The sequence below is a fragment of the Bos javanicus genome, chromosome 19, assembly GCF_032452875.1.
Source record: "Bos javanicus breed banteng chromosome 19, ARS-OSU_banteng_1.0, whole genome shotgun sequence".
In the NCBI taxonomy this organism is placed as follows: Eukaryota; Metazoa; Chordata; class Mammalia; order Artiodactyla; family Bovidae; genus Bos; species Bos javanicus.
Window position 1 is genome coordinate 39,002,115 of NC_083886.1, and position 71,460 is coordinate 39,073,574.

The window sequence follows — 71,460 nt, forward strand, 5'->3', positions numbered from 1 at the left end:
TAGGTGCCCTAACCTTTCAGGTGAGGAATCTTAATTGACAGGGGCCACCTACCACCTTAAGCAGAGCTCAAGTTAGAGCCTAGGCCAACTAACCCCAGAGCCCACACTTGCCTTTATCTAGCTTTGCATGGCACAGGTTAATAGATTTTATATTTAATTTCTTCCTATACAGATGGTCAATCCAGAGAAGCCTCTGTACCAGAAAGCAAGAGCCTTCCATAGCGAATAGAGAAGGTGATGAGCTGGGTGGCCAAAGTTAAGCTCTGTCTTCATGGTCTTTAATTCTAAATTCCCCAGGGTTGGTTTGCTGTCAGAAAACTGAAAACCCAATGGTTTGGGATATCCACATTGACACACCTTTCCCTTACCAAGGGGATATATAGTCTGAGCCTGTCTCTAGCTCTGCCTGTCCTTTAGGACATGTTCACTTCCAGAATAGGTATTTCTTTGGAAGCAACTGAGACCAAGGTGGCATTCCTCTCCTTGCCTGCCAAAGTTACAGCCTCAAAAAAAGGACTGTATTTCTGATGGATGGAAACTTCTTGTCATTAGCAGTCCTGCTTCCACACCATATCACGTAACCCAAGTTTCTGGCTTCCGATGAGCACTATCTTTATCCGACAGTTTCAGGCCTAGGTGAAAAGTTTGTCAAAATGATCACATTCTTCCTTTTACACAAACCCTCCCACACCCACAGGCGCTTCCTCCTTCTGCCAAAACAAACTTTATTGCACCAAAAAGGAAAAAAAAAAATTCATTTATGTACAGTCAGATATAAAGACATCTCTTTGACTCCTGTGCATATATATTCCTCAACTCAAGATTTAGGGCGTAAAAGTCAGGCTGGTATGCCAGACATGCTCTGCTCATGGCAGGGCCAAGGAGGATTGTCACTTGAAAGTGGGAACACTTAAATGGATGACAGATGACACTGGACCAACAGACCAAGGGCATTCTTCCAAGCCCTGTACTAGCGCTGGGAATGGAAGAGGGAAAATTGGAAGCAGGGTCCCTTTTTGAGTCTCCTTGTGAAAAGACCCAGCCTTTAGGTACTAAGCTAAACCTCCATCCCCCAAGCCCACTTACTGTCCAGTTTTTCTTCCTGCCCTCCCAAGTAGGACATTCTCCATTGTGCCCACCCTCCCACCCCCCACCCCTGGGAGGTCCCATGATCCACAAGGCAGAGGCCTCCCTAGCAGCGGGCAGAGCAGGTACGAATTACCAGTATCCTCCCCTTTACATGTGGCTGGATACTGACTGAGGCCCTGTGTCATGCGGCTCACTGTTAGCCCACTGGGAGCCCTAACAGTAAGAATCTGGAAAGTACAGGAGAATACATCAAAACCAGGAAGGATGGGTTCCCTTGATGCCCAGTATCACAGGGCACCTAAAGCACATTTTTCTGAGCCAACCAGCTAAAGGATCACTGCAGCTAAATACAGATAAGAGAAGCAACACAGCCAGGGAAACACCCATCAGTCAGTGACAGAGCAGCTGGAGGTGAGGGGGGTGGAGAAGGGGAGGAGTCTTCAGAGTCCCAGCCCCCATCCCCTCTGCCATTGGCTACCCTCGTTCCCCACAACTCCCTGGGCTTTGAAGTGAGGAGGTGAGACTACAGGCTGAAGTGAGAATACACAAGGACAGCCAAACAAAATACAACAGGACTAGCATCAGCCTCCTCTCTGTATCCCACCCCCTGGAGAAATACCCTCATTGTGACTAGTATTTATGAAAAATCTGTTAAAGAGACTATTTTACGTAGTGGCTCTAATCCCATACACACAGCAGCTGCTTGTGTTGGGGACTTTTCTAATCAGTGATTGTGGGAACAAATGGCATTTTCAGCTTCTTACGGTGCCTGTGCAGGCTTTACCACGACCTTGGTTCAGTCCCAGTCACATTTGCCTTCTGTCTTAAATCTAAAATGGGTGAGGGAATGGGGGACACAGGAGAAAGGTGCTCAGGTGCTAGGTAAAGCTTACTCATCAGCAGCCTAGACTCCACCACTGTTCCTTCTCTTTGGTCTGTCTAGAACAGTGACTATAAATTAGGAAAAACTTTTATGCTGGCCCATGGGAAATAATGGGGGTAGAGGCAGGGAGGAAAAGGGTACTGGGGAGCCCTGCTTCAAGACTGCAGACAGACAGACAGACAACCACCCAGACTGCTGAAGTGTCACAGACAGCCCCCCACCCCAAGCTCCCTTCCAGATATCCCCATAAATCTTTTGGGAACACTCCCTCTAGGAATTGCAATTTCCATCTCCCACCTGTCCCTAAGGAGCTGGCCCTGTGGAGAGGTGTGTTGGTTTTGTTTTTTTTGCCAGAGGCCCTCGCCCTAGGTGCTTCTGCATAGGTACCTTGGCCCCTGATTCGGGATGAACACAGTCCCAGATGCTCGAGAGCCAAGGAGGTCAGATCAGAAACAGCCTCCCCTCTCCCACACCCTGGGATCCGAGCTTGCTTGGTTCTTGCCATCTTGCAGGATGGCGTCACATTTGGAGGGAGATACACAGTGCCTCTCCATCTCTGGGGTGGGGGAAAGGGACTTTGCTGGGACTCTCGAGTTGGGGGAGGGGAGAGGGAAGCAGGGTCTAAACCCTCAGGCTCCCGTGCAGGTCTGTCTCTGTCCCAGATGAGCTGCTATCAGAGTCCATTTCGGTGTTCTCATTATGGAGCCTCTCCAGCACTTTCTGACGAATCAGTCCCAGGCGCATCAAGAGGGACTGGTAGTCAAAGTGGCCCCGTTTCTCTCCAAAAGGGTCCTGTGGGGGGGAAAGGAGACAATCGGGAAGGAAGATTCAAGTCTGGGTGGCTCACCCTAGAGAGACAGCTTTAGGCCCACATGAAGTACACACTCAACTTCTGAGCATGGGGAAAGAGGAAGGAATATTGTGGCATGTTCAACAACCAGACAGGTCTGGCTTGGGCTAACATTAAAACGTGTTTGCATTCCCCAAAAGCAAGCAAACATGCAAAAGGGGGACACACTAACAGGAGGAGAGAAGAGAAATTCAAGACGAGGACTGAATCATTAAGTATGGCGATGTTTTCAATTAACCTCATAAAACTATGAGAGGTTCTCTGTGGCTTAGATGGTAGAGTCCGCCTGTAATGCAGGAGACCTGGGTTCGATCTCTGGGTCAGATGATCCCCTGGAGAAGAAAATCGCAACCCACTCCAGTATTCTTGTTTGGGAAATCCCATGGACAGAAAAGCCTGGTGGGCTACAGTCCATGGGGGTCGCAGAGTTGGACCGAGTGACTAACACTTCACTTTCATACAAACTATACAAGGGAAAAACTGTCCTTCATTCCCTATACTCAAAAGGGAAATTTACTTTTCTAAGATCACAGGCAGGTAGAGAACTCAGGAATTCTGACTTCTGGATAAGAACCTGCCCTCCTCCCCAGGGATTAGTCACCACGTTCCTGTCCAGACTTTTGGGCATCACTCCAGTCCTTGTCCAGGGAATGCAATGGCAACCCACTCCAGTACTCTTGCCTGGAAAATCCCATGGATGGAGGAGCCTGGTAGGCTGCAGTCCATGTGGTCGCTAAGAGTCGGGCACGACTGAGCGACTTCACTTTCACTTTCATGCATTGGAGAAGGAAATGGCAACCCACTTCAGTGTTCTTGCCTGGAGAACCCCAGGGACGGCGGAGCCTGGTAGGCTGCCGTCTATGGGGTCGCAGAGTCGGACATGACTAAAGCAACTTAGCAGCAGCAGCCAGTCCTTGTCATTCAAGATCAAAGATCACCAAACATCATGTGGAAAGGGGATAACTGTCCTTAAAGTCTCAAAAATAACTATGGATGGGGTGGAGAATATAAAAAAGGAATTAAAAATGCCAAATAGGGATTATGGCAGCAATGTAGCTGGGCCAAAGTTTACACAAATGGAGACCTCTTTCCTTGGCAGTTACAAAAAAGTATATGCTCCTTCCTCTCACATAACGCCTGCCTCTCCCACATAAACTCCGGCCACACTTCTGTACACACACTACCCTCACGATTGGGGCCAGTGGATGGAAAGCACAGTCTCGAGACTACAGCTTGCATTTTCCACATGTGAGGGTTATGGTCCCCAGAGGCTGAACTTCACACAATCTGGAGCTGTCAATTTCTCAAATCTTCCTCCTTTCATCACTGGCTCCATTTCCACCCACTCTCCTCTTCCCCAGATGCTGTTTTTCCTGCCCTTCCCTCATCAGAAATTGTTTTTCCTTCACAGACTATTAGAAATACTGCTAGATGCCAGCAAAGAGAATTCTTGATGGGGAACAAGCTACAGCATGCAGTATCCTCAGTGTACTCTTAGAAAAGTTTCAAGAACAAGTCAACCTTGAACTTGCCCTGTCTTCTGAGTTTAAATGGGGCAGGCAGGGAGGAAGTCCTTGAAGGAAATATAGGGAAACTACCATCTCTGAGGAGCACCTGAGGAAACAGGACATTTACTCCCATGGCTGGTGGTGTTGGGTGTGTGGAAACACAGACCAGAAAGAACTGGAAAAAACCTGATGACATCTTAGTCACTTAGCCAAGTCACCACTTTTCTATAGCAAGTAAAGGATCCAAAAAACACAGGACTGGTCCTTCAGGACAGGAGGATTCTCAACCTATTGCTTATATTTGAGTCTATTTACAACTTAGTTTAATAAGAACCTCTTCCTTTAAACAAGCCTGAATTCTACATTCTTACTGGAAGCAGAAGCACATTTCTGGCAGAGAATGAACAACTGGTTACCATCCTTGTAACAGGAATCTTTCAACAATAACAACTGCACACTCCATGTTTCCCTAACCATCCTTTCTCTTGGCACCCCTCTGAACTAGGGATGAAATTCCAATAACTGACTCTATGATCCCTAAATTCAGAGAGGGCTGATATTCTTAGTTTGAAAAGACTGCTCACCAAGATTGGAAGGAGTTCCAGGATAGAAAGTAGAATGATTCAGATTCTACTCAGGAGCACCTACTTTAGGCCAGGAACCTAGAACTAACTCCAGATGGCTTCACTCTCTTTGGGTCTCAGTGACTCAAATGCATCAGGTTCCTTTTGGTTCTGAATGCTATGACGATGTGGACATCACCCTTGTTGGGGGGTTTAAATGGTCTGTTGTAAGGTCTCCGGAGCTAGCAGCAGGGGCTCTGTTGTTACCTGCATAGTCTGGCCTTGAAGGTGCAGGCGATCTTTGCAGGCCACCTCATAGAAGTCATAATACTCCAGGAAGGACTTCTCCATCACCCCTCTGGAAAACAAGCAGAGAAGTTGAAGTCAGGCACAAGAGGGGAAGGCACCACCGCTTCACCATCTAACTTTAATGCCAAATTAAGCAGCTAGAGTTCCCATGACCAGATTTGGTTTCCTACAAAAATCTTTGAATAGAAAATAGAGATTACTTTCTCTATTTTCCACTGACTGCCCATGGTTTATTTCCCTTAGATTTTAAGGATTTTAAGATGGGACTGACTGTTAATACTGATCACCTGAACCCCAACCTCAACTCATGACTTGCCCAATCGTTTTCCAGAGGCCATCCCTAATCCCAAAGCTTATTCAAAATTCTCCTAGATACACCTGAAACACTGTACATGAACCCTGCTGCTGCTGCTGCTAAGTCGCTTGAGTCGTGTCCGACTCTGTGCGACCCCATAGACGGCAGCCCACCAGGCTCCCCTGTCCCTGGGATTCTCCAGGCAGAACACTGGAGTGGGTTGCCATTTCTTTCTCCAACGCATGAAAGTGAAAAGTGAAAGTGAAGTCGCTCTGTCGTGCCCGAGTCTTAGCAACCCCATGGAGTGCAGCCTACCAGGCTCCTCCGTCCATGGGATTTTCCAGGCAAGAGTACTGGAGTGGGTTGCCACATGAACCCTATATCAACCTAAAAAAAATAAAAGTAGCCCCTTCAAATCTTAGAAAAGTTTGTTTCATTAACTCTTTGTTCATCTAGTTTTAACACCTAGAAGTAGACATGAACACTAAGAAATGGGTTTATTATGAAGTCCTCTACATCTCATTTGGCTGTGTAACAGTCACATGTCTTTAATATGTCCAGGTCCTCATCAAACAAGGGTTCCCCGAGGGCATGGACTACATCCTTCCCATCAGGCCTGGCACTCTCTCAAAACTGAGACTCTTTGAACTTCCTTTTAGATAACCCTTTGGTCACTTGCTCTTTAAAGGCATGAACCACATCTTTCCTTTTAATCTCCCACTGGACTTTGCCCCAAAGGTATGAACAAGCTAAATCTCCAAAAGGAATACCAAGTATCAAGTGGGCTCTCTTTACACATACCTTAAGGGTTCAGGGCAGGGACATTTTCCTTCCATCATATCACAGACTGCCACTCTGATGGTCTCATGCCGAATACATTCATTGTAATTTTTGCTGTCTCCTGGATGTCTCTCCTATAATGTGACAGATAGCACAGTATCCAAGTATAAAATTCAGGTAAAAAGAAAACCCAATGGGAAGAGACTTTAGATTAGTATACGGTATATGAACCAAGCAAATTAACTATGAGGATACCTTTCCCACTACATGGCAGACATGAGGAGCAACTAAGTACGTGAGACCACTCACCTCTCCCCATGCATACCCAACACCCATCCTCTGCTATGGATCACCTGATTATAAGTAGCAAACCAGATGCATCGAATTTCCCTAAGCTTGAAATGAACAGCCTTGCAGAAAGGATTAAGTGGGAAATAACCATATGTAAGAATAATGGTGGGACAAAAAGTTATAAATGACGCTAGGAGTCTCAACCTGAAAAACCTATAGATAGCAGGATGCTTCCTGGTTAACTCCTTTACATGCTTGTTGGTGCCACCATCATTGAATCAACTGTTATCTATCAGACGTAGAACTTGAAATTTTCAAAAGAAAAACTCCAAACTTGGTTTAGAGAGCTGACATGAAAATGTGAGAGCATGGTATCCCAACCTTTAACTCTTCCCTTGTTGCTCCCTCCTACCACCATCAATCAATGAGAGCCTTGGCCCTGATCAAAACATAAAATGAACAGGAAAGAGAAACATGCTTTCAGCCTACTATCTCAGTTCCCAATGTGCATCAGAGAAAAATCACAAGGGCAATGTGGGATACTGTAAACTTTTTGAGGAAAACAAGAGTATTCAACACTTGTGCAAACTCCATGCTAACTATTACCCTGAGGTAGCAGTTCAGTTTTAATACTGACCTGTATTACATTCCTGTTGATGACACACTATTTTTGTGAAGCTGGATTTTCAGTCTCTACTTTGATAAATAGCAAGTACCATAAGAAAACAGGAGGGAAGAGAAATGAGGGTGGTGGCTGTGATCTGATTCCATGATTTTAAAAGTTGTGTGGCACTCAACAGGTGTACACATCCTATTATTAAGTCACTGTAGTCATCGGAGAAGGAAGTAAGTGATTTGGACCTAACTATTTAACAAATGGAAGAGTCTGGCATTTCTTTCTGCCTGGGAAACTGAAAAACCATCAAGACAAGAGGGTTCAATGAACCAAGAATGTTTGGTAGACTTAAGAATAAAAGTCACACACACACACAAAAAGAATAAAAGTCACGTCTTGAAAGTGACATGGGCTTCCTAGTGGCGCTAGTGGTAAAGAACCTGCCTGCCAATGCAGGAGAAATAAGAGATGCAGGTTTGATCTCTGGGTTGGGAAGATCCCCTGGAGGAGAGCACAGCAACCCACTCCAGTCTTGCCTGGAGAATCCCATGAACAGAGGAGCCTGGCAGGCTACAGTCCATAGGGTTGCAAAGAGTTGGACACGACTGAAGCGACTTAGCACGCATGTCTTGAATTTCCAAACAATACGTAAAAATAAGCTCCTTGGTTAGCCAATGGGGTCCATTTCCATTTCTACTACTCCTGAAATTGCATTCACTATATGTTTGAAAGGATGGCTTAGGGCATAATTTTTGTTCATTCTTAAAGGGTATTTCCCTTTGTTTAGGTCTCCAAGGAATCACCAATGTTAACATTATCTCAAATAGTTTCAAAATGAATTAAGCTGTTTTAATCACCTAAACTGAATTATTATCCTTTGAGATATCAGTGGAATTCTTTTCCTGTGCTCACGAGTAACCCTGGAAGGGTCTCTGGAATAATGTAAAACTTTGGGCTCCTGGGACTACATCCTGATCTGTGCATCCTTGTGAAAGTTAACTAACTTCTCTGAGTCACAACTACCTCAGCTGAATATGGGGATAACATTTATTTTGCAAAGGTAGTATGAGGATTAAGTGAGAAGTTACATATAAATGTTTGGCAGTGGCTGGCATACGGTACCCCCTTTGGAAAACATGAGTTTCCTCCACCTTTTCTTTGGCAGCACTGACTAAAATATTCTTGCTCTAGCCAACAACTGCTCCTTTGGCTCTGTAGGTAACAGTACTTCAGGATTCCAGAAGAAAGTCTGGCTCAGCAGCAGTCACTTGGGAGCACCTTAAAGGGATACTGGAGAATGGAGGCATACAGAAGAACCCACTGGCTGCAACCTTCCAAGGAAGATGTGGAAATCAATTTCCAAATGACTCCACTAACTTCCACATGGTAGATTAATCCAAGTCAATGGAAATAACTTGATAATGTTATTGTAATTTAGTAAGAAAAAAAATTCATTATTAAGACACACACATGCCAGTTCCAACAGTGACAAGTTTAATACACTGGACTGAGCCAGGTCAAAAATGAAACAAAAACCCTCAAGCAGAGCTTTCAGATCTCTTAAAACCCTATATTCAATATTCTGCACTGCAGAGCTGGGCCCACCTGGCCTTACCTGCTCAAAGCCAGGTTCGTTGTGATAGGGGTTCTCGGTCATCAGGGATTGGATGGAGATGAGCACAGAAGAGATGCTCTGGGCTGGGCTCCAGGCAGGGCCGGTCCACGTACTGCAAAACACAGCAGAGGGGAGGGGAGCACGTGAGGCAGAGAGACGGGAAAGGCCACACAGAAAGACCAGTGTACAAGTGCCCTGGGGCCTGGCAGCACCATCGTGAGTGACTCACTTTCTCCTTCACTATGAATACTCTGGAATTTCCCAGCCTCCATCTCCTCTCATTCACCAGAAATCAGTCAACTGACTAATCCTCTTATCAAGTGGCACAAAAGAGGGTACAGCAAGCATGGTAACTTTGAAGGGATTTTCTCAGGGCTAGGAGAGAAACAGTAGACAGGGGAGGTTCCCTTCATCAAAATGAAAGAAATAAGGTAAGAGAACAACTCCAAAGACAGTCTAAATGTTAACCTCTATGGATCTCAAAGGGCTTGCTTATTTATTTATGGGTGGTGATGGAGTCAGAGGAGAGAGAAGTTGAGCACAGAGGCAGAGAAGGGAGTGAAGCCATCGGTTAGATAGAGGCCATGTGATGGGACTGATGATTGGGGATCCAGTCTCTTTCAAGCCCCCAAAGATCGTCAAATTCTCTGAAGACTACATAACTCTGACAAAGGACGAAAGGAAATAAAGGACACTCCGAGAGCGTGGAGGATTTGAAAGTAATACATGAATAACATCTTCAACAACAGAGAAACACCAAAATTACTGCTCTTTCATAAACCTGATGGAATGGTGGCAGGAGGGAAGCTTGGACATAAAGACATTTATGTTTTAGCTCAATTAATAGAAGAGATGGCACCTGAGCTGGAAGCTGAACATAACCTAAAACAGTACTGGCTTGTTCAAGTTAACTGGCCACTTCCTTCTCCCTGCTGGTCTTGAGAAAAGGCCAGTAAGTGATGAGGAATAGTGCCTCTCAACTTCTCTTCTCAGCTTTGCTCCCCCAGGAACCCTAGACATCACACTCTTTGAAGCTTCTAGTATGTGGGAACTGAAGTCAACAGGGTAAACTTTCAATGTCTTTTGTAAGTCAGCCCAATATTTTTTATAGTTAAGGAGGAAAGGAATGATGGTGATAAAGTGAATGGACAACTAAGTATGCATGGGAATATTCTCCTCTGATTCTTGACGGCAAATTTTCAAATTCAGAGTAGCTGCTTTTCCTTTCCATCCAATACTGTGTCACTTTTACTCCACACCCTCTTACTTCCCCCGTTTCTACTGTGAGCTGATGTTTGCTCAAAATAGTTTTATACTGGCCTAATGAAGGAAAACTTAATACAAACACATGCTCAAGAACAGCTTCTATACAGAAGCAACAACTAAATCTCCTTACCACTATGGGACACACATATCACCATCTTTCCAGCACAGACAATTCTCTAATGAGATAAAGGACTTCTTTAAAGACAATCTCCTTTAAAGGACTTTCTCACTGCCACAATCATGGAACATATCCCTACATTTGAGAGAAATGGGGATGAGGCCAAGTTTGTTTCAGCTGCCTTTTCCCTACACAAACCTAAAAAGTACTGGAGTAGACAGGAAGAAAGAGAACAGTATCACCAGTCTGGGCAACTTTCTTAACTTCAGTTTTTACTTGTTCTCTGACTCAGGGAAATTCAGATCACACTAAAAAGACTAATCCAGAATATGCTAGAAGATATTTTCTTTCTGAATTTTTAACCCCCAAAGGTGATTAAAAGGGAATGGATGAGAACTACATGAAACAAAATCTTGGCATCACCTAGAAACAAAAATGTACTCGAAACTTATTTCATATCTGGTATGATTTCCAATCTAACATTTTTTATTCAGTTGTTAAAATATAATAATCATCATCACCACCACCACTTCCTCCAAAGCCACTCACGAGAAACTCAGAAATAAGACATTCACACCCTTGAATGGCACAGGATCTGCAGCCTTTCTCAACCTGCTCAGAAAAGAATTAAGCCCTGATGCCCTAAGGTAGTGGTTCTCCAGCAGTCTGCACCAGAATCACCTGGAGAGCCTGTAAGACACACTGCTGGCCCTACCCTCAGAGCTTTTGATATATTAAGTCTAGGGTGGGGCCCAGATTCTGTACGGCTATAAATTTCCAGGTGTTACTGCTGCTCGGGGTGAACCACTTCACTAAGGCATCCATTGTACATCATAAATTCTGTTTTTTGCATCTAGAATGATAATAATCAAGTACCATCCAGGGAAGAATTGAGGAAACAGTCATTCCAATTATTTTCCATGTTCTGTGATTCAGATGAGAAACCCTGGTTGATAAAGGCTGGCCTAGAGTAGTATTTGCTGACAACCAACTTGGCCACTTAGGAGTCTCCTCTTACCCTAGAATACTCAAGCAGACTTTCCCATTGCGGTAGAAGTTGGGGTTAAACCTCACTGTGTTATTGCCCGTTGTCATCAGTTTGACCCGAGGTGGGTGGATGGGATAGTCGGGCGGACACCGAAACACGAACAGGAAGAAACCCCCTTCATAAGGAGTGTCAAATGGGCCTGTGATCAATGCATGAATCTGCAAAATAAAACCCCATCTCAAAATTGTGAGGTGATGTCCCATCCCAAACCCTCCTGACTTCCACTTGCTACCCACACCAGAAGCAGGACCTTCATCTGAATCCATATTTCATATCCTCACCATGCAGAATCAATGGCCTGTGCTCACTCACACTAATATTTTTGGAATTTTACGAACCCCCACTACAGTGGAGTGGCATCTTACTCAGGGGTTACATTCTAAAGTTAGAGCCCAGGGTGAACATTGGATCTAGCCAAAAATCACCCTTGAGTGTCCCTTAAAGTATGTTTTCCATTTGGACTTTGCTGATCAGCATTTTATGTAACGAATAGAACATCAACATACAAAATATCACACACACCTGTAAAATATTATCCTAGCAATGTTTAAGAAATCAATACTTCTTTTTAACTGAGTACGAATATTTGGATTTGCCTAGGTTAAACGTGTACGATGCAACTCCACCCTCCAGTTATGTAGCACAAAGGGGAGGTAGATGAGCAGAAAAGAGGAAAGGGATCGGAGGCCACAACAACAGCGCCAATCACAGGGCAGAGCTGAGGTTTGTGATGGGGGCCTATGGTATCTGTTTCCTCTGCAGAGGATCAAACCTACTGTAGAGGATGTGGCTCAGGCAGCATCCAGCTGTGTGAAAGATACAAAGAAAAATGGGGAAACTCAGGGTCCACTCAGAGCCACAGACTATCCCCAGAACTTCCCCCAAAACCATAGGTTAAATAATAATAATAAAAATCAGCACTTAGAACTAAATTCTCTTCCTCCAGCTGTGATTATCAAACAAGATTTCTCTTCTCCAAGGGAGGAAAACCTTAACTGATTCAGTTATATTTCTTCATCTGCAAAGGCTCCTAGGCACTTAAGTCTGCTCAGAATTTAAACAGCAAAAGGAAAAAGAACCTGCAATCCAATGCCTCCATCTATAGTCCCCACCTTGTCCTGGTGGCATCCTTTGTTATCTTTTAGCCTTCAGTTCTTCGGAATAGCAAGCTCAAATGGTATCAACATGACATCAACTCTGGGGTCCCAGGGACTAGTATATAACACTGATATTTGACTAAGGACAAGATGTCCCAAGAAAAAATTTCCAACCACATAAAAAGGAAAATCTCAATTTAAAGGGAAACCTATTTAAAACAAAAGAGACACACAAAAAATACCAAATCTGAATTTTTACTCTAATTTCTTACAGTAAGAAATTTGGACTTGCCTAGGTTAAACATGTGGAAACTTCTATACTAGGAAATTTCTATGATACTTTATATGATAGAATTTTCATTTAAACAACACAAGATTTAGGTAATCCAATTTCTTCCTAGTATCAGTTTAAGTGAAAATTCATCTCTAAGATAGAGTAATCAGTGACAGAGAAGTCTAGGTATCTATGCCAGAGGAATTTAAGCTTTCTCTGTGTTTGTGTGTGGACAAGACAGGAATGGTCTTTGGGGTGGAAGGGATATTCAAAAGGATCAGTAAGGACAGGAGCCTAAACAGGGCCCTGCAACTACAAACACTGCTCACTCAAGCTTGCCCCATCCCCAACCATCTTTTCATCTGATTTACAGCACCACCCTTAAAGGTCAAGAATGGCAGGATAGGGGGAGAGTTGGGTGGTCAATAGGATGTTCATATAATTTATCACCCAAACTGGACCATTTTTGAGGGAAAGACAGCCCTATTAATAGTTAGGCTTGGACAATAGGCATAAACTGGGATTTTCCAAGCCAACTAGAACCCTTTGGCACCCCAAAAACAAATAACCTATTCAAGGCTCTGCTCCACCTCACTGTGTGACCTTGGGCAAGCCACTTACTCTCTTGCAGTTTTGATTTATTCACCTGTATAATCAAAGATGTGAACTGGATATTCTCTTTCAGGCTCTTTCAACTTTATGGCCCCAACTTCCCCAAACCCCACCAAGGTACATACCTTTGTCATGTCAACAGTATCAGGTACAACGAACATTCCTGGAGGAGGCTCCTTATAAATGGACATGATATCCCTGTATAACACCAAGAGGAAGTGGAAGGGAGTGAGGGAGAGGAGAGAAAAGGGGAATCCCTTGAGCAGGACAGTTGTCACCTCAATGAGGCCAGGGTTTGAGAAGGTGGTGCTTGGTACCACAAATGTTTGCACTGTCTTGTTGGCTGAGAAATCTCAGCTGAGGGAGTACTTGTCAGGCAAGCAGAGAGCAAATTATCATCAAAGGGGCACTGTTTCCTCAGGGGGAGGGTAGTGAGAGGGGGGAAAAAAATTCAGAGATCCCGATGGCATCAGATGTCACCCTGGAAAAGCCACATCCCATTTACTCTCACATCCTCCCACATGGCACTTCATTCACTCCCCACCTCCGAGATTCCCAGGTACTACTCCTGAATGCTAAATGAAGACTTTTCAGTTACTAGAAAGGCTTAATCAATTCCATTAAAAATCCAATTCTATAAACCACATAGTAGATCGTTGTTGGCATGTGGATTACATGAAGCAAGTGAGCTAACAGGGAGCAATAACGGCCTTTTTGCCCAGGAGACTAATAGGGTACAAATGTCTTCAGGCTGGGGAAGGGATCCTCTGAAATTGCTGAGAATCGCAAATGTGGAAGAGGACATGTAACCATTACTACATAAGATGAGAAAACTTCTAGGTCATAACTCATGAACTAGAATGGATCAGTTGTGAGCAACGGTCTATCTACAGAAGGACGTTCTAGTTGGAAAGTTTAGGGACTTGCTCTTGCAATGAGTTTGAGCAAGCTCCTGGAGTTGGTGATGGACAGGGAAGCCTGGCGTGCTGCAATCCATGGGGTCACAAAGAGTCAGGACATGAGTGAGTGACTGGACTGGACTGAACTGAACTGAGGATACACAGGGACATTAAAAAGTGCAAATAAGCAACAGAATAAAGGAAAAGAAGTATTGGTAGAACTGAGAGGTATGTTAGGATTGGAAGGCTGAAAATGGCCAAAGGAGTACAGGAGTTGAATGCTGAATTTAAGTTAGTGGTGGCAACCTCGATGGAGTTGGCAAACTGTGTCAGGCACTGGGCCAGGTACTTTACACACAGTATGCTCTTTAATTTTCAGAACAATCAGTAGGTAGAAACATCTGAAGGAACTTGGAATGTGGGGAATGTGATTACCCAGATGAGGATGACTGTGATGGGGGCATGGGGAGAGAATCTGGTTGTCAGCAAACAGGTTTCAGGATTGACAGTAACTAAAAAGCATTCCCTTTTCCTCTGTGATAGGTACTATACGCTAAACAATTTCGCAAAAACATTTTCTATTAAATGATATCATCTAAGACCAGTCACCCAAGAAATAAGCACAGAAGGGACATGGACCTTTGTTCCTATATTTGAATTGGGTATATTGGCTTCAGAAAGTAAATCACATGACTCAGGGGAAAGACTACAGAAAACAAAAGTCTTGAGTGGGATATTACAAGCCAAAGTGAGACTAGGGGTGGGGGCTGGGTGTGAAGGAAGCTTGAGTTCCTGGAACAGGTGTGAGAGCAGACAGTTCTGGGATTCTAGAAAAGTGGTTCAAGGGAAGGCTGCGGGCATATGGGGGAACAGACCTAGACTTGGGGAGGGGACTCTGAGGAGGGGGTTTGAGGAGGCCGGGAAGAAAAACCCAGACTGGCCTGGAGTCTCAGCCCGGGCAAAGCAAGCTGTGTGTGTATTACAAACGGGGCTCGGGAGGAGACGACGCAGGGGACCGCTGGGTGGGGCCTCCCGGCAGCATCTAGCAAGGCTCGGGTGGGGAAGAGGGGAGTGAGGCGGTACAGAGGGCGGGAGGGGGTGTTACTGAAGCGCGAAAGGGTCGGGTTTCGGGCGGGAGGTCGGGTGGTGTGGGGGAGGGTGTCCGGACTGGAGACCAAGGGCTCAAGAGAGGTTACTGAGGGGCGGGGTCGGACCTGGACAGGCTAGGAGGGGCTTGGTGCTTGTGGGGCGGGGGGAAAGAGGACTTGGATCCCGAAGCTCCAGGTAAGCAAGACGTGGGCCTTGGAGTTGGGCCACCGCGAGGGCAGCGCGGAGGAGGCGGGGGTTGAGGGGGTGGTAGTGGGAAAAGGTGGGGGGGCGGGGAAGGTCGAGTCCCGGAGCTCGGGGCTGGGGGAGGAAAAACCCCGGCTCACCGCTTGATCCGGAGTAGACATTGCGGCGCGGTTCGCTCGCCGTCCCAGTCGGAGCTGAGTGTGGGGTCCCAGTGGCTAAGGAGCGCGGCCCCGTGGGCAGCGGCCGAGGGCGGGAGCCCCGGCAGCGGAGCCAGGCCGCTCCCCGGCCCCCCGGCCCCGCCCGCTGCCGCCGCCGCCGCCCACACATCCGGCAGGAAAGGCGGCCCGAACCCGCCGCCGCTGCCGCTAACACCAACAACACCGGTAACGCCGCTTGCCCCAGGGCCCGCCGCCCCGGCGCCTGCTGTCGCCGTCGCCGCCTCTTCAGTCGGACTCTCCGCCATCGCTCCTTCGCTTCCGGGACTGCTAGGCAGCACGTCCGCCGACCAGAGCGGCCGCTGCTCCCTCCCGCTCCTGCACCACCGAGAGCGGGGACAGAGTGTCCCCACCCTCGCTTCCCTAGCCCGGGCGGCGCTGGCTCCGCCCCTCCCCTCCCAGAGCAGCGAGAAGCGCTCTGCAAGAGCGTCCACCCACAGTCCTCCAGAGAGGGTGGGGGTCTGAGCTCGCCAGGCAAGAGTGTGTACTGGGCCTGCGCGCATCCCGCGCTTTGGGAGAGTAGGTCCTGAGGCCGGTTGGAACTCCTAGGTGTGGGTTGGGTGCCCAACTCTGAGGAATGTTTTGTTTTCAGTCGTTGAAAGGGGAAGAGAGGAGGACCATTTACCACATTTAGGAACGCTACCCTCAGACCTGCGCAAGGGGGAGGATTGAGGCTCCAGCTTCTTTGTGGGGAGGCGCTGAATAGAGGAGTTGACTCGCTTAGGGCCCTTCCTGTCCGAAAGTCTGTGATTTATCCTTCCTGCACCCTCACTCACGGAGGGCGGGCTGCCATTGCCCCCTGCCTGCAACACAAGCAAGAGGAAGGAAGAAAGGAATCAGAAACTGCGAGTGGAAAAACTACCTCGTTTTAGAATTTATTCGATCTATATTTATGAAGGGCCTGCTAAATGCCAGGCACTTTTGCTAGGCGTTGCCATAGGGATATTGAAACAGACCTAGAGAAGCTTGGTTAAAAAAAAAAAAAAAAATCAAGCCTCCTGACTCCACGCTCAGCATTTCTTCCCACAAGTCTTTGAATATGCAGGACTCAAGGGGATGTGAGTTTAAATCCTGGAAGGATTTCTCAGGACTTTATTGAGATATGTAAGCTGAAAAAACACATGGGCTAAGGAACACAAGCTATCAAGAAAAAAAAGCCTTCCCTTTTCTTCCTAGCAAGAGTACAGGATCATAATCTAACACTCCTAGCGGGACCTGGGGCAGCACTGAGTAACCATACTGATATTTCTGCCGGAAAGCATATGAATATTCATACTAAAACGAATAGCTTCACTTTATATTTTTGCCGCCAAATTTGTTTGTAAAAAGGAAGTCCTGTCTTCACAGTTTTGTGAATTTTCCAACAAGGGACTGTGAAGCTGAATGATAATAGCCAGCATTTATTGGGAATTAAAATGTTGTGTTAACATTTACTGAGTAAAAAGAAAAAAGAAAAAAAAAAAATTTATTGAGTGCCTAATATGTGCCAAGGGCTTTATATACTTTGTTTTCTTTATTCCTTTCAACAAACTTGTGAAGTGAGTATTGTTATTAGTCCCTTCTGATAGGTGGCATATTGTTATAGCTTGGAACTCTCTCACACTATCACATTGTACCTTGTACTAATTATGGTATATAAAGGTACAACTAATTTGATACCTGTTGCTTTCTACTCCCCACCCCTGTTTCTTGGGACTTTAGATCATGTATTATCTATGAATCTAGCAGGGGCCCTGTCATAAACTTAGGTACTTAACAGGAAGCAAAATGAATTGATACGCTATACAGATTTTGTGTTTTGTTGGTATAGTGTTTTACCTCTCTATAATAAAAATGCCCAAATATCTGTGAAAGGATTCTCAAGAAACTGGCAACAGTGGTTGCCGCTTGATGATTTGGTTGCAACATACATACGTACACACACATATTCACACACTTGTACCTTTTATATGTGCTGTGTGTCTATTGCCTATTCAAAGTATACATTTCATTTGTTTTTAAAGGATTCCAGAATTTTTCTTGGTTATTACTTAGATGATCAAAAGTCAACTCACAGGGTAACCTCACACAAAGAAAAACACTACTCCATACCTTCTCCAGGGCTACAGACTGCAGAGGCCCATGGGTGAGAGTCTCTTCCCTCACCCTCAGTGAGTCTCTTCCTTATTACTGGGACATTGTTTTCAAGTATAAGGTCCATTAGCAATGGGACAATGACAGAAAACACAACCTTAGAGAAGAATGAGGTTCAACCTTTGATCTGTAGCACTCTGCAAATATCCTCTTTTAGCCAATTTCTGCATCCGTAGAATGGTGATAAATTATTACCTCTCAGGGTTTTTCTGAAGATTAAGTATGGCCCGTTAAGATGTGTTTTGCAAAGTGGTAAGCATTGTCTAAATAGTTGGCACCACACTTGCCCATGTACCTTTTCTGAGCCTGTGCTCATGATTTTCTCTACCTGGAATACTCTTTCCCTTCATTAGGCAAAATCCTAGTTATTTAAACTCTCTATGCTTCTATTCCTCATCAGTAATATCGATAAAGTAACGGCAGCTATAAAGAAGAGATAATGTGATAACGAATGTACATAATACCTGGCCAGAGTAAGTGTTCAGTAATTATTAATTCTTATTATTCTTACTCATTGTCAAGGCTGGCTGTAATATTACTTTCTCTTCCAAGCTTTAATACCCCCAGGCATATTATTAATATTATTATTAATTAGCCATTTAAAATGACTCCATCCTCTGAAGTAACTCAGATTTTTGTTACAGCACATACTGCTTTTTATTTTGGTGGTTTGGTTACTCATCTGTCCAGTTACTGCATGACATTCTCTGGGATGTAAGCATGGAGTAACCTTCATCTCCAGGACTTGACAGTCCGTGATTATTGAAGAAATGGTGAACAGAATGGAAATTAAGACATGGTAGCCAGTTGCTCTTCCCCTTATCATGGATCACTTCCTTTTCCTCAGAAATGCCTGTTTTCTTTCCAAAGGGCTGGCCAGCCTTGTACAAAGACTCACCACCTAAGGCCTGAAGGGCTGCAACTGCTTAAAGGACCAGCTCACTAACTCCCAAGGGAACTCCAGAAGGCCTATAAACTGGGAAGAAGAAGGACCAGGGAGAGGCTAGCAGGACTTTGCTTGGTCCAGGGCTACTTTTTTCAAGGCAGTACCTGGCGCTTTTCCCTGGCAGCTTGGCCAGAGGGCAAGAGTGCTTTCTGGAGCCAGTCCCATGGCCTCTGGGGATAGATGACACAACCAAGCAGTCTCCATGGGAGAACTGGGAGATGGGAACTTGGCTCCAAGCCTCTCTCCTCCCCAACACACTGGACTGCACTGAGCCATCTCTTAGGGCAGCAGTTTGGTAGCACCTTACTTATGGCAACCTGGCAAAGTCTTCCCCAGGACAGAGGCCAGCAAGTACCCTGGAGTTTAGGTCACTGCTGTGCCTCAACCCTCTCTAAATCGATACGTCGTGAAGATGGTCCTTCCCCAGGGTCCTGTGTCCCACTGCTGTCTGGCGTGCCTCTCCTCCCCAGTGCCTAGCCTTTTGTCTTGGGGTGCCAGGAACAGATGAAGAACTCCCACCCAGGTTGTAAATTGGGGACTAAACAGAAAAATCAGCTTGGACTGGGTATCTTGAGACTTCTGATTATAGGTAATAATAGCTAAATTAAAAATTTTAAAGAAAATATGTATTGTTATTACATATATCAATACATCTTTATATTACATTTATTAATACTGTACATGTATATTAAAAATCTGTACATGTATATATTACATGTATTATCATTTGCATATGTGAGTGAGTGATAGTTGCTCAGTTGTGTCCAGCTCTTTGTGACCCCATTGACTGTAGCCTTCCAGGGTTGCCATTTCCTTCTGCAAAAGGTGATATTTTTGACATCTTAATAAAGGTCTTTGTAGATTCCTTCTAGAGGCCAATGTTAGTCACTCAGTCCTGTTCGACTCTTTGCGACCCCATGGTCTGTTCATGGAATTCTCCAGGCAAGTGGGATTGCCTGGGTTGCCATTCCCTTCTCCAGGGAATCTTCCCAACCCAGGGATTGAACCCGGATCTCCTGCATTGCAGGCAGATTCTTTGCCATCTGAGCTACCAGGGAAACCCAATATTTTCCTATATTATCTTACTTTGTTGTCACAACCACCATGAATTGTTCTCATCCCCATTTTAGAGCTGAGAAAATCAAGACTCAGGAGAGCAAATTAACTTCATAGGAAATGGCAGGGCTGAGATTTGCACTCCCTTCTAACTCGCAAGTCCGTGCTCTTTGCCACCATGCTTAAGGCAGTGGTTACTCAATGTCATTATTCCTCTGAGAATATAATGAAAACAAAGGACCCTGTCCCAAGAACGATGTACCCTTGTCTCCACTCAAATATTTTGCCGTAAGCAAAATGATCCTACCCATGGGCCATAGACCTTAGATAAAGAACCTCAACAGTAATGGACTATTCGCCTGGCTCAGGCTAGGAGCACATTCTCTCTTGACTCTAAGGTTCCATGGGCTCACGAACCACATTCCCAGTCCTGCTGTTTTGGATCTGAAACCCCAGCAGTTTCAAAGCTGATTGGAACCCATGATGAAAGGAAATTCTTACCAGCCCCTTGGGAAAAAATAGGTTCCCAGAACTTCACAGGAAGGAAAAGGCAACCATCTTCCCTAAGGGCTGCTCCTTGATTACTGCCTGAGGGTAGTGACCTGGCAAGGATGCCAGCCTGACATCCCAAAAGGTTACTGTATTCCATTTCCACAACAGCATTACCAGTTGATCAGTTGCTCCCTTGATAATACCTGAGCTACCACTTCAACCTGTCTGGTTCTTTCTCTTTGGCCCTGAAATTCCTGGGCTCTGCTTTAGGTTCTATCACTGGGTTGCTGTGGACAATCTTGTTACATAAGGGGAAAAGGCTAAGAGTACAAGCAGCAGATTATGGTAGACCAATAGTTCTCAACTGGGAGTGATTTTGTCCCCTAACTAGAAGACATTTGTCAATATCTGACATTTTGCAGTTGGCTGTCACCATCGGGGAGGGGATGGTTGTCACTGGCATCTAGCGGTAGAGACTAAGGATGTTACTAAACATCTTCATACAATGAATTATCTGACCTCCAATGTGCCAGGTGAGCAAACCTGTGGGAGAAGACCATGATTATTGAATGTTAGGTAGTCTAGGATTGAAACTGTTGGTCTGCTATATGACCTTAAGCATGTCACTAACCTTAGATGAGTCAGCACAGTGATTGGAATACAGGTTCTGGAGTTTGAATGACCAGCTGAATGACCTTCATAGGATTCCTTAGCTCTGTGCCTCCCTCATTTTCCTTACCAATAGAGCGACTTATTTCCTAGGGATGTTAAAGTTATTATTTGAGAATGCTTATCACCATGCCTGTCATGCTATATCCAACCTAGACAGCATATTAAAAAGCAGACATTACTTTGCCGACAAAGGTCCGCCTAGTCAAAGCTATGGTTTTTCCAGTAGTCATGTATGGATGTGAGAGGTGGACTATAAAGAAAGCTGAGTGCCAAAGAATTGATGCTTTTGAACTGTGGTGTTGGAAAAGACTCTTGAGAGTCCCCTGGACTGCAAGGAGATCAAACAAGTCAATCTTAAATCAGTTCTGCATACTCATTGGAAGGACTGATGCTGAAGCTGAAACTCCAATACTTTGGCCACCTGATGTGAAGAACTGACTCTTTGGAAAAGACCCTGATGCTGGGAAGGACTGAAGAGAGAAGGGGATGACAGTGGATGAGATGGTTGGATGGCATCACCAACTCGATGGACAAGTTTGATCAAGCTCTGGGAGTTGGTGATGGACGGGGAAGCCTGGCGTGCTGCAGTCCATGGGGTCGCAGAGTCAAGACACGAGTGAGCGATTGAACTGATGCCTGTCATGAAGCTTCCCTGATGGCTCAGATGGTAAAGAATCTGCCTGCAATGCAAGAGACCCAGATTTGATCCCTGGGTGGGGAAGATCCCTTGGAGAAGGAAATGGCAACTCACTCTACTATTCTTGCCTGGAGAATTCCATGGACAGAGGAGCCTGGTGGGGATACAGTCCATGGAGTCATAAAGTCAGACATGACTGAGCGATTAACACACACATATATGCCTGTCATGCAAGTGCCCAAATGTTAGCTGATTTTATTACAACCAACACTTGCCTCCTTGCTTTCCCTCTTCTTCAGCACATAGCTTGTCTACCCACAGAGCCGATAATTTGTGGCCTTGTTCAGTATTGTTTCCACTCTGTTGGTTTTCACCATTCCCCCAAACTCCTAGAATGCTTAACACCTAAATACCTGCATGACTGTATTTAAATTGCGTGTAAATTGAATTCATTCTTATTGACTCACATTTTTTTTTTGGTGTTTTAACCTTTGCTAGCTGCCCTTCAGCTGGAAGGTGTTAATTATTGTTTCTAGTTCACAGTTTTACAGTATATTTAAGTACCACTTTCAAAAAGTGGGTCTCATATTTGAGGCAGGTCATGTCTACCAGCACCCTTGAGTTCATTCTGTGGATATATCAGCTTAGCTTTCTTTTACCTGGGTTATAAGTCCACTTCGGCCAAGTGTGGGACACTGGCTGAACAGACTGAGACCACAGGAAGATATTGTGAGGAGGTCTGTAAGCAGTTTGTTCACCCACGCACTCAGCCAGTTCAGTCGCTCAGTCGTGTCCGACTCTGCGACCCCATGGACTGCAACACGCCAGGCTTCCCTGTCCATCACCAACTCCCGGAGCCTGCTCACCCCGCACTGGCTCCTGCCAAAAGATCCTTTTCATCAGCAGAGCTAAGATTTTAAATTCTCCAGGAACACAGACCATGTCCCTCATCAGCTTTATTCAAGAACATTTAGGCACTCTAAATGTTCTAATTGAGAATGGAAATGAAACAGTGGAGCCAAATGCTGGCAGATGGAGGCCCACCTCTAAGGTGCTATACAACTTCTTTAGGACAGTTTCCCTGTCTGTGCCACCTTAATTGTGTGGCCAAAATGAAAATAGATGGGACAACACAGCAGATAAAGGCTTAAGCTGGCCTGAGGTGGGAATCCCTAATTCTGCCACTTACCAGCTCTGAGATGATGAACAAGTTATCTTGTTTCCCTAAGCCTCAGTTCCCTCATCTGCAAAACAGGTATAATCACTACACTTATAATTCATAGGGTTGCTGAGATAAGAAATGCAAAACATTCTGTAAAGAGCTTGGTGCAAATTAAGCCCCTCAAAAATGTTACATATTATTACACTAAATTTGAAAAATCACCAATCATCATTAGACAAATCCATGTTCTCTCCTCTGGGAGATGTTATTACAGTCACAGCAGTGCTACTTCTCAGCCCTGAGGAGTTTTAACCACCAGTGGCTGCCCCAATCCTACTTCCTTGTCTCACCTTTCTATTAATATATGAAGGCCCTCCCCAAGGGCAAAGGACTGAGGCATTGGCATATGAGTTTAGAGAAACATTGTGTTTAATGGTAAAGGTTAGCACACTCCAGCACCGGGCATGGCCTGGAGTCGAAGCAGCAGGGGTGGGTAGGTGACTTCCACGGAGCCTCACATGGCGAAGAGGATGAGGAAGGCGACCATCAAACAGAAGAGCCCCATAGCCTCAGACAGGGCAAAGCCCAGAATGGCATAGGAGAAGAGCTGCTGCTTCAGAGACGGGTTCCTGTCAGACACAGAGACAGGGAAAGAAAAGGGTGAGGGCATGGCTCATGGGTGGTGGTGAAAGACTCAAGTAGTTTAGGTGAATAGGGGGTGCTGAATGGGAGAGGGCCCAGCTTGCATATATCCTGGGGACTGGACAGGCAAGCAGAGTATCAGCATGGTAAGTTTTAAGGGAGCCAAGTTGGAAACATTTAAATTCTGAGAAAATAGGAGGTAGATGAAATCAACACAAAGCTAGAAGGATCTTTTGCTGAAGGTGGAATTTACAGTAGGAGATGCTCTAGACCACCCTGGACCTTACCTGGCATAGCCAATGATCAAGCTGCCAAACACTGTTCCAATACCAGCCCCTGAACCCGCCACACCAACTGTGGCAGCCCCAGCGCCAATAAACTTGGCCGCTGTGTCAATGTCCCGGGAGACAACACTGGTCTGGAATTCCCGCCGGGCCACCTGCAGTGGGCCACTGCTGTAGGAAGGCTAGAAGGAGGGGGAACAGAGGGAAGTAGGGAAGGAGAGAGAAGGAGATAGTGAGGCTCAAGGACAGGTGGCTGACTCCGCCCCTCACTCCACCCACCTGAGCTCGGAAATTGTTGGAAGGCTGCTTAGCAAGTACAGAATGCTCAGACTGCAGGGTGTGATTAGAATTAGTCTTAAGGTCCATTTCCAGACAGGGCTAGGGAAATTTCATGAAAACTCAATTTCAGTTTTCCTAGTTTCACCTACAATGTTCACTTTGTGGGTACTTAGAACTATTAAAGCACCCGGTTCTCTGACTGTCCTCCCACTTTGCCTTAAAGGCAAACTTAAAGGAACCTAGTCTGGGGACATTCTTTAGAGGGCCCATTCTCCTTTACCTGTACAGATTGGATCTCTGGCCTACTCAGGAAGGAGGCAGACACAGGCCTGATCAGACCCCTGGTACAAGAACGGATCTATAAAATCAGAAACACACATTCCTCCAAATCAGGCAAGACAAAAGAAAAAACCCCTCTAACTGCTGAGCTTCTGTCAAAAAAGATTACAAATATTATAAATAAAACAAGTCCAAGGTATTTCAAGGTCAATCAATGCATTACTGTTTCTATCAGACATGGCTGTACCAGAGACACTGGTGCAGTCAGCAGTGGAAATCTTTCTGTTTAAAACTGAGTAACAAAGTTCACTTCTATGGGCACAGTCCTTAATCAGTATCCCAGAATAGAAAAAACAAAAACACACTAACATCAAATCAAGTACAGGAAGGGTTTGTATCCAGACCACCAAAGGAATCAGAAAGGGAAAATCTTATTTTGCTAAAAATGTAGTCACTGTTACACACCCTGAATGGAGTGGGCCAGTAAGCCTGGTGAGGCTCCTGAAACAGTCACCTAAGCAGAGACTCCTGTAACAAAGCTTTCTTGAGTTACTTTAAGAAATATAATGTGGCAGTTCTCAAACTTGGTTGAACATTATAATCACCTCAGTTCTAAAAAAAAAATACAGATGCATGAATTTCATCCCCATAGGGTGCAGCCTGGGCATCAAGTGTTTTTTAAAGCTCCCCATATGATTCCAACGTGCAGCCAAGGTTGAGAATCACTGTTTTAGAGGGCAATCTTGCTGTGGCCAAGCTAGACTGGGGGTACACGCCAGATCCAGACTCTGACCACATTCCAAAGCCAAGATAGCTTGGTTTACATGCACAAATAATCAGGGGTTAACTGCATCCATCTTACTGCTTTGCTAAAGGAGCAACATCATCAGGATGCAAGCTCCTCTCAGTTCATTCATTAAACACGAATGGCTCCCACACCTGGTGCTACAGAGAACCCAGGAGCCGCAGCTTACCAGAGCAGGAGAAATGAGTAGTGCCCCGGTGGTCTGCATTTTTTTCAGTCTGCAGAGGGGGGGAAAAAAAAATCCATTGACAGCCTGGTTGTTTGCTTACAGTTGCGACCTTCGGTCGTCCCCTTCACCCCGCCCGTCCTCCCTGGACCACGCTCTTCCTCGAACCATGCCCCAGCCGAGAAGAACATTAGAGGTCAGAGGGACAGCGCAAACTCCCGTTCCACCTCTTTCAGCGCGACAGGTCTGTAAAGAAAGGTCATGGAGATTGGAAGTAAAAGAAGAAGGCCCGAGCCCAGCAGGGAAATGATGTTCAAAGAGGATGATCTCCGGGATAGACTGGGGAGGTAGGAACTAGACAGATGCCGTTCAGGGTCCTGCCCATTTCAAACAGCACTCCACCGCCCGCCTCAGCTGGGACAGTTAATCGCTCATTACCGTTGGTAATTAAGATTAATTGTTAAGGTTACAGATACCCATCGCTTTTCCCCGCCCTACGGACAAATGCCCCTCCATACAACCCAGCCATATCCTTGCCGATTGCTGGCTTTCGGTTTCAAGTCACCTGTACTCCCACTGCCCTGCTGCCCCTGCTCAGACCACAGCGCTCGCCCGGTTCAAGGTGACTGACTCACGTCCCGGCTTTAGCTCTAGGACTCGGCACACTGCTCCCGGACCCACGTGTCCCGGGGTTCCCCAACTCTCATTGGCCGCAATCCCCCCGCGCCTTCATTGGTTAACACCCTCTAGTCCTCTTTTCTTATTGGTCTTGCGGAACTTCTTCCTCTCTCTCCACAGGAGCTTCGTGGCAGTTCCCGCCTCCATGAGGGCAAAGGCGGGGTTTTCCTTTGAGATCTGGCTTCCGATTGGCCGGTTTCTGAAGTGCTCGACCATAGAGTCTGCTGGTCTAAGAGGTTTCATAACCTTCCCCACAAAATGGCGGCCAAGGTGCAAAGCTGAAGAAAAAGGCATGGGAGCGAGGCCGGACGGCTTACGCAGACAAACACATGACCTTGGACCTTAGCCTTCATTCGAGCGCTCGGGCCCTGAGGCGCGTTGTCTTTTGGGATTTGTAGTCGCTTCAGAGGCCCCAAAGGTGGTTGAGATCCCGCGAGACTCCCAGGCTGGGCGAGCCAACGCCTTTGCAGCAATTCCCGCCCTCAAGATTTGTGGGCGGCTTGCTTCCGCAATGAAGCATAAAGGCCGGCTGACTAGTTGTAAGTTCGCTAGTGGGCTGGCGCAGCTTTGTGGACCACTGCCAACGTTGAGCAGTCATGGACTAGCAACTGGTTGTTTGTTTAAAGTATTTTCGTATTGTAAAAAGAACATTACAAGGATAAAACACTTAACATCCTGATAGGAAAACGATGGGAACAGGCAGAAAGAAATATAAATTGAAGGAAAAGTATCTTGAATTAAACCATACAAAGAAGTAGAAGTTTAAATGCAAGTTTTCTCACTAATCAAAAGTGCAGAGTTCTTTTTACTAATGTGAGCCAGGTACTTGTGTACTTGCTGGTGAGAATATATGAATTAGAACATTTCTTGAAAGCTATTTGGCAATATTTGTTGACAGACTTTGAATGGCCCATCTTTGACCCCGAAATTCTCGAGGAACTGAGAGCCTTTAAACTCTCCATCCCTTTACCCAGGAATATCACTCATAGAAATCTATCTTGAAGGAAAAAATCAGAAATGCAAAGATTCTCTTCAAAGGATGTTGAAGAATTTATTGAAATTGGAAACAAGTAAATGGTTAAATAAATTGCCATATTTTCACTTGATGAAATAAGCAGATATTTTAAATTATGTTTCTTTCTTTTCCTTTCAGTTTAATAAAAATTTATTTAGAATTCCTTGGATGGGGGACCCAATGCGAGGGGCCCAGTTTCCATTCCTGGTCCAGGATCCAGATCCCCAATCCTGCAAAAAGATCAAAGATTCTGTGTGCCACAACTAAGACCTGGCACAGCCGAATAAACAAATGAACAACAACAACAACAAAAAACCCTAGGATAGTGGTTATGGGCACCCAGCCTCTAGAGGAGCGAGCGCTAGGAGATCACTGAGAAATCACACAGTCCCAACATCCCTGGCCCACATAAGGAGGAAAAGTTGTTTCTCTGAAAATGGGTCGGTCCTCATTCATCCAAGAAGGACTGGGAGGACAGATGCTAGGGGAGCCATCAAATGTTGCTAGGGGGAAGGAGGGGGGTGTGCTGGACCCCAAACTGTCTACTCAAAAATCGGGGGGCAAAACAGATCCACTTCTCTGGAGGCCAAGTTCTGGGTCACCAGGCTCATTTCTTACCCTTGATATCACTTCCCTGGGTGAAATTTTCATGGTGTAAGTTCAGCACAAGGTTGTCGGCAGTGAGGTAGGTATGTTAGTGTGATGTGGCAATTGTCTTGGAGATGTTCTGGGCTGCCTAGATCTTGTGCAGTTTTGATGTAGCCTGGGTTCTTGCTCACTCCTTCTCCGAGATGAGCAGGGTGTGTTCAAAAAGACAAAGTCTCAATCCCTGGCCCCATTCTTACAACTCCTGTTGCTGGCCAAAATCTTGACTTTCTCTGCCCACTGAAGCCGAATAAAAATTACAGAGACAGGCTTTGGAGGAAATAGAAAGGCTACTTTAATTCTCAGCTGGCAGAGAAGGAAACAAAGTAGACTCGTGCCTCAAGAACTGTGCCACCCTCCATGAGGGGTATAGGGGCTTATATAAGATGATGGCTTGCAGTCAGGAGTTGGTGATGAGGGACAAAGGTGTCAGGATCTTCTCAAAAATTGTTGCAGGCTGGTGTCAGTAACCCAGTAATTGAGTCTGGCAGTTTGGTGCTCTGTGGCCTTCTTTCTGATATTAACTACAAGGGGAAGGGTGTTGTAAGGGTAAACACCAGATACAGGATGCATTTAGCATAGAGTCAAAGGAAAATAGGTGCGAAGTGTAGTTCCTGCAGGGATAGGGGGCAGAAAAGCAAACTTAGTTACATGCATTCAGAGTTAAGAGCTACTGCTGCTGCTGCTGCTAAGTCGCTTCAGTCGTGTCCGGCTCTGTGCGACCCCATAGAGGGCAGCCCACCAGGCTCCGCAGTCCCTGGGATTCTCCAGGCAAGAACACTGGAGTGGGTTGCCATTTCCTTCTCCAATGCATGAAAGTGAAAAGTGAAAGTGAAGTCGATCAGTCGTGTCCAACTCTTAGCGACCCCATGGACTGCAGCCTACCAGGCTCCTCCGCCCATGGGATTTTCCAGGCAAGAGTACTGGAGTGGGTTGCCATTGCCTTCTCCGGAGTTAAGAGCTAGGAGCAGTTAAAGTTTAAAAAAAAAAAAAAACTAGGAATGTTCAGGCCTGCTCACTGTTCTTTTTATTTTTTTTTGTTCTCAGGAAAGGGAAAGAAAGAAACTCATTCCTCTCTTTTTCTTTCCACTGCAACACTCCACTTTCCCAGCCTTCCTCTGGGCTCTCAGATCCAGGGTTGCATTAAGATAGCTCCTGCCTAGCTCTACTTCGGGTCCTCTGTGAACCCTCCCTGTGGGCAGCTGCCAGGAAGAAGGAGGCAGCATCAAAAATTGAGGCAAGGCCAGTAAAATCATGTTTCTGGTTTTACATTTTATATTGAGAAAATCTAGATGATGTAAGACAAATTTTAAGGATGTACATGCAGAGTTGTATAGCATTGTGAAGAAAAACAAGAAAAAGATTAAAAAGAAAAGAAAACAATATTAATAGTTGTTTCTGGATGGTGTAATAAAGTTGATTTATATTTTTATGAGTTCAGTTCAGTCCCTCAGTCATGTCTGACTCTTTGCGACCCCATGAACTGCAGCATGCCAGGCCTCCCTGTCCATCACCAGCTCCCGGAGTTTAACCAGACTCATGTCCATTGAGTTGGTGATGCCATCCAACCATCTCATCCTCTGTCATTCCCTTCTCCTCTTACCTTCAATCTTTCCCAGCATCAGGGTCTTTTCAAATGAATCAGTTCTTCACAGCAGGTGGCCAAAGTATTGGAGTTTCAGCTTCAGCATCAGTCCTTCCAATGAACACTCAGAACTGATCTCCTTTAGAATGGACTGGTTGGATCTCCTTGTAGTCCAAAGGACTCTCAAAAGTCTTCTCCAACACCATAGTTCAAAAGCATCAATTCTTCAGCTTTCTTTATAGTCCACCTCTCACATCCATACATGACTACTGGAAAAACCATAGCCTTGACTAGATGTACCTTTGTTGGCAAAGTAATGTCTCTGCTTTTGAATATGCTATCTAGGTTGGTCATAACTTTCCTTCCAAGGAGTAAGCGTCTTTTAATTTCATGGCTGCAGTCACCATCTGCACTGATTTTGGAGCCCAAAAAAATGAAGTCTGACACTGTTCCACTGTTTCCCCATCTATCTGCCATGAAATGATGGGACCAGATGCCATGCTCTTCGTTTTCTGAATGTTGAGTTTTAAGCCAACTTTTTCACTCTCCACTTTCACTTTCATCAGGAGACTCTTCAGTCCTTCTTCACTTTCTGCCATAAGGATGGTGTCATCTGCATATCTGAGGTTATTGATATTTCTCCCAGCAATCTTGATTCCAGCTTGTGCTTCATCCAGCCCAGCATTTCTCATGATGTACTCTGCATAAAAGTTAAATAAGCAGGGTGACAATATACAGCCTTGACGTACTCCTTTTTCTATTTGGAACTAGTCTGTTGTTCCATGTCCATTTCTAACTGTTGCTTCCTGACCTGCATACAAATTTCTCAAGAGGCAGGTCAGGTGGTCTGGTATTCCCATCTCTTTCAGAATTCTCCACAGTTTATTGTGATCCACACAGTCAAAGGCTTTGGCATAGTCAATAAAACAGGAATCGATGTTTTTCTGGAACTCTCTTGCTTTCTCCATGATCCAGCAGGTGTTGGCAATTTGATTGTATGTATTAACAATTATGCCAGTCCAGAAAGTCAGAACTCTGGACTCTTAGAAAAAATATTTTAAGATTGAGATTTGAGATTTAAGATATCCTGCCAAAATGGTACAATGGAAAGAATATGGAGTTTTGAAATCACACAGACTTGAGTTCCCATCATGGCTATATCATATAACTAGATATGTCTCTCTCTAAGCAGATTACCAAATCTCTTTTGGCTTTAGCATAATAAGCTACTGTTTACTGAGGCCTCACCATATAGCAAGCATTGGGTTAGGTGCATTCACCCATTATATGATTTAATATTTACAACATCCCTTTAAGTGGATATTATTATCTCCATTTTACAGATTACCCCCATGTTACAGAGCATCATTTTTTCCAGTTTGGCATATTTGGTAAGAGGTAAAGTCAGTATGTGGGTCCAGGTAGGTCTGGGTCCAAAGCACTTAATCATTAGTTCTTGAACCTCCCTGAAACTGGAGAACCTATAAAACAGTGTTAATACTATTCACCTTTTAGAAATGTGAGATAAAACAAATCCCAGGCATAGGTTGATATTTGGTGAATGTTCCCTTTCTGTTACTACTCTAGGACAAGTTATAGTTTCATGAGGAAATCCCTAACTTTGCATGTATTTTTTTTTTCCACATCCAGATTTGTTACATAGCTCTACTCATAGCTTAACTTCAACACTGTCAAGTTTATCCTGTGGCCTGCTGGAAATCAGATATTTCATTACTATGCTTAGACATGAGATTTGGGGTTGAATAAGCAAGAGAGTTCCAGAAAAACATCTATTTCTGCTTTATTGACTATGCCAAAGCCTTTGACTGTGTGGATCACAATAAACTGTGGAGAATTCTGAAAGAGATGGGAATACCAGACCACCTGACCTGCCTCTTGAGAAATTTGTATGCAGGTCAGGAAGCAACAGTTAGAAATGGACATGGAACAACAGACTAGTTCCAAATAGAAAAAGGAGTACGTCAAGGCTGTATATTGTCACCCTGCTTATTTAACTTTTATGCAGAGTACATCATGAGAAATGCTGGGCTGGATGAAGCACAAGCTGGAATCAAGACTGCTGGGAGAAATATCAATAACCTCAGATATGCAGATGACACCACCCTTATGGCAGAAAGTGAAGAGGAACTAAAAAGCCTCTTGATGAAGGTGAAAGAGGAGAGTGAAAAAGTTGGCTTAAAACTCAACACTCAGAAAATGAAGAGCATGGCATCTGGTCCCATCACTTCATGGGAAATAGATGAGGAATCAGTGGAAACAGTGTCAGACTTTATTTTTCTGGGCTCCAAAATCACTGCAGATGGTGACTGCGGCCATGAAATTAAAAGACGCTTACTCCTTGGAAGCAAAGTTATGACCAACCTAGATAGCATATTCAAAAGCAGAGACATTACTTTGCCAACAAAGGTCCGTCTAGTCAAGGCTATGGTTTTTCCAGTGGTCATGTATGGATGTGAGAGTTGGACTGTGAAGAAGGCTGAGCGCCAAAGAATTGATGCTTTTGAACTGTGGTTTTGGAGAAGACTCTTGAGAGTCCCTTGGACTGCAAGGAGATCCAACCAGTCCATTCTGAAGGAGATCAGCCCTGGGATTTCTTTGGAAGAAATGATGCTAAAGCTGAAGCTCCAGTACTTTGGCCACCTCACACGAAGAGTTGACTCATTGGAAAAGACTCTGATGCTGGGAGGGATTGGGGGCAGGAGGAGAAGGGGGCGACAGAGGATGAGATGGCTGGATGGCATCACTGACTTGATGGACGTGAGTCTGAGTGAACTCCGGGAGTTGGTGATAGACAGGGAGGCCTGGCGTGCTGCGATTCATGGGGTCGTAAAGAGTCGGACACGACTGAGCAGATGAACTGAACTGAACTGAAGCAGTAGTCCTAGCACTGCCACTTACTGCCTTGTGATTTGGGGCAAGGCTCTTAACCTCTCTAAGGCTCTGTCATCATCTATAAAAGAATTGTTATGAGTAAATGAGGTAGTACATGTAGAGGTGCTCATTTAATTATTGAAGTAAAAAGTACTGGTAAGCTAGGAGAAGCTATAGGAAGTGGAAGGTAGTTAGGAAAGCTCAAATTCAGACCTGACATCTCAGGATTGTACCAGCTGACTTGGAGGAAGCCCACAAACTTCTTTGGGAACTCTGAGAGATAAGAGGATTCCATAGTAGGCAAAAAAGCTTTTTTTTAATGGCTACAAAGTGATTTATTAGAAAAAAAATTTAATTGAAATATAGTTGATTTACAATGCTGTGTTAATTTCAGGTGTATAGCACAATGATTGATTCAGTTTTATAAAAAAAAATATATATATATCTTTTACAGATTCTTTTCCTTATTACAAAATATTGGCTATACAAGATTTTGTGTTGTATAGCACCTACTGTGCTATACGGTAAGTCCTTGTTGGTTATCTCTTTTGGTGTGTATATGTTAATCCTAAACTTCTAATTTATCCCTCCTCCCCGCCCCCAACTTTCCCCTTTGGTAGCCATAGTTTGTCTTCTATGTCTGTAGATCTCTACTTTGTAAATAAGTTCATTTGTATGGCAAAAAAAAGCTTTAGATGACAGTGACAAAGGGCAAACTAATGCATAACAATACCAGCAGTTCCCTCTTTCTATTTCTTTTTTTCAGGTCCCTCTGTCTAAAGACATTTTTGACTCTTCAAAACCTACCTCTTCCACTCAGAATCTTATCTCAGATCGTCTTTCTTTTCCTTCCAATCCAGTTTCACTTTTCCTTTAGGAATTCAGCGTAACAAACATTTTAAAGCACTTAACAGCTTCAAATGGTGCACTGTGCTGGAATACACGGATGAATAGAACCAGTTTGCACATTAAGTCGTGTCTGACTCTTTGTGACCCCATGGAGTGTAGCATGCTAGGCTCTTCTGTCCTCCACTATCTCACAGGGTTTGCTCAAATTCATGTCCACTGAGTCCGTGATGCTATCTAACCATCTAGTCTTCTGCCACTCCCGTCTCCTTTTCCCTTCAATCTTTCCCAGCATCAAGGTCTTTTCCAATGAATCGGAGCTTCGCATCAGGCAGCCAAAATGTATTGGAGCTTCAGTTTCAGCATCAGTCCTTCCAATGATTAGCAGAAATCTCAGAATTAGCAAGAAAATACATAGGCAAATAAATACTAAATACTAGTATCTTAATGAGCGTCACAAGAAAACTACTTGCAAAGTACAACGAAGGGAGGGAAGAACTTCATTTGGAGAGAACCAAGGAAGACCTTTCTGAAAAAAAAAAAAATTCTGGCTGAGCTTTTCTTTAAACGTATATATAATTTTATTTAGTTAGTGCTGGTTGTGCTGGGTCTTGGTTACTGCATGGATTTTTCTCTAGTTGTGGAAAGTGGGGGTGACTCTTAATTGCCGTGCGCTGGCTTTCCCACGTGCTCTGTGACATGTGGGATCTTCCCAGATCAGGGACTGAACCCGTGTCTCCTGCATTGACAGGTGGATTCTTTACCACCCAGCCACCAGGGAAGCCTTGGACTAGCTTTGAGGATAAAATAGGTTACCTAGATATGTCAAGGAAGAGAGTGAGAATGGATGAAGATACTCCAGCCAGAGTGAACAATATGTGTAGAAACCCAGGAGAGTTGGTGTAGCCAAACTTAGACTAATCAGTCATGGTCTTGGGACAGCAGAAATATGACTGCTACTGCTAAGTCACTTCAGTCGTGTCCGACTCTGTGCGACCCCATAGACGGCAGCCCACCAGGCTACCCCGTCCCTGGGATTCTCCAGGCAAGAACACTGGAGTGGGTTGCCATTTCCTTCTCCAATGCATGAAAGTATAAAGTGAAAGGGAAGTCGCTCAGTCGTGTCCGACTCTTAGCGACCCCATGGACTGCAGCCTACCAGGCTCCTCCATCCATGGGATTTTCCAGGCAAGAGTACTGGAGTGGGGTGCCACTGCCACACTCCAATTCTGGCAATATGGCCAGATTAAGTATTCTGAAAATTCTCTTGCTATGAGATCTAAAAACACTACATAAAATATAACACATATATTGCATAGACTTGTTTTTTAAAAATCTTTATTTGTTTATTTTTGGCTGTTCTGGGTCTTCATTGCTGCACCAGGGCTTTCTCTAGTTGCAGCGAGCGGGGGTATCTCTAGTTTCGGTGCTTGGGCTTTTCACTGTGGTTACGTTATTCGCTTGTTGCTGAGCACGGGCTCTAGAATGAGGGCTTAGTTGTTGTGGTGCACAGGCTTAGTTACTGTGAGGCATGTGGCATCTTCCTGGACCAGGGATCGAACCTGTGTCCCCTGCATTGGCAGGCAGATTCTTAACCACTGGACCACCAGGGAAGTCCCATAACCTTGTTTTTGACAGTTAAAAGAAAATACATTCTATATTATATCCAAATTGCTAATTTCCCACAGCCTGAAAAAAAAAATACCTCCTTTGTCAAATGACCCAGCTGGTGATGATATATTCTGTGACAACAATAGTAACGAATATAAAAGGATTTTTTTGGGGGGAGGGGAGTAGTTAGGCGAGAGACGATTCATGGTGATAAATGCTAGCTTTTAAATGCATAGCTGAGCTCACAAGAAATTAAGGAGCATGCTTAAAGACCCTAAAGAGAGAGAAAACAAATTAGAGCCGTAAACATGTATACTAAACTGAAGCTGCCATGTCTGGAAATATGGTGGAATAGAGAAAGGGGTATCAGTTATAGAAATTAACTGGCTTGAGTTTTAATTCCCCATGGGGAGAAAAGGATTTGGAGTCTGTATAAGAGGAGTTAGAATTGAAATTTCCAAATAAACCTAAGATCATCAAAGGGCTACACCCTTTGAAGGGTGGACTTAAATGTGGACTACCATCCACAGGGAGGTGACAAAGAAGCTTGTCTGCCTATTCCTGGCTCTCAGTGGGGAAAAACAAAAAAGTAAAACTAGGGACTTCCCTGGTGGTCCAGGGCTAAGGTTCTGTTCTCCCAGGGCAGGGTTTGACCCCTGGTCAGGGAGTTAGATCCCACATGCTGCAACTAAGACCTGGCATCGAAGAATAAATAAATAATATATATTTTTTAAACTAAAACTTTCCTGAGAATTTATAACTACAAGATTATACTTTATGTTGGTTTTGGATTCAGATATATACCCTGGGTCCAGGAATGCTCAAGCTAAGGAATTGACATCAAAAGTTATTCTAGGCTGGGGGTGTCCCTGGTATGAGACAACATAAAACTCCTTTGAACCTGTGTAAGATTCTCATGATAACTGAAAAGTAATCTCCGTTAAGAAACAATCCACAATGAGCAAGGATCAGCAAACATTAAAAAACAGCAAGAATTTCAGATAATGCAATATTCAGATGACAACTCAACTATAGAAGAGGCAGTAAAGTGCAGTGATTAAGAGTATAAACTCTAAAGCCAGACTACCGGCCATTCTAGTCCAGGCATTCTACTTACTATCCAGGTTTTCTTGGGTGAGTTGATTAAATTCTCTATGCCTGCATTTCCTTATATGGGATTGTTATGAGGATCAAATGAATTAATATTTATAAAGTACCTAGAACAGTACTTGGCACATAGTATCACAAATGTGTTTGTTATTATTTAAAACTAAGTATGTTTACAATGATCAAGGACACAGGAAAAAAGTCAAGATGGTATAAAAAAGAACTTGCAGATTTGAAAAAGAAATAAATGGTGGTGGTGTGTAAATTAGGGGTTTGGGTGGGCTTCCCTGGTGGCTCTGTGGTAAAAAGAATCTGCCTGCCAATGCAGGAGACTTGGGTTTGATCCCAGTGTTGGGAAGATCCCCTGGAGAAGGAATGGCAACCCCTCCAGTATTCTTACCTGGGAAATCCCATGAAAAGAGGAGCCTGGTGGGCTACAGTCCATGGAATCACAAAAGCATAGGACATGATTTAGAGACTAAACAACACAATTGAATCACTGTGTGGAACACCAGAAATTAAGACAACATTGTAAATCAACTACACGCCAATAAAAAACAAAATAAATAAGAAATGAACAATTAAAGAAAAACAAAAAATGAAATACAAAGTGAAAAATATAGTAATTGAAATTAAGAAAATAACCTGATGGATAGGTTAAACAAAAGATTGATGACAGCTTGAAGGAAAAGTTAACACACTGGAAGATAGGTCTGAGAAAATTATCCAGATTGAAGTACAAAGAAGTAAAAGATCAAAAATATGAAAAGGAAGTTAAGGGACATGAAGGGCAAAATGAGAGCTGACATCCACATAATTAGAATATTAGGAGGAGAGAATAGAGAGAATGGGAAAGAATCACTATTTGAAAAGATAATAGCTGAGAGGTTTACACACTGATGAAAAACATGAATCTTCTGGTTTAGTAATCTCAACAAAACCCAAATAGGATTTTATAAAATGAGAAAAATCCACGATTCCCATGTTAGTCAAACAATAGACCACTCTACACAGAGAAGATATTAAAATTTACCACAAAGAAAGAACAATTTATGTACAATAGAAAGTTTCTGAGAAGGTAACATTTGAACAAAATCTTGAAAGAGGGAAAGGTATGAGGATATATGGGGAGGACATATTCCATGCAGAAAGAACAGAAGGTGGAAAGGCCATTATTAATACATCCCAGGAATAAAAATAAACCAGTTTGAACAAAGAGGAGGGATCAAGAGGGAGTATCACTGGAGATGCAGTTAGAAAGATAATGATGGTGGGCGTGGGGGTAGAAGAGGAAGCTCTGTAAATATTAGCTTTATAAGAATTTTGACTTTTACTCCGAGTGAAATGGTGGCTCATTAGAGGGTTTTGAGTAGAGGAGTGACATAGTCTGACATACATTTTGAAAGGGTAATTCAGAGAAAATAATACTGACAAGGACAGGCAGGGACCCCAGTTGGAGGTTACTGTCATAAGCTAGATGAAAAATGATGTAGCTGGAACCAAGATGGTAGCAGTGGAAGTGGTAAGAAATGATAGGGTTCTGGTTTTATTTTAAAAGTAGAGACAACACATTAATGGACGAGGATGAGAGAAAGAGAGGAATTAAAGATGACTCCAAGGTTTCTGCCTTGAATAGCTGGAATAATGGAGTTGCCATGAACTGAGATAAGGTTTGACCATATTTAGAGTAGATTTCTTTTTCTGAAGGTGGAATTAGGATTTCAATTTAAGATATTAATTTGAGGTGACTGTTACACACTGAAGTGAGGACAACAGTCAGTGTTTGACTATATGAGTCTGGGGTCCAGAAGAAGTCTGGGCTTGAAATATATATTTGGGAGTTATCAGTAAATAGTTGGCATTTAACACCCTGAGACTGGATGAGGTGATCAAAGAAAGAGTATATCACATCTAGACACATCAGAGCCAAATTGTCAAAAGACAAAGAGAAACTTCAAAAGAGGAAGAGGAAAGTGACTGATTATGGACAAGAGAATCCTCAATAAAATTAACAGCTGATTTCTCACTATAAACTGTGGAGGCCAGAAGGCAGTGAGAGGACACATTGAAAGTGCTGAAAGAAAAGAACTGTCAGCCAGGATCTGTTTATGGCAAATACACCCTTTGAAAATTATCGGAGAAATTAAGACGTTCCCAGATAAACAAAGACTAAGAAAATTCACCACTAGCAGAATCGCCCTACAAGAAATTCTAAAGACAGCTTCCCTGGAGGCTCAGTGGTAAAGAATGTGCCTGCCAATTTAGGAGACATGGGTTTGATCCCTGGTCCGGGAAGATCCTACATGATATAGAACAGTTAAGCCTGTGTGCCACAGCTATTGAACCTGTGTTCTAGAGCCTGGGAACTGCAGCTATTGAGCCACATGCAGTAACTGCTGAAGCCAGTGCACCCTAGACCTGTGCTCTGCAGCAAGAGAAGACACAGCAGTGAGAAGCCTGTGTACCACAACTACAGAGTAGCCCCAGCTCACTACAGTGAAGACTTAGGGCAGCCAAAAATAAATAAATAAAATTAAGAAAAAAAGAAATGCTAAAGAGAGCCCTTGAGGTGGAAATGATAGGACATTAGACAGTAATTCAAATACACATGAAGAAATACATAGCATTAGCAAATGTAAATGCATAAGTAAATGTAAAAGACAATGTAAGGATGGATTTCCCTGGCGGCCCAGTGGTTAAAACTCTATACTTCCAATGTAGGGGCATGGGTTCAGTCCTTGGTTGGGGAAGTTCTACATGCTCTTTTCCTCTCCTACCCGATCTGAGACCATTACATAGAGCAGCAGTTATAAAGTTGTGTTAATGAGGTTTATAATATAGTAAATCCCCTACATACTAACCTTCAAGTTGGGAACTTTCAAGTATTCGAATATGTGTTCCATCATCATCAGCTGTGAGTGAAATTGCAGCTTGTCCTCTGAATCCTATTGCTGATGATCTTTCAGCTCTAGCATGTCCCCCATCCTCTCCTTCCTCCAGTAGGTAACTCTTCTTGCCTGGTTACTCAATGCTAGCCCCTGTATGCCAGCTATTGTACTGAACCACTGTACTTTTCAAGGTACTGTACTATAAGATTAAAAATTTTTCTTTATCTTTTGTGTTTGTTTTTAATGTATTATTTGTGTGAAAAGTATTATAAACCTATTACAATCCAACCAGTCAATCTTAAAGGAAATTGGTCCTGAATATTCATTGGAAGAACTGATGCTGAAGCTGAAACTCCAATACTTTGGCCACCTGATTCAAAGAACCGACTCTTTGGAAAAGACCCTGATGCTGGGAAAGATTGAAGGCAGGAGGAGAAAGGGACGACAGAGGATAAGATGGTTGGATGGCATCACCGACTCAATGGATGAGTTTGAGTAGGCTCCGGGAGTTGGTGATGGACAGGGAAGCCTGGCGTGCTGCAGTCCATTGGGTCGCAAAGAGTCAGACATGACTGAGTGACTTTACTGAGCTGATATAGCCAGTTGTGTTAGTTGAGTGTCTAAGCTAACTTTGCTGCACTTATGGGCAAACTGGATTTATGAATGCTTTCTCTTAACAGAACTTGTTCATATGTAGGGAATTTACTTTACTTACATCTAAAGATGTAATTTGGAGCTCCCAGCTAGCTCAGTTGGTACAGCATGAGACTCTTGAAGATGTAATGTTATTGTATGATAACTATTGTATGATAACTATTGTATGATAGCTATTGTATGATAACAGTAGCACAAAGGAGAGGAGAGGGAATTAAGATATACTGAAGTAAAGTTTTTACAAACTATTGAAATTAATTTAGAATTAATCTGAAGTACCACGTGCCACAACTAACTGAAGCCCACATGCTCTAGAGCCTGTGCTCCGCAAACAGAAGCCAACTCAGTGAGGAGCCCACAAATTGCAACTAGAGAGTAACCCTTGATTGTCACAATTAGAGAAAGCCCATGTAGCAATGAAGACCCAGTACTGCTAAAAATAAATAATTAAATAAATAAATAAATTTTTTAAGTTCAACAATTGTGGCAGAACCCAGAGCAATACATGAAAATCAATTGTATTTCCACACACTAGTAATGAATAACCAAAAGTGAAATTAAGAAAATTTTATTTACAATAGCATCAAAAAGAATAAAATTATCAGGAACAAATATAGCAAAGTAATTAATTATAAGGCTTGTGTGCTGAAAAATAGAAATATTATTGAAAGAAAGAAGACATCCCAGGTTCTTGTGCTGGAAGACACAACATTTTAAAATTGAAAATACTCTCCAAGTTGATCTACAGATTCAGTGCAAACTCTATCAAAATCCCACCTGGCTTTTTTTGGTAGCAATTGAAGAGCTGAGGCTAAAATTCAAGTGAAAATTCAAGGTTCCCAGAACAACAAAAATTATCTCAAAAAAGAAGAACAAAGTCTGAGGATTAACATCTCCCAATTTCAAAACTTCTGTAAACTATAGGAATTAAGACAGTGTGGTACCAGCATATGGTTAGACAATAATAGATCAGTGTAATAGAATTAAGAGTACAGAAATAAATCCTTATATTTACAGTCAATTTATTTTAAACACGAGACCTAAGATAACTCAACTTGGGGAGGGGGGCAGAGAAGAATACTAGTGTCAACAGATTGTGCTGGAAAAACTGGATATCCACATGCAAAAGAATGAAGTTGGACCCCTACCTCACACCGTGTACAAAACTTAATTCAAAATGGGTGACAAACCTAAATATAAGAGCTAAAACTATAATTCTCTTAAAAGAAAAAGAGGCATTCATTTTCATGACCATGTCTTAGACTAATTGTTTTTACATATTTTATCAAAAATGCAAGTAACAAAGCATACCAGATAAATTGGATATAATCAATGACAGTTAGATGTCATTTCAAAGGATGACATCAAGTGAAACAGTCCACAAAATGCAAAAACATTTTTGCAAATCATATATTTGATGAGACATATCTAGAATATATGAAGAGTGCTTACTACTCAATAATAAAAAACAAATAACCAATTTTAAAATGGACAAAATATCTGATGAGACATTGTTCAAAAAAGATATATAAATGGGGAAATTCCTGGCAGTCCAGTGGTTAGACTGGACTGGACTTGAGCTTCCAGTGCTGAGGCATGGATTCTGTCCCTGGTTGGGGAACTAAGATCTTGCACACGGGGCAGCCAAAACCAACCAACCAAACAAACAAAATTAAAAATATATATACAGGGACTTCCCTGTTGGTCCAGTGGTTAAGAATTCGCCTGCCAATGCAGGGGACACAGTTTGGATCCCTGATCTGGGAAGATCCCACATGCCTCAGATCAGCTAGTCCCAAGCACTACAACTAGAGCCTGTGCTCTAGAGCAGGGGAGCAGCAACTACTGAAGCCCATGTGCCCTAGAGCCCATGTTCCACAACAAGAGAATCCAGAGAGTAGCCCCCACTTGCTGCAAGTAGAGAAAGCCTGAGCACAGCAACGAAGACCTAGCACAGCCTAAATAAATAAATAAAATTCAAAAGTAAACAAAACACAAATGGTCAGTAAGCACATGAAAATATGCTCAATCTTTAGCCATCAGAGAAACACAAATCAAAACTGCAATAAGCTACCACGCAGATGACACCACGCTTATGGCAGAAAGTGAAGAGGAACTAAAGAGCCTCTTGATGAAAGTGAAAGAGGAGAGTGGAAAAGTTGGCTTAAAGCTCAACATTCAGAAAATGAAGATCATGGCATCCAGTCCCATCACTTCATGGCAAATAGATGGGGAAACAGTGGAAAGAATGGCTGACTTTATTTTTTGGGCTCCAAAATCACTGCAGATGGTGACTGCAGCCATGAAATTAAAAGACGCTTGCTCCTTCGAAGAAAAGTTATGATCAACCTAGATTGCATATTAAAAAGCAGAGACATTACTTTGCCAACAAAAGTCCATCTAGTCAAGGCTATGGTTTTTCCAGTAGTCATGTATGGATGTGAGAGTTGGACTATAAAGAAAGCTGAGTGCCGAAGAATTGATGCTTTTGAACTGTGGTGTTGGAGGAGACTCTTAAGAATCCCTTGGACTGCAAGGAGATCCAACTGGTCTATCCTAAAGGAGATCATTCCTGAGTGTTCATTGGAAGGACTGATGTTGAAGCTGAAACTCCAATACTTTGGCCACCTGATGTGAAGAGCTGACTCATTGGAAATGACCCTGATGCTGGGAAAGATTGAGGGCAGGAGGAGAAGGGGACGACAGAGGATGAGATGGTTGGATGGCATCACCAACTCAATGGACATGAGTTTGGGTAAACTCTGGGCATTGGTGATGGACAGGGAGGCCTGGTGTGCTGCAGTCCATGGGGTCGCAAAGAGTGGGACACGACTGAACGACTGAACTGAATTGAACTCATACCCACTCTGATGGTTATACTTGAGAAGACAAATAATAAGTGTTGGTGAAGATGTGGAGGATTACAATCCTCATGAACTACTGGTAGGAATATAAAATGCCACAGCCACTTTGGAAAAGAGTTTGGCAATTTCTCAGAACACAGAATTATCATATGACCTAGCAACTTCACTTTAGGTATACACCCAGAATGAAAGAGAAATCACAATATATGTCTATATAGGTATACACCCAGAATGAAAGAGAAATCACAATATATGTCTATAGAAAGACTCGTTCATGAATATTCATAGCAACTTTATTCATAATAGCCTGAAAGTGGAACCAACCCAAATTTCCCTCAACTAATGAATGGATAAATGAAATACGGCACATCCGTAGACTAGAATATTATTTGGTCATAAAAAGGAATGATGTACTGATAAATTTTACAATATGGATGAGCTTTGAAAATGTTACGCTTACGGACAGAAGCCAGGCCCAAAAGCCACATATTATGTGATTCTTTTTGTATAGAATTTTCCCAGAACGTTCAGATCTTTAGAGGCAGAATCTGTAGTGGTTGCCAAGTGGTGGGGGGATGAAGGTGTGATGGCTAATGGGTATCAGGTTTCTTTCAGAAGAATGAAAATGTTCTTTTTTTTCCCCATGCCCCTCAGCAAGATGGATCTTAGTTCTCTGACTAGGAATCAAAGCCATGCCCCTTGCATTGGAAGCACAGAGACTTAACCACTGGACTGCCAGGGAATTCTAGCAAATGTTCTAAACTTGACTGGTGCTGACTGCAGAACTCTGAATAAACTAAAACCTTTGAATTGTACACTTCAAGTGGGTGAATCGTATAGTTATTGAACTATGAAAAAATTTTAAGAGATTTAAAAATATATTTTAGGCTGCACAACAATGTGAATGTACTCAGTGTCACTAATTTGTATATTTTTAAATGATTAAAATGGTTATCTTTGTTATGTATATTTTACCACAATTAAAAATACATATGTGCAAAATTTTGTTTTTCTAAAAATTGTGTATCACACAACACACACACTACAAGATGGAGGAAAATATATCCAAGTGATATGTAAATAGTTATAAATTGTTTTTAACGGCTACCCGCTCCAGTATTTTTGTCTGGAGAATTCCATGGACAGAGGAGCCTGGCGAGCTACAGTTCATGGAGTCCCTAAGAGTAGGACACGATTGATCGACTAAGATACATATATTTTTGGCCAAGCCTTGTGGCTCTCGGGATCTTAGTTCCCCAACCAGAGATTGAACCCAAACCATCACCCTTAGCAGTGAAAGCACAGAGTCATAACCACTGGTTATTGTTTAGTCGTCAAGTCATGTCCAGTTCTTTTGCGACCCCATGGACCGTAGCCTGCCAGGCTCCTCTGTCCATGAGATTTCCTAGGCAAGAATACTGGAGTGGGTTGCCATTGCCTTCTCCAGGGGCTCTTCCCAACCCAGAGATCGAACTAGTCTTCTGCTTGGCAGGTGGATTCTTTATCACTGAGCCACCTGGGAAGCCCCCAACTACTGGACTTGCCAGGGAATTTCTATAAATACTTTTTAATGGCCTGTCAGAACTTTTAGACAGAGAACCGAATAATCTGAAAAATACGTCTGTTAACAATGATTGCCTGTGGATTTTTAGGTTATAAGCAACAGAGGCCTTAATCTTTTTTTTTTAAACTTTTAATTGTATATAATGAACATACATACATTTACTTTGAAAAATCAAATATATGAATTAGCAATGAAAACATACCTTTTGGTTCAAAGTTGAAAAAGAATGAGTATAGATAGAGGAGATCAATCTTAAGAGGTCAGGGAAACGAGGGGAGCTAGTAAAGGAGTCTGAGAAGGAATGGCTAGGGCAGTAGGAGGATAATTAGGCAGAGTGATGGCTTGAAAGTCAAATGAAGAACACGTTTCAAGGTGGGAGTGATCCACTGTCTCAACAGGTGCTGATGGGTCAATCAGAGGAGAGCTAGACTTGAATTCTGGATGGAGCAACTTGGAGGTCATCTGTGAACTTAAGGGATGTTTTGTGGATTGGTGGGAGTGAAAGATGATTTAGAGTGGGTTTAAGAACATAGTTATTTGTCATCATTTTAAATGACCATTTAACTAAAATGTACTTTGAAAATTGGTAATTAAAGGAAAATAAATGAGCACTGGTCTTGCCTTTACAGTAGGAACAGTATTTTAGGATAATCAAATAGATTCAGTTGATAAAGAAAAACCTTCCTGAATAATCTAGAATTTCAGCATCATCATTTTGGAAACTCTATGAAATTACTGATTCTGTCAAAGATAATGAATTGATTTAAAACCATCAGGAGAAGGAGCAGATAGGAATTGGACATTGTGCAGTGCCAAAGTCACAACACACAGCTTACTTTCTAGTTACATTGGGGAAATCTAATTTAAGATAAAGGACACGGCTGTCTTCACCCTGGGCCAGTGTCTAATACTGCTGTCACAATCGACGTCACTAGATACTGTGCTTTATAATGAGATGCAAAATGAAATATACATCATTTATTGTATACTTATTCAAAGTCATTTACCTTAAAACCCTTAAGACTTTAGATCTAACTTTCAGTTTATAAGAAATTCAGATGATAGAGAAACAGACTGAACAATATCATGAAGGAGCAACCAGACAGATCCAGAAGGTAGGACATATGGGCTAGTGCCTTCAATAAGTCAGTGTCATGAGAAAGGGGATTGTGACCAGACGCAATGTATGGCCATAGGTTGAGTAGGATATGGACATATCAGTTGTAGAGGACATTTTTGGGATAATTGGGAAAATGTGATTATGGTTTAGGTGTTAGACGAGATGAAAAATTTCCATTTTGGAAAGGCAGAGATGATTAACTGATAAAGAGAAATTACGCAGTGCTATGTATGATGTGATCTCATGTTGATTTAAAAAAAACCCATACAGGGACTTCCCAGGGGTCCAGTGGCTAAAACTCCATGTTCCCAATGCGGGGGGCCCACGTTCAGTCTTTGGTCAGGGAGTTAGACCCCACATGCCACAACTAAGAGTTCAAAAGCTGCGGCTAAAAGATGGTATATGCTGCAACTAAGGAACCCGCATGCTGCAACAAAGACAAAGATTCCGTATGCCGCAACTGAGACCTGGCTCAGCCAAACAAATACATAAACATTTTACAAATCCATACACTGAAGCCGCACACTGTTGGTGGGAACGTAAACTCTTGCAACCACTGTAGAGAACAGTATGGAGATTCCTCAAAAAATTAAGAATAGAACTACCATATGATCCAGCAAGGGATACTGATCCACTTCTGGGTACTTACCCAAAGAATATGAAAATGCTAATTCAAAAGGATATATGCACCCTTTTGTTTATCACAGCATTATTTACAGTAACCAAGATGTGCAACCAATCTAGGTGCCCATCAATAGATGAATGAATAAAGATGTTCTTTATACATACATTTATATACATGTATAAAATGACTACCAGCCACCAAAAAGATGAAATCTTGCCATTTGTGGCAACAGGGAGGGACCTTGAGGGTATTATGCTAAGTGAAATAAATTAGATGAGGAAAGACAAATGCTGCATAATTTTACTCTATGTGGAATATAGGAAACAAGCAAATAAAATAAATGAACAAACCAAACCAAATGAAAACAAACACACAGATACAGAGAACAGGGTACTGGTTACCAGGGAAGAAGGGGAAGGGGGGTGAGTGCAATGGGTAGAGAGGATCAACTATATTGGTGATGGATAGAAACTACATTTTTGGTGGTGAGCACGCTATAGTCTAAACAAAAGTGCAAATATAATGTTGCACACAGGAAACTTATGTAATGTTATAAACCAATGTTACCTCAATAAAAAGCAAGTTTGTTTTAGAAGTTTGCTGTTTTTAAAAGTTTGTTTTAAACAAACCCCATATGTTAAAAAAATATGTATGTAAAAGATCTAGTTATTACTGGAGTGCTAAGTTACTAAGATTAATATTCTTTGTATAGTGAGAACAAAAATTTTTCACTATATTATTTTGCTTATCTACATTGTCTCGGAGAAGACAATGGCACCCCACTCCAGCACTCTTGCCTGGAAAATCCCATGAATGGAGCAGCCTGGTGGGCCGCAGTCCATGGGGTCACTAAGAGTCGGACACGACTGACCGACTTCACTTTCACTTTTCACTTTCATGCATTAGAGAAGGAAATGGCAACCCACTCCAGTGTTCTTGCCTGGAGAATCCCAGGGACGGGGGAGCCTCGTGGGCTGCCGTCTACCGGGTCACACAGAGTCGACACGACTGAAGCGACTTAGCAGCAGCAACATTGTCTACAATGTTGTGCATTTCATCTAAAATAATATATTATTTTAAAACATAACAGAAAAAACTGAAAATGAGAAAAATAAGAGAATGGGAGGAGAGGGCTAAATATCATTCTTTCAAAAAATGTTGCTAAAAATTCTACTGAGAATTTAGAAAACAGAGAAATTAGGCTATAGCTAGATGAGGAAGTGGGGTCAAATGAAATTTTTTTAAATAGAAAAAATAACAACATGATTTTATGGTGATTGGAACAAACCAACAAAGATGGAAAAAAACTGATGAAAGAAAAGTGAGGACTTCTGAACTAATGCTCTTGAGTAGCCAAGAGGAGCTGGCCTTAGATAACCATGTATTGATGTCAGGCACAATGTCCTCTAGAGCAAAAGCACTACTACAGAAAAAAGGATCACATGCACAGTAACAAAGGGTTCAATTCATGAAGAGAATATAATTCTAAAGTGTGTGCTTCTAATGACATGCATATAAAGTGAATATTGACAGAAGTGTAAGGGGAGATTCAGAAATTCACCATCATGGTGGGCTATAATACAGCTCTGTCAGTAACTGACAGATCTACAGAGCAGTAATGAACCAGGATATAGAAGATTTGAATGACGCAATTAACTTCATTTAGTGAACTTATATAGAACGCTGCTCTCAGCAATTAGAGAGTACACATTCTTTTCAAGCACACATGGAACACTTATTGATCACTTACTAAGTAACAAAGCCAGCTTCAATAAATACCAAAGAATCAATATCACACAGACCACATTCTCTGACCACAGTATAATTAAATGAGAAATCAAAACATTATGAAACATGCTTTTAGACATTAAAAAAAACCTTTCAAATGTGACTGTTGGAGTCCATATCAAAAACTGAGGGGCAGCATCTAAAGAGGAAGTAAAGACCCCCATTAACCAGGTAGATACCTTGAAAGGTCTCCACTACATTCTTTTTTTAAAATTGGAGGATAATTGCTTTGCAATATTGTGTTCGTTCCTGCCTTACATCAACATGAATCAGCCACAGTTATATCCTAATTACCAGCCCCCCTGCCTTTCTCCCTGTACAGCCTAAGATGAGCCCACTAAGCATGACCTAACCACTTCAAGGACAACTGCTACTCACCTTCTTCCCAAAGTTAAAATCATCCATGTCCAGCCTGTAGCCAGAGGCAGCATCATGAAGCAGCTGTTCCCCAAGTATATCATCTCCCAGACATGTCTATCTAATCTTCTAGTTCAGACTTTTATCTTACCCTGGTGTGGTTTTACATCATCCTGTTACTTCTGGACTAAACTTTTAAACTGTGGTGCTGGAGAAGACTCTTGAGAGTCCCTTGGACTGCAAGGAAATCCAGTCCATCCTAAAGGAAATCAGTCCTGAATATTCATTAGAAGGACTGATGCTGAAGCTGAAACTCCAATAATTTGGCCACCTGATGTGAAGAACCGACTCATTGGAAAAGACCCTGATGTTGGGAAAGATTGAAGGCAGGAGGAGAAGGGGATGGGGGGATGGCAGAGGATGAGATGGTTGGATGGCATCACTGATGCCATAGACATGAGTTTGAGCAAGCTCCAGGAGTTGGTGACCGACAAGGAAGCCTGGTGTGCTGCAGTCCATGGGGTCGCAAGGAATTGAACATGACTGAGCAACTGAACTGAACTGATGGACTAAACAATAGATAGAGCCCACCTATCTCACTTGTGCTTCCTTCACATGCATCAAAGTTCTCAGATGGTGCAAGGATAAGAACAGATTCATGAACACTTGGTTCATTTACGCAGGTGCAGGGCCAAGACCTTTTTTGAGCACTAGGTTGATTGCATTCCATTTTGTCCATAATGTAGGCCTTCAGTCTAAGGATCTCAATCACTATCTTTGCACAAAGTTCTTCCAATTTCCAGCCCAATGCTTCCCTCGCTCTTATGATTAAAAAAAAAAGTCAAATAGTACAATCTGCTTTTAAAATCAGTTTTGAATTTTCCAGCATTTTGCTGACCAAGACATGCTCATCTAACTTCATTGATTTTTTTTTCTAACACAAACTATCCCTAAACATCTGCACTCATGTTGTTTTTGTTCAGTCGCTCAGTTGTGTTCGACTCTTGGTGACCCCGTGGACTGCAGCACGCCAGGCTTCCCTGTCCTTCACCAGGTCCCAGAGTTTGCTCAAACTCATGTCCATTGAGTCAGTGATGCCATCCAATCATTTTATGTTAACATCAATTATAAGGTACATTTGCTTACATATTATTGACCATATAATAATCCCAATAAAATCCCAATCTTTGTTCTAATTAGTAGTATCTGCCAATAACCACTACTCATATGCAATAGTGGGGAAGAAAAAAAAAAAGGACAATCACATTAATTACTCTTAAGAAAAGGGTTTGGTGGTTCAGGACCTGTGCTGTATCTTGCTGGACAGGTCTGTATAGGTAAGTGATGGAACCGCAAATCTTGGGGGCATCGTCTATAACACACTTCCTGGAGCAGTGGAGTGAGTTTCCCGGTCCCTGTGATCTACTTGCTTGGAAGACTTCCCTTATATAACCAGCATCCTTCAGGTCTGCATCAAAGAAGACTAGTGAATAGGATCTTCTCTAGGGAGTCATTTACTTCCTATTTTTGGTATCTTTTTTTTCCCCCCTGGTATCTTTTTTCTATGATTAGGGACCGAGTCTTCCTGTAACATTGGTTTATGAAAATCTCAGGTCTTTGTTTGCCAGCACCACTTTTTTTTTTTTCTGGTGCTACAATTCCCATAAAATTTTGGTGACCCGGGCATTTCATTTGGGAAGTCTCTGCTAAAAAGTCCAAAAGAGGAATCTTGTCTTTCTTGGTAATATCCAGGCCTGGTTAAGATGCAGAGCTAGACTGCCTAGGGGGTCTGCTCAGTTATACCAGTTCTCCAATTAATGCTTTAGCTTCAGGGTATGTATGGTGAATATCAGGGGTGGTGTCTAACTTCCTCCTCTAATCTGCCTTGGAAGGTCATCCCTGCAAACCTTGCATTCCACAACCATCAGGAAGTTCTTTTCTTAAAAAATTAATTTATTTATTTTAATTGGAGGATAATTTCTTTACAATATTGTGGTGGTTTTGCCAGTTCCCTCCCCTCCGCATCCCTCTGGGTTGTCCCGGAGCAGCATGTTGGTCTTTTAAAGTGGGAGGCAATTTCACATTTGCCCAGCAGAGGGGGCTCAATAGGAGATGGTTTGGAGAAATCAGGTTTTTATTCTTTTTTTAAAAAAACAAAGCTGTTTTCTCTTAGACCCTTCATTCAATCCCAGAATGCCATGCTGGTTCTGCTTTCAAAATTCATGCAGGATCTGACCACTTAATCACATCTCCAGTGCTACCGCTCTAGCCTGAGTCTCCTTCATTCTCTCACCTGGGTTACTGCAGAGGTCTCCTAACACTTGTCCTGCTTTTACTTGCTTCCTTGTCATCTATTCTCATCTGACCTAGCAAACAGAGAGATTATTTTAAGATATAAGTATACTGTATTACTTCTCTGCTCAAAATCCTGCAATGGCTTCTCATTTCTCCCAGAGTCAAAGCCAAAGTCCTTACTTAGACTCCATCCCACTCATTCCCCCATTACCTGTCTGACCTGCCTAGCAACTCTCCGCACCCATGCCCTGCTCCAGCCCCATTAGCCTTTTGGTTATTTCGTGAACACCCAGGCACATTCTTGCTCTTTCCCTTTCATATTCATGTAACTCACTTGGCTTGCAAGGTGGTGCAGTGGTAAAGTATCTGCCTGCCAATGGCAGGAGATGCAAGAGATGCGAGTTTGATCCCTGGGTTGGGAAGATCCCCTGGAGGAGGGCATGGCAACCCACTCCAGTATTCTTGACTGGAGAATCCCATGGACAGAGGAGCCTGGCGGGCTACAGTCCATGGATTGCAAAGAGTCAGACATGACTGAGTGACTGAGCACAAGCAAAAACAACTCATTCCTTCATTTCTTCCATGTCTTTACTCAATTCTTGCTTTTCCAATGAGTCTCCCCCTGACCACTCTATTTAAAATTGCAACCAATGCTTCCCTACTCTATCTAAATTTCTTACCCTGCTCCATTATTTCCTCCACAGTACTCAGCATGTTACAAAAAAAAAAAAAAATTATTTGGCTGCATTAGGTCTTAGTTGCATGATGTAGGATCTTTTGTTGCACTGCACAGCCTCTCTAGTAGTGATGTACAGGCTTAGTTGCCCTGTGGCAAGTGGGATCTTAGTTCCCCAACCAGCAATTGAACCCAGGTCCCTTGTTGGAAGGTGGATTCTTAACCACTGGCCCACCAAGGAAATTCCCGACACATTCTGTCATACTGTTCTATACTGAAAGTTGCAAACAAATATCATTGCTTTGTTTACTATTTACCATCTTTGTCCTCTTCCTACAACACAAGAGATAATTCTACACATGGACATCACCAGATGGTCAACACTGAAATCAGATTGATTATATTCTTTGCAGCTGAGAAGAAGAGAAGCTATACAGTCAGCTATGTGAAGAAGCTCTATACAGTCAGCAAAAACAAGACTGGGAGCTGACTGTGTCTCAGATCATAAGCTCCTTATTGCACAGTTCAGGCTTAAGTTGAAGATGGTAGGGAAAACCACTAGACCATTCAAGTATGACCTAAATCAAATCCCTTATGATTATACAGTAGAGGTGACAAATAGATTCAAGAGAATCTATACTTGAATTTAGAATCAAGAAAATTCTAAATCTAATCTAATATTCTGAATCTAAGATCAGAATAGATCTTAGATCTGGTAGACAGAGTGCCTAAAGAACTATGGATGGAGGTTCTTAAGACTGTATAGGAAGTGGTGACCAAAACCATCCCCAAGAAAAAGAAATACAAGAAGGCAAAGTGGTTGTCTGAGGAGGACTTACAAAAAGCTGAGAAAAGAAGAGAAGCAAAAGGCAAAGGAGAAAGGGAAAGATACACCCAACTGAATACAGAGTTCCAGGCAATAGCAAGGAGAGATAAGAAAGCCTTCTTAAGTGAACAATGCAAAGAAATAGAGGAAAACAATAGAGTGGGAAAGACTAGAGATCTCTTCAAGAAAATTGGAGATACCAAGGGAACATTTCATGCAAAGATGGGCACAATAAAGGACAGAAATGGTATGGACCTAACAGAAGCAGAAGAGATTAAGAAGCGGTGGCAAGAATACACAGAAGAACTATACAAAAAATGTCTTAATGACCCAGATAACCAAGATGGTGTGGTCATACCTAGAGCCAGACATCCTGGAGTGTGAAGTCAAATGGGCCTTAGGAAACATTACTATGAACAAAGCTAGTGGAGGTGATGGAATTCCACCTGAGCTTTTTCAAATCCTAAACGATGATGTTGTTAAAGTGTTGCACTTCACATGCCAGCAAATTTGGAAAACTCAGCAGTGGCCACAGGACTGGAAAAAGTCAGTTTCCATTCTAATCCCAAAGAAAGACAATGCCAAAGAATGTTCAAACTACCCAGTTGCTCTTATTTCACTTGCTAGCAAGGTTATGCTCAAATCCTTTAAGCTAGGCTTCAGCAGTTTGTGAACTGAGAACTTCCAGATGTTCAAGCTGGATTTAAAAAAGGTAGAGGAACCAAATATCAAATTGCCAATATCCGCTGGATCATAGAAAAAGCAAGGGAATTCCAAAAAAAAATCTACTTATGCTTCACTGACTACACTTAAGCCTTTGACAGGGTGGATCACAACAAACTGGAATTCTTCAAGAGATGGGAATACCGGACCACCTTAGCTGTCTCCTGAGATACCTGTATGCAGTCCAAGAAGCAACAGTCAGAACCATACATGAAATAATAGACTGGTTTAGAATTGAGAAAGGGGTATGTCAAGGCTGCTTATTTGATTTATATGCGGAGTATATCATGCAAAATGCTGGGCTGGATGAAGCACAAGCTGGAATTAAGATTACCGGGAGAAGTATCAATAACCTCAGATATGCAGATGATATCACTCTAATGGCAGAAAGCGAAGCGGAACTAAACAGCATCTTGATGAGGGTGAAAGAGGAGAGTGAAAAAGCTGGCTTAAAACTCAACATTCAAAAAACTAAGATCTGGTCCTATCACTTTATGGCAAATAGAGGGGGAAGAGTGGAAACAGTGACAGGTTTTATTTTCCTGGGCTCCAAAATCACTGTGGACAGTGACTGCAGCCATGAAATTAAAAGATGCTCTCTCTTTGGCAGAAAAGCTATGACAAAACTAGGCAGCATACTAAAAAGCAGAGACATCACTTTGCCAACAACATTCTTATAGTCAAAGCTATGGTTTTTCCACTAGGCATGTGTGGATGTGAGAGCTGGAACATGAAGAAGGCTGAATGCTAAAGAATTGCTCTCAAACTGTGGTGCTGGAGAAGACTCTTGAGCGTTCCTTGGACAGCAAGGAGATCGAATCAGTCAATCCTAAAGGAAATCAACCCTGAATATTCATTGGAACGACTGATACTGAAACTCCAAGACTTTGGTTACCTGATGAGAAGAGCAGATTCACTGAAAAAGACCCTGATGCTGGGAAAAATTGAGGGCAGGATGAGAAGGGGGCAAGAGAGGATGAGATGGTTGGATGGCATCATCAACTCAATGGACATGAAAAAGTTTGAGCAAACTCTGGGAGATAGTGAAGGGCGGGGAAGCCTGGTGTGCTGCATTTCATGGGGTCACAAATAGTCGGACACAGCTTAGCAACAGCAGCAACAACAACAAATCTTTCTATTTCCTGCATGAGCTCTTTGAGGGCAGGGATGTTAATTCACTATGCTTAGAACAGTATCTGGCCAGAGTAGGTGCTCAAAACATATATATTAAATGAATGAATCAATACCTTCATTCCAACAGCTAAGATTTTACAATTCTTCTAATTAATGCTCTAACTTCATTCCTGGGAGTTGGTGAAGTATAGAGAATCAGAAAATCTGACACAACAGTTCAGGAGGATTTGAGACTCTTTTAAAAAAAATTTTTTTTTTTGAAGTATAGTTGGTTTACAATATTGTTTTTTCTTATGTACAGCAAAATGATTCAGTTATACATATATATGTATATTCTTTTTCATATTCTTTACCATTATGGTTTGTCATAAACTACTATATTAAATATATTTCCCAGTGCTGTATAATATGACCTTGTTTTTTCATCCTATATGTCAATGTATAATAGTTTGCTTCTGCTAGTCCCAAACTCCCATTCCAAGGCTAACATATTTTATCATAAGCCACTTGGCTTATGGGATCTTAGTTCCCTGCTGCTGCTGCTGCTGCTAAGTCGCTTCAGTCATGTCTGACTCTGTGTGACTCCATAGACGGCAGCCCACCAGGCTCCCCTGTCCCTGGAATTCTGCAGGCAAGAACACTGGAGTGGGTTGCCATTTCCTTCTCCAATGCATGAAAGTGAAAAGTGAAAGCGAAGCTGCTCAGTCATGTCCGGCTCAAAGCAACCCCATGGACTGTAGCCTACCAGGCTCCTCCGTCCATGGGATTTTCCAGGCAAGAGTACTGGAATGGGTGCCATTGCCTTTTCCGCTTAGTTCCCTGACCAAGGATCAAACCAGGGCCTTCATCAGTGAAAGAGCAGAGTACTAACCACTGGGCCCCAGAGAATCCCCCCAAGGCTAATTCTTGATCGTGACCACAACAACCTCAGGTCCCCCTGGATTTTACCATTTTTTGTCAATTGGACTGTTGCTGGATAACAGCTTGTCTCTGGCTGCACCTTGCCTGTGTGCTAAGTCTCTTCAGTCGTGTCCGACTCTTTGTGAGGCTATGGACTGGCTCCTCTGTCCAGGGGATTCTCCAAGCAAGAATACTGGAGTGGGATGCCATGCTCTTCTCCAGGGGGTCTTCCCAACCCAGGGACTGCACCCTAGTCTCTTAAGTCTCCGGCATTAGCAGGCTGGTTCTTTACCACTAGCGCCACCTGAGATGCCCTGCACCTTACTGAAGTCCACAAACAATGGCCACCACACTCTGTTTTGCTATAAGGTTATCTGAAGCTTTGGTCTCAGTTAACACGTGGATTGAGCACCAAAAGATACCAGGGAAGATAAATTAGGAGTTTGGGATTAACATATATAAAATAGGTAAACAACAAAGGCCTACTAGATAGCGCAGGGAACTATACTCAATATCTTGTGAGAAGTTATAATGGAAAAAGAATCTGAAAAAGAATATATGAGTCACTTAGCTATATACTTGAAACTAAAACAACATTGTAAATCAACTATGCTTTAATTAAAAAAAGAAACTAACAAAAAAAGAAAAGAGACACCAGGGAAGAGTTTAACTAATCATTTCATTACTACATTGTAAAGACCATCAGCTTCCCTTTCTGTGGTCACATATTCTTCTTGCACCCCTCTGCCCAGCTCAGCCAAGTTTAGAGTATCTTTCAAGGTCTGAGATCTGAACCCTACTCTGAATGTTCCTTTCTGTGTCATCTAGGACTCCGATTGCAAATAACAGAATACGAATCAAGTTAATTTTAAAAATCAGCTCAATTCAGTCACTCAGTCGTGTCCGACTCTTTATGACCCCATGGACTGCAGCATGCCAGGCCTCCCTGTCCATCACCAACTCCCAGAGTTTACTCAAACTCATGTCCATTGAGTCGGTGATGCCATCCAACCATCTTATCCTCGGTTGTCCGCTTCTCCTCTGGCCTTCAACCTTTCCCAGCATCAGGGTCTTTTCCAATGAGTCAGTTCTTTGCATCAGGTGGCCAAAGTATTAGAGTTTCAGCTTCAGCATCAGTCCTTCCAGTGAATATTCAGGACTGATTTCCTGTAGGATGGACTGGTTGGATCTCCTTGCAGTCCAAGGGACTCTCAAGAGTCTTCTCCAACACCTTAGTTCAAAAGCATCAGTTCTTTGACACTCAGCTTTCTTTAGGCCCAACTCTCATATCCATACATGACCACTGGAAAAACCATATCTTTGACCAGATGGACCTTTGTTAGCAAAGTAATGTCTCTGCTTTTTAATGTGCTATCTAGGTTGGTCATAGCTTTTCTTCCAAGGAGCAAGTGTCTTAATTTCATGGCTGCAGTCACCATCTGCACTGATTTTGGAGCCCAGGTAAATAAAGTCTGTCACTGTTTCCACTGTTTCCCCATCTATTTGCCATGAAGTGATGGGACCGGATGCCATGATCTTAGTTTTCTGAATGTTGAGTTTTAAGCCAACTTTTTCACTCTCCTCTTTCACTTTCATCAGGAGACTCTTTAGTTCTTCACTTTCTGCCATAAGGGTGGTATCATCTGCATATCTGAGGTTATTGACATTTCTCCCAGCAACTTTGATTCCAGCTTGTGCTTTCTCCATCCCAGTGTTTCTCATGATGTACTGTGCATAGAAGTTAAATAAGCAGGGTGACAATATACAGCCTTGACGTACTCCTTTTCCTATTTGGAAATAGTCTGTTGTTCCATGTCCAGTTCTAACTGTTGCTTCCTGACCTGAATACAGATTTCTAAAGAAGCAGGTCTGGTGGTCTGGTATTCTCATCTCTTTAAGAATTTTCCACAGTTTGTTGTGGTCCACACAATCAAAGGCTTTGGCATAGTCAATAAGGCAGAAATAGATGTTTTTCTGGAACTCTCTTGCTTTTTCCATGATCCAACAGATGTTGGCAATTTGGTCTCTGGCTCCTCTGCCCTTTCTAAATCCAGCTTGAACATCTGGAAGTTCACGGTTCATGTATTGTTGAAGCCTGGCTTATAGAATTTTGAGCATTACTTTACTAGTGTGTGAGATGAGTGCAATTGTGCGGTAGTTTGAGCATTCTTTGGCATTGCCTTTCTTTGGCATTGAAATGAAAACTGACCTTTTCCAGTCCTGTGGCCACTGCTGAGTTTTCCAAATTTGCTGGCATATTGAGTGCAGCACTTTTACAGCATCATCTTTTAGGATTTGAAATAGCTCCACTGGAATTCCATCACCTCCACTAGCTTTGTTTGTAGTGATGCTTCCTAAGGCCCACTTGACTTCGAATTCCAGAATGTCTGGCTCTAGGTTGGTGATCACACCATCATGATTATCTGGGTCGTGAAGATCTTTTTTGTACAGTTCTTCTGTGTATTCTTGCCATCTCTTCTTAATATCTTCTGCTTCTGTTAGGTCCATACCATTTCTGTCCTTTATTGAGCCCATCTTTGCATGAAATGTTCCCTTGGTATCTCTAATTTTGCGTCTGGAATGCAAAAGTAGGGAGTCAAGAAATACCTGGAGTAACAGGCAAATTTGGCCTTGGAGTACAGAATAAAGCAGGGCAAAGGCTAATAGAATTTTGCCAAGAGAACTCACTGGTCATAGCAAACACCCTCTTCCAACAACACAAGAGAAGACTCTACACATGGACATCACCAGATGGTCAATACTGAAATCAGATTGATTATATTCTTTGCAACCAAAGATGGAGAAGCTCTGTACAGTCAGCAAAAACAAGACCAGGAGCTGATTGTGGCTCAGATCATGAGCTCCTTATTGCCAAATTCAGACTTAAATTGAAGAAAGTAAGGAAAACCACTAGACCATTCAGGTATGGCCTAAATCAAATCCCTTACAATTATACTGTGGAAATGACAAATAGATTCAGGGGATTAGATCTGATGGACAGAGTGCCTGAAGAACTATGGATGGAGGTTCATGACATTATATAGGAGACAGGGATCAAGACCATCCCCAAGAAAAAGAAAGGCAAAATGGTTGTCTGAGGAGGCCTTACAAATAGCTGTGAATAGAAGGGATGTGAAAGGCAAAGGAGGAAAGGAAAGATATACCCATTTGAATGCAGAATTCCGAAGAACAACAAGAAGAGATAAGAAAGCCTTCCTCAGCGATCAAAACTTTTAAAATAGGAGGACTTATTATAAAGATACAGAGGGGTTTCACAGGAAATAAAATCTGGTGCTTACATTTCATAAAACTCCAAACTTGCTCTTATATTAATACAGTGTGTAGCCCAGACGTACTGGGATTACTTCCTTTCTTCCCTCAGGAGTTTTACTTGCTAGAGTGCCTCTGTTGGATTGATTGCCTGACTAATAACCATGTCTTCCTTTTCTTCCTTCTTCAGGGCAGTTTGGGCTGGTGTTTTCTCTCCACAGTGGTATATATGACAGCAGAAAGGGACTGCATCCCATCTTGAGTGGCAGAACCTGAAGCGAATCAGGCCAGTTCCATTGCTTTTGTCATTGACTGGTTTGGCACTAGTCATGGGTCTTTGGTTGGGTTTGCTAGAGTACAGTCTAAGACAGGGATGCTCGCACAAGTGATTGATGAATGGACTGCCCTCAGGAGAAGGGAAATGAGGGAAGCGGGGAAAGGGAAGCAAGGACATGGTCTCATTTGGAGATTAGCTTCAATGTGAGTCCATGCGGAGCTCTGGAGTGTAAATTGCACCACACATTTCCTCCCATTTTGGAGCCAGGGGCTAACCTTTTGTACCAGCTTCTCTGTTAATCACTGGCTACAGGTTCCCCTGAGGAGAGGGTGTGGTGGTGATGGTGATAGCAAGATGATTCTGGTTCGAGTTGGAGACAAGCTGTGGGTCATCAGCAGTCAACCCTCAGGAGAACCCCCGACTGAGTAGAGGGTATTTGTGCACGGGGCATCAAAACCATGTACTATAGCATGGGATTAGGGTGACCACTGCCCCTGTTTGCATGAGGCTGACTTGGTTTTATCTATTTGTTTTTCCTTTTTTAAAAAAATATAGCTGACATACAGTATTTTGCTAGTTTCGGGTGTACTACATTGTACAGGAGATAGGGATCAAGACCATCCCCATGGAAAAGAAATGCAAAAAATCAAAATGGCTGTCTGGGGAGGCCTTACAAATAGATGTGAAAAGAAGAGAAGCGAAAAGCAAAGGAGAAAAGGAAAGATATAAGCATCTGAATGCAGAGTTCCAAAGAATAGCAAGAAGAGATAAGAAAGCCTTCTTCAGGGATCAACGCAAAGAAATAGAGGAAAACAACAGAATGGGAAAGACTAGAGATCTCTTCCGGAGAAGGCAATGGCACCCCACTCCAGTACGCTTGCTTGGAAAATCCCATGGACGGAGGAGCCTGTTAGGCTGCAATCCATGGGGTCGCTAAGAGTCGGATACGACTGAGCAACTTCACTTTCACTTTTCACTTTCATGCATTGGAGAAGGAAATGGCAACCCACTCCAGTGTTCTTGCCTGGAGAATCCCAGGGATGGGGGAGCCTGGTGGGCTGTCGTCTATGGGGTCACACAGAGTCGGACACGACTGAAGTGACTTAGCATAGCATAGAGATCTCTTCAAGAAAATCAGAGATACCAAAGGAACATTTCATGCAAAGATGGGCTTGAGAAAGGACAGAAATGGTATGACCTAACAGAAGCAGAAGATATTAAGAAGAGGTGGCAAGAATACACAGAAGAACGTACAGAAAAGATCTTCACAACCCAGATAGTCATGATGGTGTGATCACTGACCTAGAAACAGACATCCTGGAATGTGAAGTCAAGTGGGCCTTAGAAATCATCACTATGAACAAAGCTAGTGGAGGTGATGGAATTCCAGTTGAACTCTTTCAAATCCTGAAAGATGGTGCTGTGAAAGTGCTGCACTCAATATGCCAGCAAATTTGGAAAACTCAGCAGTGGCCACAGGACTGGAAAAGGTCAGTTTTCATTCCAATGCCAAAGAAAGGCAATGCCAAAGAATGCTCAAACTACCGCACAACTGCACTCATCTCACACGCTAGTAAAGTAATGCTCAAAATTCTCCAAGCCAGGCTTCAGCAATATGTGAACCGTGAACTTCCTGATGTTCAAGCTGGTTTTCGAAAAGGCAGAGGAACCAGAGATCAAATTGTCAACATCCCCTGGATCATGGAAAAAGCAATAGAGTTCCAGAAAAACATCTATTTCTGCCTTATTGACTATGCCAAAGCCTTTGACTGTGTAGATCACAATAAACTGTGGAAAATTCTGAAAGAGAAGGGAATACCAGACCACCTGATCTGCCTCTTGAGAAATCTGTATGCAGGTCAGGAAGCAACAGTTAGAACTGGACATGAAACAACAGACTGGTTCCAAATAGGAAAAGGAGTACGTCAAGGCTGTATATTGTCACCCTGCTTATTTAACTTCTATGCAGAGTACATCATGAGAAACGCTGGACTGGAAGAAACACAAGCTGGAATCCAGATTGCCGGGAGAAATATCAATAACCTCAGATATGCAGATGACACCACCCTTATGGCAGAAAGTGAAGAGGAACTCAAAAGCCTCTTGATGAAAGTGAAAGTGGAGAGTGAAAAAGTTGGCTTAAAGCTCAACATTCAGAAAACGAAGATCATGGCATCCGGTCCCATCACTTCATGGGAAATAGATGGGGAAACAGTGGAAACAGTGTCAGACTTTATTTTTGGGGGGCTCCAAAATCACTGTAGATGGTGACTGCAGCCATGAAATTAAAAGACACTTACTCTTTGGAAGGAAAGTTATGACCAACCTAGATAGCATATTCAAAAGCAGAGACATTACTTTGCCAACAAAGGTTCGTCTAGTCAAGGCTACGGTTTTTCCTGTGGTCATGTATGGGTGTGAGAGTTGGACTGTGAAGAAAGCTGAGCGCCAAAGAATTGATGCTTTTGAACTGTGGTGTTGGAGAAGACTCTTGAAAGTCCCTTGGACTGCAAGGAGATCCAACCAGTCCATTCTGAAGGAGATCAGCCCTGGGATTTCTTTGGAAGGAATGATGCTAAAGCTGAAACTCCAGTACTTTGGCCACTTCATGTGAAGAGTTGACTCATTGGAAAAGACTCTGATGCTGGGAGGGATTGGGAGCAGGAGGAGAAGGGGACGACAGCGGATGAGATGGCTAGATGGCATCACTGACTCGATGGACGTGAGTCTGAGTGAACTCCGGGAGTTGGTGATGGACAGGGAGGCCTGGCGTGCTGCAATTCATGGGGTTGCAGAGAGTCGAACACGACTGAGCGACTGATCTGATCTGACATAGTTATTTGATATTTGCATATGTTATGAAATGATCACCGTGGTTAGTCTAGTAACCATCTGTTCCCATACAAAGTTATTAGAATATTGTTGACTATATTCCTTATACTTCACATTACTTTCTTGGGGCTTATTTATTTCATAACTAGGGGTTTGTACCTCTTAATCCCCTGTACTAATTTCACTCCACCTCACCCCTCCCCTCCAGCAACTACGCATTTGTTCTTTTTTATATATATAAAAATTCTTTTTAAACATTATTTATCTATTTTCAGCTGCGTGTTGGGTGTTTGTTGCCGCATACGGGCTTTCTCTAGTTCCGGAGAGCAGGGGCCACTCTCTGCTCGCAGTGCATGGCGCTGTGCGGTGCACAGGCGTTGTGGTGGTTTCTCTTGTGAAGACAGGCTCTAGGCACTTGGGCTGCAGTAGTTTCAGCACAAGGGCTCATCAGCTGTGACTCTTGGGCCCTAGTGCATGCAGGGTTCCGTAGTCGTGGTGCTTGGGCATAGTTGCTCTGCGGCATGTGGACTCCTCCCAGACCAGGGAACCAACCATGTCCCCCACGTTGGCAGGTGGATTCCTATCCATTGTGCTACCAGGGAAGTCCTACCCATTAGTTCTTTGTATCTAAGAGTCAGTTCTCATTTTGTTTTATTTTTAGTTTCCATATATAAGTGAGATCAAACATTATTTATCTTTGTCTGATTTATTTCACTTAGCATAATAGCCTCTAGATCTATCCGTGTTGTCACAAATGGCAATATTTCATTTTTATGTCTGAGTAATATTCCATTATATATATGTATATATATCTTTTTATCCATTCATTTATCAGCGGACACTTAGGTTGAACATATATGCACTTAGGTTGTGCATGTATCTTTTTAAATTAGAGGTTTTGTTTTCTTCAGGTAAATGCCTGGAAGTGAAATTTCTGGGTCACATAGTGAGTGGTTCTATTTTTAATTTTTTGAGGAACTATCATACTTTTTTCCATAATGGTTGCACCGATTTACATTCTCATTAATAGCACATGAGGGTTCCCTTTTCTCCACATCCTCGCCAACACTTGTTATTTGATGGCTTTTTAATGATGGCAGGGGTGAGGTGATCTCTCATTGTGGTTTTAATTTTCATTTCCTTGGCGGTTAGCAATGCTGTATCTTTTCATGTATCTGGCAGTAATCTGTATTATTTTTTCCTGAAAAATGTCTCTGTCCATTAAAATTTTCTAATATGTTTTAATGAACGAATGAATGAATTTTTGGCTGCACCAGGTCTTTGCTGCTGTGCTTGAGTTTGCTCTGGTTTCAGTGGGGTGTGCCCATTTTTAAATTGGACTATTTGTGTGTGTGTGTTAAGGGCACTGTCTTGGTTTTAGCATAAAAGTCCCACATCCCAGAAAAACCTCAGTCCCAGGCAAACCAGGATGGTTGGCCCCCCATATCAAACCCATTTGGCCAATGCTATATGAAGGAAAGTCTGCCAGTGGATTTCTAAGAAAGAGACACAAGAAGGATGTGCATGTTCATGATCAGTCACTCAGTTGTGTCTGACTTTTTATAACCCCACAGACCCCATAGACTGTAGCCCACCAGGCTCCTCTGTCCATGAGGTTCTCCAGGCCTAGAGCGGGTTGCCATTTCCTCCTCCAGGGGATCTTTCCCACCCTGGGATTGAAAGGATAAAGAAACCTTTTTCTTACTCTCGTCATCTGGATTTATGCCTGGAACTGCTGTACTTGCCCAGCGGCCGTGACAGAAGAGAGTCTTCAGGCAAAGCTAACACCATCAGAGGGTAACTAGCAGATATTCCACCTCGAAATTTGGTTATCTCAACAGAAGTCCCCTTTTAAATGGTGGTCCTATCTTCCCTTCACGAAACACACACCAGGCATCAATGAAGAAAGGAGCTCGAAAGAGCAGCAGAGTGTGGGAAGAAACAAGCAGTAATTCTATCTGCATGTTCCCTCCTACCATACAAGGGAAGGGTGTTCCCTCCCGTCCTGCGCCTGAGAAGAGTGTTTCATGCGGACGGTCCCTCTCACTCAGCTCCCTCTGTCCCCTCAATTCTCTCCCCTTTTCCCTCTTGGAGGACACACAGTCCAGTGCATCCCAGCCCCTTCCTGAGAAACTTCAGCCCTGGACAAAGGAAAGGCAGGTTCTGCTCCTTCCAGTCCTGAGGCAGGGAGCGTCAGCACTCCCCCTGTATCCCCTGCACATCCTCTCTGCCCTCATGGACCTTCCCTTCCACACCAACAGTTCTTTACCTCACACACCTGCACCCTCCCACTGAGACCCGCTCTGCTGTGGAAGCGTGCTGGCCTCCTGGGGGCGGGCCACAAACAGACAGCAGTTGGGAATGAACAGCTCTGGGGGTGGCCCTCAGTTGATGGTGGGTAGGAGTTAGTGGATAAATACCCCAGCTGTCTCATTTGTGGTTAGGAGAACTCTGAGACGTGTTCTGTTCAGGCCTGAGCCCAACTGCCCGCAGCAGCCCCATTGGCTCATAACTCACCCTTGTTGGCTTCCTCCCTTCACTCCCCCTCCCCGTCTGCCCATGCTTCCTGGGATTGTCACCCAGTAACACTTTTTGTCCTCAAAAACTGCTCGGGGTCTGCTTCTGGGCAAACCCAACTGAAGTCCTTTGTTCTGATTCATTTTTATTTTATTTTAAATATTTTTATTTATTTATTTGGCTGATTGGGGTCTTAATTGCCACATGCAGGATATATTTTTTCTTTTAGCTGTGGCACGTGGGATCTAGTTCCCTGACCAGGGATCAAACCCAGGGCCCCTTGAACTGGGAGTGAGGAGTCTTAGCCACTGGACTACCAGAGAAGTCCCTGTTCTGTTTTGAAAACCGTCTCAGGATTTGGTCTAATAATTGCAAGTAATATTCCCCTCTGTGCAGTCTTTGCTGAAATTAGGGAGATAGAATGTGGTTTGACAAAGTGAGGATGGAAGTGGCTTCCCCTACTTCTTTTCACACTCTACTAGCTTTTACTGCTAATATGGAGTCTCCTGTTCATAACTTTTCATTAATTTTTTTTTTCAAAGTAAAAAGCATTTTTTAAAAGTCAACATAATTGGTATATACTATTTAAAGGCAAATGAGACTAAAAGACCGGACTCCCCTTCCTACTTCCCAATCCCACTCCTCAGAGGCCACTATTCTCATTTAATATTTCAAGCTGTTTCCTCTACTATTACCACCATATTTCTAAGTAATGTTTATACTGTTAACTCCTAACTTCTTAACATTAGACATAATCCGTTTTATTTCTTATTATGGTAGATGAACACTGAGCCCCCTTTAGTTCCTGATTTCTCCTTTGGTACACCTCCACACTCCACATATTATAATTTTTGGTTATGACTGAATAACTATGACTCCCAGCTAAGCCATATGGTATATTATAATTACATTTCCTTTCCTACACAATGTTTTGGTTTGCCTGGGATTAATTGTCTCGTTCTTTCATTCGGTTAGTTTTCTTTGTAGCTACTACTACAAATTCTTCCCTCCTCATTTCTTAATCCCACTTGTGGTTGAGAATATTTCCTTTATACAAAAGGTAGCCTTCTATATCGGAGAAGGCAATGGCAACCCACTCCAGTACTCTTGCCTGGAAAATCCCTTGGATGGAGGAGCCTGGTGGGCTGCAGTACATGGGGTCGCTAAGAGTCGGACACGACTGAGCGACTTCACTTTCACTTTTCACTTTCATGCACTGGAGAAGGCAATGGCAACCCACTCCAGTGTTCTTGCCTTGAGAATCCCAGGGATGGGGGAGCCTGGTGGGCTGCCATCTATGGGGTCGCACAGAGTCGGACACGACTGAAGCGACTTAGCAGCAGCAGCAGCAGCAGCAACCTTCTTTATGGGTTTTCCTGGTGGCTCAGAAGTAAAGAATCTGCCTACAGTGCAGGAGACTCGAGTTTGATCCTTGGGTCAGCAAGATCCCCTGGAGAAGGAAATGGCAGCCCACTCCAGTGTTCTTGCCTGGGAAATTCCATGGACAGGGGATCCTGGTGGGCTACAGTCCATGAGGTTGCAAAAGAGTCGGACATGACTTTGTGACTAAACAACAGCCTTCTATGTATATACAAGCTTCTCTTGCTGTCTGAAAGCAGAGAGTTCCTATGAAATTTTTCATAAAATGAAATGGTGTAAAAGGAAGAAACAGTTACCTCCGAACACATCTGGCTAGTGGAATGAACAAAATAAATTGAGATAAAGCACAGATGCTCACAGACACAGTTCAAAGCTACAGTAGCTTGATGAGATGCTGTGTGCAGTTTCCAGACAGGGAGCCTGGTGGCGCCACTCTTATGGGATGCATGCTGTCTCAGTAATAGCCAGCTGCAAACTCTGAGCGCCGTCATTACTATTATTATGATGCTGGGCTTGGTGGCTTGCGGTATTTTCCCCAACCAGGAATTGAACCTGGCCCCTTGGCAGTGAGAGTGCTAACCAGTGGACCTCCAGACACTTCCCTTTCACTTTTTTTTTAAATTAATTTCACTTTTGGTTGTGCTGGGTCTTCACTGCTGCGTGGGCTTCTCTCTAGTTGTGGCAAATGGGGCTATTCTCTAGCTGTGGTGCGTGGGCTTCTCATTGCAGGGGATTCTCCTGTTGAAGAGCGTGGGCTCTAGGGAATGAGGGCTTCACCAGTTGTGGCACGTGGGCTTACTGGTTGCAGTTCCCGGGCTCTAGAGCACAGGCCCAATAGTTGTAGCATATAGGCTTAGTTTCTGTATGGATCAGGGATTAAACCCATGTCTCCTGCATTGGCAGGTAGATTCTTATTCACTGGACCACCAGGAAGTCCCGCCATTTTTCCTAAAGCAAAAATTCTCTTCAGATCTTTCAGTTAGCAAAAACAGGTACTAACGTAGGTCTTCTGTAAAAGCAAAGGGGCATAAAGTGAACTTTTGAGAAGTAGGGGATATCTGCACACTCTTCTGTGTCTTGCTTTTTTCACTTAATGATACATCCTGACTCTGTATCAGTTCAAAACAAACGTTCTTGCTCCTTTTTTCATAGCTGCATAGTACTCCATTGCGTGGATATACCGGGATTTCTTTAGCCAATCTCCTATGTTTGGCCATTTGCTTCTCATACTTTGCTATTACAAATAATGCTGAAAAACCTTGTGTGGATGTGTTTTAAATATATTTATTTATATATCTAAAATACATTTAGGGTAAATATAATATTATGTAAATATATACTAATTATGTGATAATATAATATATTTAGGATTATATCTAGGGTAAATTCTAGAAGTGGAATTGCCAGGTCAAAGGGTCAAAGCCTATTTTGTTAGATATTGCCACATCCTCCTCCATAGGGGTTACACTATTTTACACTTCCTAAAAGAAAGCTAAAGGAAAACTGTTTCTTCTACTCACACCAACGTTTCTGATATCAGTTCTCCAATTCCCTGCAGACACCAACAGGGTGTCCTACAATTCAGGCATTAATTACCCAGAGTTAGAGCAGATTTCACAGGTTAGGGCTCGGGCGCACCTCAGACACCAGTCGTAGGTCCAGGCATCACAGACTTCTGACCAACAAGCTATAAACCAGGGCTTCCCACAGCCCAGCCCACAAGTTCAATAATTTCTTAGAATGGCTTGCAGAACTAAGGGAAACACTTTACATATTCTTACTGGCTTATTGTAAAGGATGTAACTCAGGAATATCTGGAAGGAAGAGATTCACAGGGCAAAGTATGTGGGGAAGTATGTGCAGAGACCCCCCACCCTCTCCAGGCACACTACATACGCAACACCTCCGTGGGACACTCTCTCAATCCATTCACTTGGGAGTTTAGTGAAGGTTCCATTACGTAGGCCATTCGTAATTAATTTGATCCCCAGACCTTCTCCCCTCCCCAGAGGTGGGACTGGGGTGGAGCTGAAAGTTCTGACCCTCTGATCTTGTGGTTGATTCCTCTGGCAACCAGCCCATGTCCTCCAAGAGTCACCTCTTTAGCATAGATTCAGGTAAGGTTGAAAGGAGCTCACCACTCCTACATTCAGGGTTATAGGGGCTCAGTGTCGGGAACTAGTGGCAGAGACCAAATATACATTTCTTTTTAAAAATTATTTCATTGATTGATTATTGGGCTTTCTCTAGTGGCGAGAGGGGGCTACTCTCCAGTTTCAGTGCTTGGGCTTCTCATTACCGTAGCCTCTCTTGTGAAGCTCAGGCCATAGGCGCGTGGGCTCAGTAGTTGTGGTGTGAGGGGTTAGTTACCCTGAGGCATGTGGAATCTTCCTGGACCAGGGAACGAACTTGTGTCCCCCTCCATTGACAAGTGGATTCTTAACCACTGGGCCCAGAGAAGTTCCAAATATATATTTCTTATGTCATTGCAGCAAAGTATGAAAGTGTGTGTTTCCCACACAGCCTCGCCAGCAGAGTATGTGGCCAAGCTTTTGAATTTCCACCAATCTGATAAATGAGAAGTAGGGTTATGGTGTACTTTTAATTTACACTTCTCTTCTTCATGAGTAAAATTATGCATATTTTCATATATTTAAAGGCCATTTTTAGATCTTCGTGTGTGTATGTAAGTAAACTATTTCCTCTTGTCCACTTTTCCAGGAGGGAAGGATTATTTTAGAGAGAGATACAGCATTCACTAAAGGTGCACACTAAACTGCTGTAACAAAGAGGGCCTGCAATGCAGTGGCTTGAATAAGATAGATGTTCGATGCTTTCTCATGTAGCAGTGAGAGGTGAGCAGCCTGGGGCTTCTGGAGTGCCTCTGCTACTTATTTAACTTCTATGCAGAGTACATCATGAGAAACGCTGGGCTGGAAGAAGCACAAGCTGGAATCAAGATTGCCAAGGGAAATATCAATAACCTCAGATATGCAGATGACACCACCCTTATGGCAGAAAGTGAAGAGGAACTAAAACGCCTCTTGAGGAAAGTGAAAGAGGAGAGTGAAAAAGTTGGCTTAAAGCTCAACATTCAGAAAATGAAGATCATGGCATCTGGTCCCATCACTTCCTGGGAAATAGATGGGGAAACAGTGGAAACAGTGTCAGAATTTATTTTTGGGGCTCCAAAATCACTACAGATGGTGACTACAGCCATGAAATTAAAAGACACTTACTCCTTTGAAGGAAAGTTATGACCAACCTAGATAGTATATTCAAAAGCAGAGACATTACTTTGCCAACAAAGGTCCATCTAGTCAAGGCTATGGTTTTTCCTGTGGTCATGTATGGATGTGAGAGTTGGACTGTGAAGAAGGCTGAGCACCGAAGAATTGATGCTTTAGAACTGCGGTGTTGGAGAAGACTCTTGAAAGTCCCTTGGACTGCAAGGAGATCCAACCAGTCCATTCTAAAGGAGATCAGTCCTGGGTGTTCTTTGGAAGGAGTGATGCTAAAGCTGAAACTCCAGTACTTTGGCCACCTCATGCGAAGAGTTGACTCATTGGAAAAGACTCTGATGCTGGGAGGGATTGGGAGCAGGAGGAGAAGGGGACGACAGAGGATGAGATGGCTGGATGGCATCACTGACTCGATGGACGTGAGTTTGAGTGAACTCCGGGAGTTGGTGATGGACAGGGAGGCCTGGCGTGCTGCGATTCATGGGGTCGCAAAGAGTTGGACACGACTGAGTGACTAAACTGAACTGAACTGAACTGCTGTCCTCAACATGTGCTTCCTTCTCTGTCTAGACCAACTGTCATCAGCAGGAAGGGGAGAAATGCGAAGGGCAAGCACCTTTTTTCCTTCTAAGCCTGGGATCCAGAAGTTGGGCACCTCCTTACTGCTCGCCTCCTATTGGCGAGAACTTGGTCACATGGCCCCACGGCTGCAAGGAGGGTGATGAACTCTGGTCTCTGGCTGGACTACCACTTATCCTTGAGGGTGGGGCTTCCATTACTAACCAGAAGGAAGGGAGGACGGGCAGTGCAGAGTACTTCAAGGGGTAGTTAGTACTCTGCCCCAAGGCCTGCAGGAATCAGAGCGTTTATTGAGTGGTTTCTACGTGTACACTCTGTTTCAGACACGGGAGGTGTGTGAAACCTGTAACCTGTACAAGAATGGATAGAATGCACCCTAGTATAGGAAGGAAACTAGATCAGTCATTAATCTGCCCAGAATCTCACAGGCAGTCAATGATGCAGCCGGGACGGTCTGGTCCCAGGACCAATACTCTTCATCACTGTTTTATTCTGCTTCTGGGCCTTCTTTAGGGTTTTTTGAGCTATTTTTTTGCTCTCTGGGGTCAGAACTTTCTTTCCTCTAATACATACCTCTATTGTTCGACTTCCAGGCACGGCACTCTCGTACACTTCTGTAGGAATGCGTCCTGTCCTGTTTGCCGGTAGAAGACTGCTTCTCCTACAGCTTCCCCTGCACTGCCACCTTCCAGTCACTCAGCCACCCTCCAGTCACTGCACGGCCTGGCTGCTTGGTGGCTGAGACTCCTGTCCTGCTTTCCCTGTGTGGCCTCATGATAAACCCCCACTATATAAAGATCTTCTGCGGGACCGGGGTCTTTGCTACTTGAAACAGCCCTCAGTTCACCCCCTTATATGTGAGGCCTGGAGCCTGGCCTTTGCTTTGTGCATGTTAATGTACCAGTGAAGAGGTTTAAGCAGGTGGAATTCAGGAGCAGGCCTGTGACTAGAAGCATCCTAAGGTAGTGATGTGGGGATTGGGGGAGAAACAAGGAGGCCAGTGCAAGACCTTAACCAAACTTGGGGGAATGGAGAGATGTTCTTCTTCCCTCTTGTTGGGCACAGGGTCCTGGCCAGGGCAGCATGAAGCATGTTGCCCTGCAGGGCAGCTTCGAATGGGAGCTTCACCACCCAGCCGCACAGCCTTTCCAGGTGGATCCTGCAGTGTTTCAAGCTCTGCATACTCCAGCTGCACGGCACTCTTACTGCCCCCCAACAAGCCCGCACTTCTAAAGTGCATCGCCTTTGCTCATGCGGTTATGTCTTTCTTCTCTAGCATTGCCAGGAAAACGCTTACTCATCCTTCAGAGTCCAAGCTAAATGTCACCTCCCCTGTGGTGACACTTTCCCTACTTTCCAGACTTAGTCACATAACTTGGTACACACATGCATTACAGCAGTCATTGCACTGAACTGTAATTGTGTGTTTGCGTTTGTAGTTGCCACTACAAAAATGGTGACTTCTCAAATGGCAGGGATAGACTTATTCCTATTACCCTTTGTTCTCAGAGCACCTACAGGAGGCCTGGTATAGGTGGGCGCTAAATAAATGTCAGTGAGTGAATGGTGGGGTTGATCGCAGCCTGATAGAAGAGGGGCTCCGACCTGCACCTTCCCGGAGCAACCTCTAGAGGGCAGTCGCACACCATATGCAGCTTCTCTAGCCTCTGCCCAGTTGCTTTTATTACCTTCCGCAGCTTGCACGATGATGGGTAGATAGACAGGTACGCCCATCATCATACAAGCTGCCTAAGGTAATAAAAGCAACTGGGCAGAGGCCAGAGAAGCTGCCTAAGATAGGTGGGGAGATAGATATGGTGGCTCTGGAAGAGCTCTGGAGTTGACAAGCCCTGGGATCTTAGACTCTAACGAGGCAGATTTAGGTACTGGAAGCACTGTTGGCTTATCCCTTAGATACCGTTTTAGGGCTGAGGAACTATGGTTGAAAGATGGAAAAAAGTTATCGGTTTTAAAATGAGCAAAGAAAATTGCAAAAATGAAAATTCACAAATATTATATAAATGGTCACAAGATAAAAACATCACCCAGTTAACCGTAGCTCCACTTGTACATAGTTTATGTATAAATTATATTTCATGTGAGATGTGAGTGCATCTTCCTGTTTTTGTCAGGATGTGGGCAGTCCCAAAGCATCAAGGGCTCCTGATGCTCTTGAAAAGGCCCTGGGAAGGAGTAAGCAGAATGGAGTGTTATTGGAAGCCCAGACTGCCCACCAGAGGGCACAGGGCCCTGCTGTTTAGCTCAGCTTCCCACTGAGTCTGAGGCTGGAGGTCTACACACCCACCTGCCTTTCCCTTTTCTGCTGAGGGCTCTGCGGCCACGCCCACCAAGGTCTGGTCAGTAACAAAGGTTGACCTTGGCCACCGTCTTCTTGATCTCAAGTTAAGATAACAAAGGGTTGGTTTGAGCTCTTCCACTGGAAAAATATTGAATAGGAAGAGACTGTTTCTCCTGGGACTTCTGGATCAGCAACAGAATGGGCAGGAGATGAGAATGTGAGCAAGTGACTCTGACTTCAAGTCAAAACCAGTCAAGGGCTCTAAAGCACTGGGTGGGGACCCAGGAAGGCTTCTGGGAAGAGGCAGCATTTTGAGTTGGCTTTGACAGGTGAGTGAGTGTCACAGAGGCAGTAGGTGGAACATCCTAAAAGAGCAGGAGAGGAGGGGAAACTAAATGGCACATCCTTCAGGCTTCACAGATTTCCTGGGGCAGTGGTGTCTCCAATTCACACACGAAGGGGCTGAAGTTCAAGGAGTTAATTATAATAGTAAAAAAAAAAAGGGTCATTTATTGAGTGCTTACTTCCAGCCAGACCCTGTGCTAAGTCCCTTACATATATTGTCTCATTTAATCCTCTCAACAACCCTAATGAGAAGTAGATGTTATTAGGTTCATTTTACAGATAGAGAAACTGAGGTTCAGAGATGTTATATGTTATTGAAAGTCAGGATTCAAGGGCAAGTCTGTCTGACTTCAAACCTCATGCTTTTAATCACTACATCATGCCCTCTTTCAAAGCGGCCTGCCCAGTTTCACAGGGTTATGAGTTAAGTGGCAGAGTGGAACATTTATTGAGTGCTTACAATCAGTGTGTCAGACCTGTTCTAAAGGCTTTGCACATTTTAACTCATTTAGCTGAAGTAAAGGAGGCAATGATCATTCACAAATGAGATTCACAATGATCATTCACAAGGCCAAGAGATGCTAATTCACTTGCTTAACTTGCCTACGGTTGCTTCCAGGCTGTCTGGTTCCAGAGTCTGGGCTCTTTATCACAAGCTTGCCTATTTTATAAGGTCACAAGGTATGGGGCCGAGGCAGCGATAGGCCCAGTGGGGTGGAGAACATGAGGGTGGGGTGCAGTGGCCTGCGAGG

General features: G+C 43.4%; 2 protein-coding genes, 1 long non-coding RNA gene and 1 other non-coding gene across 5 annotated transcripts; 1 reads left to right on the forward strand and 3 right to left on the reverse strand.

Annotated features, from left to right (window-relative positions):
* Positions 1-708: 708 nt before the first annotated feature.
* UBE2Z (ubiquitin conjugating enzyme E2 Z) lies at positions 709-15,981 on the reverse strand. The gene is made up of 7 exons (XM_061391471.1): positions 15,547-15,981; positions 13,340-13,412; positions 11,202-11,389; positions 8,800-8,911; positions 6,299-6,411; positions 5,161-5,251; positions 709-2,764 (listed from the first exon to the last, which is right to left on the reverse strand). Exons 1-7 carry the CDS (start codon positions 15,867-15,869, stop codon positions 2,594-2,596), a joined length of 1,071 nt encoding a protein of 356 aa, XP_061247455.1. The 5' UTR covers positions 15,870-15,981; the 3' UTR covers positions 709-2,593.
* A 7,145-nt stretch (positions 15,982-23,126) lies between these two features.
* Positions 23,127-25,864, reverse strand: ATP5MC1 (ATP synthase membrane subunit c locus 1). Of its 2 annotated transcripts, none has more exons than XM_061391475.1 (5): positions 25,740-25,864; positions 25,178-25,226; positions 24,205-24,282; positions 23,649-23,827; positions 23,127-23,348 (listed from the first exon to the last, which is right to left on the reverse strand). In XM_061391475.1, exons 2-5 carry the CDS (start codon positions 25,214-25,216, stop codon positions 23,234-23,236), a joined length of 411 nt encoding a protein of 136 aa, XP_061247459.1. In that variant the 5' UTR covers positions 25,217-25,226; positions 25,740-25,864; the 3' UTR covers positions 23,127-23,233. The 2 variants fall into 2 exon arrangements, with proteins under 2 accessions (XP_061247459.1, XP_061247460.1); XM_061391476.1 differs by having other exon boundaries at positions 25,712-25,864.
* On the forward strand, positions 24,281-26,980 carry LOC133232273 (uncharacterized). The gene is made up of 2 exons (XR_009731355.1): positions 24,281-25,521; positions 25,973-26,980. It is a non-coding gene; the product is annotated as an uncharacterized LOC133232273 (long non-coding RNA).
* Positions 26,981-28,636: 1,656 nt separating this feature from the next.
* On the reverse strand, positions 28,637-28,917 carry LOC133233170 (small nucleolar RNA U89). Its single transcript, XR_009731645.1, has one exon. It is a non-coding gene; the product is annotated as a small nucleolar RNA U89 (small nucleolar RNA).
* Between the last annotated feature and the right edge of the window lie 42,543 nt (positions 28,918-71,460).

What these genes read in the sequence shown, in the direction of transcription:
- ATP5MC1 (XM_061391475.1), bottom strand. Translation starts at nt 25,216, where the DNA reads ATGCAGACCACCGGGGCACTACTCATTTCTCCTGCTCTG. An exon ending in TACTCATTTCTCCTGCTCTG is followed by an intron (nt 24,283 to 25,177) that starts GTAAGCTGCGGC and finishes CTGATTTTATAG; the next exon opens with ATCCGTTCTTGTACCAGGGG. An exon ending in CAGAGATCCAATCTGTACAG is followed by an intron (nt 23,828 to 24,204) that starts GTAAAGGAGAAT and finishes CCCTCCTTCTAG; the next exon opens with CCTTCCTACAGCAGTGGCCC.
- UBE2Z (XM_061391471.1), bottom strand. Translation starts at nt 15,869, where the DNA reads ATGGCGGAGAGTCCGACTGAAGAGGCGGCGACGGCGACAGCAGGCGCC. An exon ending in TGTCTACTCCGGATCAAGCG is followed by an intron (nt 13,413 to 15,546) that starts GTGAGCCGGGGT and finishes GGTGTTATACAG; the next exon opens with GGATATCATGTCCATTTATA. An exon ending in ATACTGTTGACATGACAAAG is followed by an intron (nt 11,390 to 13,339) that starts GTATGTACCTTG and finishes TTTATTTTGCAG; the next exon opens with ATTCATGCATTGATCACAGG.